Genomic DNA, 70,970 nt, shown 5'->3' with positions numbered 1-70,970 from the left:
AAATGATTATAAAGAAAGAAAGATTCTTTTTTTTTTTTCTCAATAAAAAAGGGGTAACCCAAATACTAATAAATGTTGTATGAAGATGAGATTAAGTATAATTTAATTAGGGCTGCTCCCATGTCCTTGGCAAGATATCATAATAATTCACTTATAATCATTTAGGATATTAAAAAAATATTCCTTGCTAAGTTTTATTATCAACATTATCAATTTATTAAATCCACACAATAATAGCAAAAGTTATTGAGAACCCAAAATAGTTGACCTAAGCAAATAGCGGTGGTGGTGGAAGAGTCGAGAGTTCCGTTTGAAATTTGGAGCGGAGTGGCTTGACAATAGTTATTTATGGCTTCCGGGGCATCGATACAAGGATTTGGCAGTCAAAAATTGGTTTCCTGGGTTGGTTTTTCTTGTAATTTGTGTGCATATATATATAGGGACAAAGCTAGAAAACTTTTCTTCAGACAAGGACATTACAAGGCAGAGATTCCCTGACAGTAAACTGCCCAAGAAATATCATGAACACGAAGACTTAGCAGATGCTCATGCCAGAATGTCTGTCTCTATTCGTATTTGATTAATTTTGGCAAGCAAAAGCTGGCTACTGCGGTGCAGTCTCTCTCAATTTTGAAGGGCAGTGTCAGTGTGTCTCAATCAATTTTCTTTCTTCTGTTTACGATATTTTTTAAAAAATAATTAATTAATTTCTGGATGATTAATCTTTCATTTTTGGTGATAGCCAAAATTGTGGTTATATGGCAGTGAAGGAGTATGTAACCCTATGAAAACTTGAGGGTCGGGTCAGGTGATCTCTTGGTTCACTTCAGGGACTATATACATACTTATATATATATGTAAAAGTCAAATTAAACATCATTCAGCCAGCCTTTCACTCTTCTACGCAATAATAATCTTTTCGTATTAATTACCATGCATCCTTTCTAAGTACGTGTGAAAACCCTACTTTTTCCTCAAATTCAAGCCTATTTATTCTCATAATAATAAACGTCCACTAAGGATTTGCTTCTCAAATTTGACTTGGCCGGCTGGCTACTACTGCTTCTATATATACATATACATATGCGTGTTTCGCAAGAAGGGGAACGCATAAGCAGCAGATCAGATGATGAACTCGAGTTGTATTGCGGGCTGTTTGGATGCTCAATCCCCAGTGGAGAAAAGATCGGTGAGGCTGTACCAGTGGGCACAGGGCGATAAGGAATTCTTGAGGCTGCTGTTGAGCATGAACAAGGAGACCGAACAGAATGCCAGTAGTACTGCTAGCTCAGCTATTACTACTCCATCATCTTCTCCAACTCCTAGCCCCGCAAGATTAGTTCCTACAGGTGGTTGTGATCAGAACTACGCTTGCAGGCAGAGGTATCTGAGAAGCTACACCTTCACCAAGAAACAAACTGCAGGTCAGAGGACGAAGAAGTGGCTCAAGCAGAAGCACGGCTTGAAGGCCAAGAACAGCTCTGCGACTAGGACTTGCTCGTTTCTTGATGCTGTTTTCAAGCTCCTGTTCGTCTGTGTTGCTAAAGTTGATGTTCACGAAATCTAGAGCCCTACGTTAATCTCTAATCATGAAGATGGCCCTTTACTTTAGGTTTTCTGCCGCATGCACAATGGAAGGGATGATCGAATGATCATTGATCTCTATATGTTTCTCTTGTCTAATAATACTTTTTTAATTAGTTTTGTGTGTGTGTGTGTGTGTGTTTCTCATCGATGCAAAAAAGCTTTTCAATCTTTGGGCCAAGGCAAAAATCAGTAACTAAGAAAAGATGAAGTAATTGTAGAAACTAACGAATTTGAAAAAGAGAATGCAAAAGCCAATTGTTGAAGGGCAAATTGGCATGTTGAAATTGAGTTAATAATGACGGTGCTAAAAAGTTGGGTTCTTTTATTTTGGGAATCCTTTTTATCAGAATAAAGTGAAGTGGCAATTGGTGAAGGAGAAGGGTTTTGAGGTTGAGGTCGCCTGATAGAAGAATATACTTTTCCTGCCATTTACAAACTCTTCTTGCTTTGAAGACCTCGAAGTGGAGGCACACCTTTATTCTCTGTTCATGCAAAATCGATGCCGCTGCTTCACCATACTCGCACTCGCAGAATACCATTGAGCTATAGTTGCAGCAGCCCGGCCGGCTGGCCCACCCGAAAGCCCAATATGGTCCAATGGGTTTAGAACCAGTAATAAGGCCCAAAAGTAGCCCAATTTGTCGGCTGGAGCTAGCTCCCCTCCCCCTATATATATATATGAATGTTTGCAAGATCTATGATCTATGGCCTACTTCTTGTTATTTCCGTATAGAAAGCCCCTTATATTTGTAGCGTTGGAAACTTCCATCAAAATTCACCAAGTAGAAGGCCGCAATCCAATTCTTCTCATTTCTTTTTTCTTACTAGCAAATTAACATCCTAGTTATTATTATCATTAGGAAAATGAAAAGAAAAAGGAAATGAAGACACTCCCCCCCCCGCCCCCCCCACGCTTCTTTGCCCAACAGCCTGTCACCTTTCCTTTTTGAGACACGTGGCCCTTTTGGACCACAATTCCCACGTGGCCAGGGCCACACTTTGCCGGCCGTGCCACCTGGAACCCTTAATGCATGTAGGGCGAGGACCACCTTACACACAAATGTGACACACACACACTACTTTTATTAGAGATTTAAGTGGTTGTCGTCTAATATATATATATATATATATATTTATCTTTCAATTTAATTAAAGTTGAATAGTTTTCTTTTTGATTTGTAAGTATGTGAAATTTCAGATTAAAAAAATAATAGAAATTTCAAAACAGAGAAAAACGAAGTTGATATTTTTTCGCTTCGCTTTATATATATATAATAATATTACTATTAGCATGCAAATAAATTAAAGAACCTTCCCTCCATTTTGTATTCAGACACCCCCCCCAGTGCTGCTGGGCCTTTCCAATAATTTCATGTCCTTGTCTCTATGGGCCCATCTCTTAAAGTTGTCCAACCTCGACACTCTCCAGTCTCCACCCAATTTTCCTTCTCTTTTAGTGCTTTCCCCCCTTTACCCTCTTTGTCATTTTGTGCCATTTTGTTTTGCCTATTCCTTCTATTATTATTATTATTATATATTACTTTTAAAACAATTAAATATGCAAACATATTAATTAAATAAAAAAAAAAGAAGAAGAAAAAGAAAAGGCAAGAGGAGAAATTTTTCTAAGAAAGCGTGAAGACATCGCATGAAAATACTAATCTTTTATTACATATATGATGTATTATCTAAAAAGATGGTAATACTTTAAAAGAAATCTCGCCGTTACCCCCAAGATCAAATAACCCAAAATTATAATTAAGCACACAAATTTTTGGGCCCGGTCACGGTGCCACTTTTAATTATATATGGAATTGAAAGGAAGTTCTACATAATCTCTCAAATCAAAATTTGTTTTACTGGCTCTAAGGGGGATGGAGATGATCTAAGAAAGATGATTGATGTCTAATCTAGCTTGGTGGGCCCACCAGGGGGCATTTCTTATGTTGTTGACTTGTCCTTTTTAAATACCAACTTTGTTTTCTTTCTTTAAAATATACAAAATCTCGAGTCACCCTTGCATGACATGAATGGCACCTTTTAATTAGTACCGAGTCCGACATTTTTAATAGTTATCTCATAGTATATTGAGGTTTCAACTTTTTGGACCAATGAACGGGGATGCTGAATCAATAATGACTATATATATATATATATAATAAAGAAAATTGTTAATAATGTTTGGTGGGGCAAAGTCACGAGACTTGAATACCAAGTAAAATAAATTGTTTGTGGGTTGCTTAAAACTTCATATATAGTAAGTAAGCAAGTATCTTGAGATCCCACTTCAATAGTTGGAAACTGCAGGTTGGTTAGAGCTTAACATCGTTAGGTAGACGGTAGCCTTTTGAATTGTTTTCTACTTAATTGCATGAACAAACAAGCAATTAGGGTATCATTAAATTGTTGATGTTGATTGAACATTTTTGCGACTATTTTATTATCGCTTAAACTTGTAAATATCATCCTTTTAATTAGTCTTATTGTACTTGCATCCTAATGTGATCTAAAACCAACAACCGAGCTAGCGAGAGGATTATATATATATATATATAGACCTAATTAGCAACAGCCAATTAATTAATGGCACTAACAACCATTCAAGTTGGGAAAATTAAATCATATATATGTTCATTTTATCTATATTTCATGTATTTAATCTCTAATTAACTCGTCATTAATTTAGTATTTGAATTAAATAGTGATAAGATCAAATAATAATCAATGATAGAATAAAATAATGATGTAATTAATTAAATAATATTATCTTACGTATCATATCGTAAGAATGATATTATAGTCTAGAGTTATAAAGATCTCATATTTAGCACGTCAATTTGTGAGCAAAATATTATTATACATTAATTGTTAGAAGACCATTTTTACCCCTTTATCCAAATAGATTACAATTAAAAAATATATTTTTTTAATGTGAATAAAAATATTTTTAAATACCATAAAATATAATTTAATTACATATATATATTTAAATAATAAATTAAAATTTAAAATATAAGAGATAAATAAATTTAAAAAAAAATTGTTAGATTTATTTATATTATTAAAAACAAAAATATTCATACAGTTCAAATCTTTAATCCCACGATTTTTATATATATAATCCGAGGATTGGTTAAAAAAGTTTGATACGTAGCATGTGGAAACTACAGGATATAAAAAAACTACCCCAATTAATCCTATGGGTCCATATATAGGATTAATTGTGGATCCAGCACAACCATAGAAACATTAATATTAGAATTGCTTAGTCTTAGAGTTTTTATTTAATTTAAAATTTTGTATATCTACATAAGTATGTATCTAGCTAAAATGAATTTAGCTAGCTCTATCCTTTCAGTAAAAAAGATTGGGCCGATCGAGTTTAATTGTAATTCAATTAAGAGAATTAATGAGGCGGGATTATTTTAAATTTAGCTGATCATTTCATTTCAGTTAAATGAGATATTAAATATTGGGAATTTAATTTTTGTTTTTAAAATTCTTGTCAAACGGGGTAAAGCTAAACCAATATTAAAGGCCATAATTAGTGTAATAAATAACAAGATACATTTATATTATATTTTATTTTAGTTAAAAAGAGTAATTGATAATAAATATATACGTCATTTTTTTACAATAATATTTTATCAACTAATTAATTAATAGGAATGCTTTGGAATTAAAAACAAAATCAAATCTAGTTAATCCATCGTATGGAGATTTCAGGGTGGAGGTAACAATCAGTACTGAGACGAATTCAAATCTAGTTAATGAGTTGGGTTTAATTAACAAGGTGGATAAAGATGGGCAAATTAGCGTTCGGACAAATGGCTGGGTCAGTTTTCTTTCATTTTCTCCACGCGGTTATCCTACATTTTTATCATTAATTAATGGTCCCAGCACGGTAAGATATGTTATGTAAGCCCTAACTTTAATTACATGCTTTTTTTGTCAATCTTTGTTATCTCTCTTATTATTCAACGAAACGTGTTCTTTTCTTCTTTCTTTTTTTTTCTTTTGGTGGACCGCAAGCAATAGAAAATGAAATTATTAATAAATTGCCCCCTCCCTCAACTGACCATATATATATGCTAAATTAAGAGAAAACAAATGAATTATTCAGACAGTTCATCGTACTTGAAACCAAATATATTAAACATCGATCTCTTGCATGAGAAAAGTCTCTTCTTTTCGTTTTCAATTTTCTCTTTCGTGTGTTGTGAAAAGTTAACTGGCACTTATAATATCCCCCACATGGTCATGGAAGACCCCCCCCTATAGTGGAGCTAGGCAGGGCAATTGCAAAACAAGCTATTGCAATAGGTCAAGAGTGTTTGACAAAGTGAGAAAGGAAAAGTGAAAGCAACGAAGAAAAAGAAAAGGAATAATTGGATGGGTACCAAAAAGGACAAGCCAAAGAAAAGAATCAATCAATTTATTACCACACCCAAAAACCCAGTGAACTGTTTGGTTTCATTTCTTTCTTATTAGAAGATGACTACCTCAAACACCCCCCCCCCCCCCCCCCCCCAAAAAAAAAAAAAAAAAAAAAATCAATACAAGCCACAAAAAGACCCAAACACACAAAGGAAACTAACAAATTAAATTAGCAAGTGGGTTGAGAATTAAGAGCGACTCTTCTCTTTTTAGCTTTTGCTTTGCATCACTCACTTCCTTTTCCACATCTCCATTTCTAGCGCTTGCATGCCCATTATCCTTTTCCTCAATATATATATATATATATATATATATGATTATCACTTATATGTTGACCTATCTTATATATTAACCAAAAATTTTATATAAAAATTCTCTGTCTTTGACCTCAATAGAATAGTCTGGCAAAAGTTTTAGACACACTATAACATGAAAAATAAAAAAAAATAATACTAAGGGCAATGGTTAAATAACAATAAACATATTTGTGTTTTTAAATAAGGTATATTTATTGTGTGTTGTTTTAAATCTTCAAACAATTTTATTAGTTAGTAGTGTGAGAAATGAATCATGTTTCGACAGAATTGTTTATAAAATAAAAACATGATACAACACATACAACTTGTTTGTATTTATTGTTATTTAATCATTGTTTCTGGTTAGCATTATACAAAAATTATTATTAAAACTAATGTTCAAATAAGATATATATTTATAATTACACTTTGTTTTCAGTTTCATACACTACTGCTACTAATTATTATTATTAAGTATATTGTGTTTTGAAATATTTTATTAATCAATAAAAACGTTTAAAAATTAAAAATAAAATATAACAAATACATTTCTTATTTGAAAATAAATTATATTTAAGCGCTTGACGTAATCACTAATCGCGAGGCTGTTTAAATTGCAATAAATAACGGTTGCATGTAAAAATGGGGAGGAATTAATTGATTGGCGTGGAATCATGCAGGAAAGGAAGACTCTTAATTATAATCATAGACCAATTACGGCTTCCTTCCAATTTGTTTGGAAAGTTGGCAGGATAATTAAAATAATTGCTCTATTGCATTGGGCAGGAATAATGGGTTGACCAGTTACGGCTGGCCGGACTTGGAATTCAATTTCTACGAACATATATGTAAATGTGTTGAATTGTCAAAAGTCTCATTTATGATGCATTGCCTTTAGCTTAGCTAGTAAACAAGTTCATGGCAGGCGCGCGTCTAGCTAGATACCGGCCACCCTTCACTAATTTTGAATAATTCTGTTTAGCTCATGTCGGTCATTAATGCAGCAGGAAATTAGCTTTTTACGTACGGTTGATTAAAAAATGTCAAAATTGGCTTTCGGTACGTACTATATAGTTTGTAACTTTGCTCTTTTTAAGTACTGTAATAAGAAACGGCACTTTTAATAATTTTTTCTTTGAAATAATCATAGAAATAATGTAATAATCGTCTAACAATTAATGTATATAATTTTGTGAAATTAATTCCTCGGTAAATAAAACTTTTGTCATCACCCACGAAGTGCCAAATCGTACGACTACCAAATCCCAGGAAGTATGATCAATGTAGACGTTGATTTGAGCCAACATTTAATATTATTTGCAATTTCATCTTCCATTCACTGTCTATCATTTATATCACTGACAGGCAGACCACAAACATTCTTTGCTTGCGCAGCTGTAACTCTAGATGAACAATTTTCATCAATTGGCTTGCAATAGTATAGTAAACTGATAAGTCAATATTGGCCCTCAAGCAGGAATAACAAAAGCAACAAAATACACGACATGCATGTAATCAATTCATTAATTAATTAATTAATTATCCTTGTAACTGTATTTTTAAATTTTAAGATATTATAAGCACAAAGAAGTAATTAATTACTTGATAAGGGGTGTACATATATATATGTATGTGTGTGTGTAGAGAGAGAGAGAGATGAAGAGAATTAATGTAATGAGAATGGTGATGGAACATATATATATATATATATAGATGATGACAGTGTAAATCCATGATGCATGCAAACATGGATGAGACGAAGTTGGAGGATAACCACCAAGCGATTCCTTAGCATGGATCCATATGTTTACATATTATTATTTGTTTGGCCGTTTGTGAAGAAGGAAGCTGGTACGTAGCCAGCTTTCATTTCAGCCGTGGTCCGACACAAGTTCGGGACATGTTTTTATATTCCTGGAAAACACATTTTTGTGTTGTGTGCTGGATTTAATGCGCATTTCTCATTCAAAAATTGATTTAATGGGGCACTCCGCATATTGAATCACCGTCGCTATTGGTTTGCCCTTTCAACAATGAAGACAGGCAGCATGACTTTTTATCCCCTTCCCACTGTATATACATGCATGTATATTATAATTAATTAATTCTGTATATATATTTTCCACGCACACTTTAGAGACTTTTTTTTTTTTTTTTTTTTTTAACGTTTATGTTTATGGTTTTGGTTGACGCACTCATATAGAGACTTTTTGATGGTGTGCATCATATAACGTGTTAAATTAAAATAGAAAAAGAAAAATGAGACGCGTGTGGAGGGCAACGTTGGCGCGTGAGGGACAGATGAGATATTGTGTGGGAGGGGGGGTGTTCAATGGAGGAGTGGTCCTGTCCTGCCAAGCGTGTGAGGGGGAGGGAGGGTGAGATTCACGTGACATCACCCGGCCGAAAGGCGACAGGACAAGGGGAGGAGGAGGAGAAGAAGAAGAGGTAGAGGGTTGCCTTGTCAACCATCAATCCCGTTTGAGCACCCTTATATAAAGTTGTTAAATTAGTGATCCAAATGGTGGGTTCAACTGCCGAATTTATTAAGGATTTTGTTATTTGCTTCCACAATTCAGATTGAATATGTGTGTATGTATGTATGTATGTATGTATATGTGAGAAAATTTTCATGCATTCCCGCTCTATTTTAATGGTTTGTGTTAAAATAATTAAAGTACGAATTCAAATTATTGTCAAATTGAGTATCACTATTTAATTATTAAAAGAACACCTTTGATAATATATATTTAATAACCAAAAACACCTTTGTGTTGATATTAATTTATTTTAGGTTATTTTATTTATTTTGCAAGTTTGGTCTCTCAATATTTGAGAACCAGTTGTATTATTTTTATTACAATATCTTACTAATTAAGTGACGTGATATATTTGACTTAACTAACAAAGATAAGATATTGTGGTAATTTCAGTAATTTGATTCTACTGCTTTTTTCTGGCTTTTAATAATTTTTGTAGTAAATAATTAATATTAGTATTCATCATCCTGTTAGGTCTTTCTCTTTGAGTCGGGGAGAATTAGTCATCCATTTTTTTTAAATAATACTATTCATCTAGACTGGAAATCCATCTCCAGTCTAGATGATCCTTTTGCTTTCTAAGTTTTACTCTACTACTCTTTAATGGTTTTTTGTTTCTTTCCTGTTCTTGTGCGCCCCAAACTGAAAGTTGGTGAAATCGAAATCAATGAATAAGAAACTTCACTAAACCACAGAGAGAGAGAGAGAGAGAGAGAGAGAGAGAGCAGCGGTACTATCTAATTAATTAATTGGCTGGTAATTTATTTTTAATTAATTAGCTAGGTTTGGTTGCTTAGCTTCACAACTTAGGTTTGCTTCAACAAATGACTACACAGACAAGTCCAATCGTGATTTCCAACCTTGAAACCTGCAGTAGTACTGTTTCTCATCTTTCTTTTTTTTTTTTATTTATTTGTCGCGTGGGTGCAAAGTTTCACTGTCATTGATAACTATGTCTATGTTAAGTCCAACAAAAGAGAACAAAATAATTTCTTTAACCAGGAAAAATAAATATGAATAAATTAACCACTAAAAACGAGATTTTTGCTTCACCTGGTTTTTCAAATTTGTCCTGTATATCCATGCACATTCACTTTTTTTATTTTTTCTTTCTTCTGTTTGTATTTCCCTTCATCATTTTCATAAATGAATTGAAAAGGTGAAAGAAACAAGACATTAGCTAGCTACAGTACTACTGTCATATACTTACATATATATATATATAAGTCTCAATACCCAACTTAATTAGCTAGAGCAATGAAGTTTAACATAACAAGGATTATAATAATATCAATAATAGAAAAAACAATAAAGGAAGAAAAAACCATATATATATATATATATATATTTGGCCCTTGAGCATGCGCAGTTAGGTTCAATCAGCCCAAGGGACATGATTCCTTCATCTTTTGATGTGAAGCTCATATGCATGCCCCCTTCCTCGATTGGCATTGATGATGACATTACTATCTCAACTGAGATGTTCTCACGCAGCCTGTAGCTATATATAGCTAGTTGAGTTCGAAAATAAATTCCATTGTGGTTTTGACTAGTCCTTCCAAAAAATAATTAACATTAACAACAATCGAAAATCTTATTAAAATATTTAGGAGTAACACTTGAGATGACACTCTTGTATTAATTAGTACATTGTATTATATATCATATATAATATAAATATACAATACACTAATATAGAAGCACTCTTAAGTATCCAAATAATAATTTTAAATAACAATATGTATTAATATAACTAATTATTACAAAACTGAAACGATTAATTAATTAGTACATACCACAATATATGTGTGTGAGTGAGAGAGAGAAACTAAAAAAATATGTGGGAGGTCCTAGCTAGCTAGCTAGGTAGAAGTTGAGTTATGTGTATCTATATATGTACAATTAATCACAAAGAAGATGAGTACGTACTTTCTTTGGCGAGGTGATATTGTCCATGAAAGAAATTACTCCCATAACAATGTTCATCACATGCACACCAATACATGTACATATTGGTTGCCTAGATAACCTATTTAATTAATTAATATTCCTAGCTATATATTTTAAGCATCACTTTAATTTCACCGGGTCCCAAAGTGCATGAAAACGTTCTATATAGCAATTGTAAAACATTATAATTAATTCCCATCTATGTAAAGTTCTATATATATATAGCAATTGTAAAACAATATATACAGAGAGTGGGAAGGGGTCGTAGCCAAAGCAAATTAAATTGATTATTATTTAAGTTTAATATTTGTGATAATATTTTTATATTAATTTTTATCATATTAATATAAATATATATATAAGACATTAGTATATATAATATCAGTTAAATTTAAATATTTAAATAATATTAACCGTTTATATTATTATTATTATTGTAATTGTAATAGTATAAACACCGACCGTGTTAAGACCAGTTCAACGTCAACAGATGCCTTACATCACTACATGAGTCGATGATATCTTGTTGTTAATTACACGGTGCGGTGCTTCTGATTCATTTTATATATAATTAAATTTCACATATCATTTATATTGGTGCATTAAATTTGTGTAGTCCTTGTTTGAGACGAAAGGAACACGCTGAAAGGAAACACCTGCAGAAATCAAGGCCATGACAAATGGGCAACACAACTGTGAACTTTCCCATCTAGACGTTGCTGATCCCTCAATCAGTTATACGTGGCTTTCACACCTTTATAAATACCCGCACCCGCACCCGCACCCAACTTCCTTTCATCTTAACCCGTTTTCCTCTCCCTCTCTCTCTCTCTGTTGGTAGTATATATGTTGTGTCTACCATGCTCCATTGATGGATGGAGAGTGTCAAATTGACAAAAGTGACCTGGTCAACCAGTGTCGTCCTTCTGGTCAGATATATATCTGAGGGTAAATTTGAAGGTGAGGATGATATATTAGTTAGTTTATTAGGCACTGTCATAGTATCCCTTAATTTGAGCAGCGATGTTTAAAAAAGGGTGTGGTATAATAATAAAAAATATTAATATAACTCATAAGAGTATATTATAAAGTAAAAATAATTGATCATTTAAAATTAAGATCGAGCACCGATGCCTTTGAGGTAAGCTAGAATTGGGCAGCAGATTAGATTGGATGATTTGAGACATGACTCTGCACTCACCTTATCTTTTAATATACCAGAGTTGGCGTTGGCCGTATGGAAAATAACAACTAGCTGACATTTAAGCACCATTTTTACCCTTTCACTCCATATATTTTGAGTTTTGTCATAAATAATTAATTATTTGCTTCAAAATCTAAATTATTAATTTTTTTTCCTTCACTGTAATTTAGTACTTTATGTGCACGTGTTTCTATTTTTAAAAATAAATATGCTTTCTTTTCTCAATTAACACTTAAAATAAAAATATCGATTTTGTAACAACATTTCAATTAAAAATAATAATACGTCAAATATGATCAAGATGTATATTTCTCTATATAAGTGTATTATCTTTATGAAACATTTATTCATTCAATAATATATTTAGTATTCGATACTTAATTAATTTAAGAATAATATCAATTATTATCTTTAGTGTAATGGTTAATCATCAATAAATGCATTTTATTTTTAAATAAAATATACTTATTACATTTTATTTTTAATATTCAAATAATTTTATTGTCTAATGATAAATGGATGGTGTTTTCAAATTATAACATTATTTGGTTCTTGAATAAAATACAATAAATACACTTTATTTAAAAAAAAGTACATTTATTGCTACTTAATTAATTAATAAACCATTTCTCTCTTAGCATTACTCTTAACTTAAATAAAAAAATATGATTATTTATTTTTGAGTAATACTAATCATATATTAATTGCTTTTAGAACAACAATTAATTAAGGTAAAATAAATACTTTTTATATTCAAATAATGTGCACATTATTTTTATCCAAAAATATTATGTTGGTTGATAAAATGATACCAAATACAATACATTTATCATCAACAAGTAAATAATTTTGTAGCTGAAAATAAGATGTAATAAATATATTATCTAAAAAGTACATATATTTATTGCACCTTAACTATTACTCCAACCTTTATTTTTTATGTTAAATTCTCAATCAAATTTAAGATTATATTAAAGTTAGTATAATACTACAAAATTACTAAACCCTAATAAGGTTTGGAGAAGGTAAGTGGGTTCCCAAACTTTTTTTTTTTTATTCTTGGGTAATGCTAATCAACAAGTAGTGTATCTTATTTTTAAATAAAGTATAAATATTTGTTACACATTATTTTTATTTTTAAATAATTTTATTAATTAATTAAATATCTCATAATACAATATATTTATCATCAATCAAATAAGATTTTTTGAAAATTAAAAATAAGGTACAATAAATATAGCTTAATAAAAAATAATTTACATGTATTACAACTTATTATATATATATATTTTTCGCACAATTTCTTATGGGTTAGACTCAGTCTAATAGGCCGGCCCAATCACCTAAAGCCTAGCCGAGCTCGTCAAGCAAGCTCATATATCACTGAAATTCGAGCTCAGATCATGGAACCAAATGACCTCCTAGCAAGACTTCCAACAAGCTCTCAACGACACATCTAACAAGCTGCCAACAACGCTTCAAGCTCGCTGGCCTTACCGGTCAGCTTGCTGGTCAAACTATTCAGTTCGCATAATAGCATTGCTGTTGAATAACTCGAGACGTGGATTCACCTACTTTATTTGATGTAAATCGGATCCCTGATAATACGAAATCCCGCTCCCAATTTTATGGAGATGATAAGGATATCTTATTCCCCCATGATATCATCTCCATACTTTTATATTTTATGCAATCGCAAAGACCCCTCGCTATAAATAAGGGTCAATAACACCATTGTGAGAGAGATAACATTGATAATATTATATTGTTACTCTGTTGGAATATTTAGAAAACAGTCGTAGAGTAAGCATCGTTATAATCGAACCACGTAAAATTTCCTTGTCCTTACTTCTACTTAATTCTTCCTCTTTACATTTTGACTCATTTTTTCATTACAAGCTTACGAATCACAATCAATTGAATTTGAACGTAAACACAACTTAACTATATATTGTCTTTTAACTATATATTGTCTTTTAAGCAATAAGTAACATTACCCATTATTGTTTAATTAATATTATAAACTTTTTATTTATCTAAATTGTATTCGGGCTAGGAGCTACCTAATTAAAGAGGATATAGATGGGCGGGTTGGCAAATGGAGTGGGATTAATTAAGCAAGCTGTTGTGTGGGCTTGATCTTGTACTTAGAAATGCACCAAGATTAATTAATTAATTATTTAAAGATAGATATATCTTAAATAATACATACATGTAATTTATAAAATGAGGAGATTAATTTATATGGGTTTCTGGACCCCTAGCCTCCTTGTAATTAATTGATCGAATTTGTTTAATTAATTAATAGTGGTGGGAGTACTGAGGTTAAATGAGAGAAAATTGTGGCCCATTAATTAATTAATTTTGTCAACTCAACCGGCTTTCATATATTTAAGAATTGAAGGGGAAGGAATTTGATGAATATGAACGGAAGTTGATAAATTAAAATCTACGGCACTAGAAATTCATGCATATGAGCTTGAATATTAATTATTATTATTAATAATGTTGGATATATATATATATATATGTAGGACCTACTCAGCTTTCGTCTCATATATCATATATATATATATATATAAATACTATTCAAAGTTTAGAATTTGGAAGGGGGGGGGTAATTTCGTCATTTGACAAGTCTATTTAACAACCCCAACCCGGGTCGTCTATCTTCGTCGCCACATTAAAAAAATCTGCATAAATTTCCTTGTCAAATTAGATAAGAAATTAAATAAGCATAAAATAATGTTTGAGTAGAAGAGGAGGTGTACAGGAAGAATAGCGACCTCTTCTCTTTCCCTCCTCTTTCTTTGGTGCTGCGTTCTTTGGGAGTGAGTGAGAGGCGAAGAAGATATATACATCCATATAATATATATATATATATAAATAAATCTATTTTTATATATTTTGTTGTTTATCTTTGTCTGCAGAAGGCGATTGCAGAGAAGCTAGCTAGCATACCGGTGCAAGCAGCTGCTGCGCTACAAAGAGAAAGAAAAGGAGAGAAAGGGAGAGAAGGAAAAGCATCATCAGCAGACAGCTAAATAGAAAGACAAGAATTCAAGAGGCTTTCAATCACTCAGAAGAGAAAACGATGTCTGAGAGAGCTTTGCACCCCTTTTTAACCCTGCTGCTGCAACTCTCACAGAGGTATATATATACATATATAAATATTTGCCTTCAAATTATGGATAAGCAGTACTTAATCCGAAAGCCACAAATTACAGAAGCCTCCTCTGATATGCCTTCTCTTTTTCCTTTTTCTTTCTTTCCATTCCAACTTTCTCGTTTCTATATCTGCCTTAGTATTTTTAATGATGTCTAGTACTGTTTGTTCTTCATGAATTACCCGGAATTCAACCATGGGTTTTGCTTGTGTTCTTGGCGGATCCACAGCTAGACGGACCGGTTTAGGCTGAAAAGAGAAAGATGGTGATGATGATGATAAAGAAGACGCTGATATGGGAATAGCAAGACCGCCACTTCCATCCGTCATATCTCATTCAAAGGGTCACCATCCAATTCAAACCACGGACAAACCCATTTCTGTGAATTCTATGTCCCAAGACTACCACCAAGGAATCTTCAGCTTCTCCAATGGGTTCGACAGAGCCCAACACGAACAACAACACCACATCGCGCAGCAGATCCGGAGGGACAAACTCCGTGTCCAAGGCTTCGAGCCTCCTCCGCCCCTCGTCCCCGTAGAAGAAGAGGAATCCGGCGGCCTTCCCGTCTACGAAACCGCCGGGATGCTCTCCGAAATGTTCAATTTCCATCCCGGCGCTTCCACCGCCTCCGAGTTGCTGGAGCACCAGATATCGCAGAATTATCGGAACCCTCCTCGGCCACAGCCGGCGGCAGGAGCCGGAGTGAGCAGTGAATGGTACGGCAACAGGAACTCCATCTCTCAGCACCATCAGATTCCATCCATTAATGCGGACTCAGCCGCAGCTATGCAGCTTTTTCTGATGAACCCGCAGCCAAGGTCTCCTTCTCAATCGCCGTCTCATCCTCCGGCGACATCCTCCACACTCAACATGCTTCTTCCAAACCAATCGTCCACTTCTAGTCTACAAGGGTTTCACAATCCAATTGGTCCTAATTCCCAATTCACTTGGGTTCCTAATGCTGGCGCCCACGAAGGAGGCAGCGCCGCCCCCCAACTCAACAACCCTAGTGAAATTGGCGGCGTCGTGGAAGGCCAAGGCCTGTCCTTGTCTTTATCCTCTTCACTGCAGCATCTGGAAGCCGCAAAGGCCGAGGAATTGAGGATCGGAGACGGCGGGATGTTGTTCTTTAATCAAGCAGGAGGGTCTAATAATTCGGGTCAGTATCCATACAAAAATTTGCATTTGCAAGGCGGAGTTGGTAACAGTCAGCCTATTCATGTTGGTTTCGGTACTTCACTGGGCGTGGTCAATGTCCTGAGGAATTCCAAATACGCCAAGGCTGCCCAAGAGTTGTTGGAAGAATTCTGTAGTGTTGGGAGGGGTCAGTTCAAAAAGAACAAGTTCGGAAGAAATAACATCAACCCTAATCCTAATCCAAGCAGCAGCGCCGGTGGCGGGGCCGGAAGTGGCGGCGGCGGAGGTGGTTCTTCGTCCACCTCCAAGGACCCCCCTCCTTTATCGGCCGCTGATAGGATTGAGCACCAGAGAAGAAAGGTCAAACTGTTATCCATGCTTGATGAGGCATGTAATCTCTCTCTCTCTCCCTCTCTCTCTCTCTCTCTCAAGGTCCAATCATTTTGGTTTAATTACTTGCTCCATGATTATTGAATTCAACCAGGAGAATAGAAAATTCCGGCCAGTTTCCACGAGAGATATTTTATATTCCAATACGAAGAAAAAGCCGGCTGTTGAAAATAGGGCTCTATATATAGATTGTGTTGGTTGAGCTTGATTACATCCAATTTTATATTCCTATATTTTGCATCGCTGATTCGCTGGTTGTGGGCGTTGGTCTATATATTTACATCATAGTATGAGATCTTCTTTGTGGAAAACAAATAGAGAGAGGCGACTACTATTAGGTGATGTGTCCAAGTATGAAGCAACCTTGCTTGTGATTGAAGAGATGGCTTGCTACAGCGGCACAACAATGCCTACATATACGTATATATATATATGTACAGGTAGCTATATGTATAATTAGAAATGCTAGCTGGTGGTTCCAATCATGGTAATTATAAGATTGCAGAGAAAATCCAACATTTTGGTTATGCCTCAACAATTGACCTTTCGGTGAATCGGTATTTATCATCTTGTTCATATATATTATATACTAATTTAACTGTACTGGGAAAAAAAGCCATGGGGACATTCTTTCTTCTCTATTCCCGTTAACAATCTTGTCAGTGTACCAGCGTTCGATCACCCCATATATTTCTGTATTCTAGGGTTTCCTTTCCTGGCCCCCCACACAAGCATTCATTTCCGCAAATTTTAGGATCCTAATTTAGTGCAGTTTTTCTGGGATCTTGCAGGTGGATAGGAGGTATAACCATTACTGTGAACAGATGCAAATGGTGGTGAACTCATTTGACTTGGTGATGGGATTCGGATCAGCAGTGCCATACACAGCGCTCGCCCAGAAGGCCATGTCGAGGCATTTCCGGTGCCTGAAAGACGCCATAGCAGCACAGTTGAAGCACAGCTGCGAGCTACTGGGAGAAAAGGATGCAGGCACGTCCGGAGTGACGAAAGGGGAAACACCAAGGCTCAAACTGCTAGAGCAAAGCTTCAGGCAACAAAGAGCCTTCCACCAAATGGGCATGATGGAGCAAGAAGCTTGGAGGCCCCAAAGAGGCTTGCCTGAGCGCTCTGTCAACATTTTGAGAGCTTGGCTTTTCGAGCATTTCCTCCACCCGTACGTTTTGCCTTTCTCTCTACCCACCATTTTGCTCTCTCTCTCTCTCTCTCTGGAATCTGAATCTTCATGACAAAACGGAAAGAAGTAGAAGTTAATTTATCTCAAAATCACATTACAATAATGACACTCTTTATTCGTTAAACCCCAAAATAGTATTCCCTTTGCTTTTGTTTCTTTTTTTCTGATTAATGCAGTGTCCTCACGTTGTCTCGTCAGCTTTTCCTTATTTGTTCACTACTTTTTCTCCTTCTTTAGTCCCTTCTCTGACGATTTTTTATTACCACATCAAAAGAAGCCCATGTCAAACCATGTTTTCACACTACAACATTAGTATTTATAGACAACATATCTAGATTGTGAATATAGTAGAATCCAAGTGATGTTACGAGAGAGGTCAGAGGACGCAGTTGTCGTCTTTATTTCAGCTGCAGCAGCAGCAGCAGAAACCTGCAGCTGCTCTCTCTTATAGATTATCACGCTCATGCAGACAAAGAAAGAGAGCTTCACTCCCATCTACCATGGCGTCTCTTTATAGCATTTATGCATGGAGGAATAATGTCATTTTCTGGTCTTTTTCTCAGGTATCCAAGCGATGCCGATAAACATCTCTTGGCACGACAGACTGGTCTATCCAGAAATCAGGTTTGTCCTCTCCTCTCCCTCTCTCTTAACACATGCGTGCATGCATCCATCATCATCATCCACATCATATATACCTGAAATAATAGTTATTACAGTTAAAGAGAGAGAGAAAGAAATCCATCATCCATCTTTTCTGGATATATAGCACTGATTATTTAGAAAACAAACAGTGTTAAAGGCTAAGAAAGTGACAAGATGAATCTAAAAAGTGACAGTTCGAAAAGGTTCAGTTGGGACTGCGTGTTTTAGGGTTATATTTCCTCTGCAGTTTCGCCTAATCAGCCTTCTTAATTTGTTCCCTTTGTTTAGTTATGTTATAAATGAAAATAGAAAAACTAATACAGAATGTTTAACTTGGATAACGCAAACCAACCTTGTATTAATTTGAAGTCACTAAAATGGTTTATATTTCTAGCTAGTCATATTTCTTTTTGCTAAAAAAAAGAAAAGTTCAGCACAAACTATCCAAACAATTCCGTTTTGCAACCCAGACATAAATGGATAAATGATTAACTAAAAATTTTTCAATCAAAATTTAATAATATGGGATCCTAATAAGAATACATCACATTATAATAATACATGATCTATTACAAAGAAAATTTTATTTTAAGATCGAATATAGCTAATATACGTGGTTTAATAGATTTGGTGATTTTATTTGTTTTTACGAAATATATCCTTGAATTTCATATTCTATTATTGGAAATGAAGCATGGAAGTTTTCTTCACGTCTCTGTGTGCCTGCATGTTGTATCCCACCACGCAATTCCACTTAATATGGGTAAGTACTCGCAATGCAACTTCTTTCAACAAGAGGAGAAACATTTCTATATATGCAAACGCATCAGTTAACTATGTCATCTCGTTCTTCCTTAGATCAGATCACATATGCAGTGTCGTATCTTCTTTTCCACCTCTATTTCCTTTTCATTATGAATATTAACGGAAGAATAAATCTTAGAACTAGTATCATGCAATCATAGTCATATAATTAATAATGTTCACCACAGGTCAATTACATACTAGGTAAAGTGGGTTATCATCATGTCTATAAAAAATTTATAATTTGGGTTTTCTTTTCAAATATTAGGTCGGCCCAAAAATAGAAATGGTTTATTAATTCAGGACAAATTTAAAAAAATAATATATATTGTGGAAATGTAAATTGTTTGGATGAAACAGAAGGATAAAAATTTAGGAGTTGAATATTTAATAAAAAAACCATTGATATTCACACATCAAAAACACTAAATTTAAATAAAAAAGACTAAATATTTTTAAAGGTGTCGAGTTATTTGACCCCATTATTTGTCATTTAAAATTTATTATTTAGGTGCAGTTTTATTTAAAAGAATATGACTTTGAGTCAATATCAAGGTGAATATGGATAATAAAATAGGAGGTGTCAGCTCAAATGACATAACAAATTTTAAATATCATTTGAAATTATTCTGTAAAAAATTGTATTGTGAATAACTTTTAAAATAATCTTTAAGAATATTTGTGTATTGATATTTAGATTTGATAATGCAAGGAGTAATTTTGTTTAGCATGCACCGGAGGAAAAAAAAAAAAAAACTCAGGTCCCATTTGTTGAAAGGAGTACACATCGTTTCAATCAATCGGTCAGGCAATTTATATCGTTTCTTTAATCTGTCGGAAGTTGAAAGTTTGGTATTGCAGAGCTAGTACTCGTTAAGAACAATCATCTCATCTAGCCGGGTCGTCCATCAATTAATGCTGTTGTGAAGTTTGGGCTAATTAATTAATTTGACAATTGCGTGTTTCAGGTGTCAAACTGGTTCATAAATGCCAGGGTCCGGTTGTGGAAGCCCATGGTGGAGGAGATGTACCAGCAAGAGACCAAAGAAGAGACAGAAGAGAGAGAAAGGGGCCAAAGCAGCAGCAGTGGCCTCATTGCACAAACACCAACGCCTTCCTCCACCACCATGCCATCAGCAGCAGCAGCAACCACAACAATTACAACAGCTACGGCAGCACCCAGAAGATCCGAAATCAATGTGCTTGAAAACGACCCTTCACTCCACGCAATCAATAGACACCGCTTCTCGGAAAACCAAGCAAAACTGCAGGCCACCACCTCCTCCTCCTCCTCCATGACCATTCCGGCCGCCGCTTCCTTGCCGCCGTCCATAATCCAATCTTATCCTGTCATTCTTCAGGATTCTGACACGTGCCGCCGCGGCACCGTTCTCTGCGCTGACTATAGTGGTGCCGCCGCCGCCACCAGCGGCACCACCGAGAATGCCGAAATGGGGTCGCCGCTGATCAGGTTTGGAACCAGCGGGGGTGATGTCTCCCTCACTCTAGGGCTTCGCCATGCCGGGAACTTGCCGGAGAAGAGTCCTTTCTCAGTTAGAGATTTTGGGGCCTGTTAAGTTATACAAATTATATAAATAGCTTGAGAGCAAAAAACATAGCCTGTCTCGTTAATTAAATTAATTACCTAGTATCGTCTGTTAATTAAATGTTCCCATATTCCATTAAGAAAAATAATATACCCACGAGAAAAGTAGCATCTTATTACAGTTAGCAGCTGGAAGTATGAGGTCTGACATAACTGTATAGCACACTCTTTTATCTTTGCATATATTCCTATTTTCCTATATATTTTCTTATAATATTATTAATTGTTCTTGAAAGCTTTGTACTAAAATCAGTCCTAGCTAGCTAGCTATATGAACTGGGTTGGATAGGTGGAAGGAAGCTGTAGCCTACAGGGGATACTTCGCTATCTTGTTCTCGTAGCTCCATCAGATTGAGCGGGGAAGAGTTGAGAGAGAGAGCGATTGCGGTATTCATTTAGTCAAGGGGAAGTTGTTGGTTTCATAGTTCCCATACCCCAAAACGGCTGATTTGAATAGCATTTTGTGCTAGCTATAGAATAGCTAGTTGTCATTCCTCTTCTACTGTCACGGACTTTTAACTAATTGATTAGTGTATCAAAACTACTGATAAGCAACAGAGGCGATCCATCGCTGGCGCTACTGTAGTCTGCTGATCATTATAACTAAGATCTATTGCATGCACGTTGATATATATATATATATATAAAAACTAAAATAAATTTATTATCTCAATAATCAATAGTCAGCAAAAAGTGGTCGGAGGTCTGAATTCCCATATTCGAATTTACTCTTTACAAAATCACCGTGGATTATACTTAAATTTATCTTTCTTATCAAAAATTATGAGACCGAGTGACGAGGCCTCCGCAAGGAACGCATCCCAAGAAAAAAGAATGTATGAGTCTGAATATTTAATAATGTGATTCTAAATTTGAGTGAAAGATTCATATTCATATACAGTTGTATATTTTATCATAGAACTTGTCGTACAATGATGCTTTCTAGACAGTATTTGAAAAGGAAATGTTTAGTTCCTGGTACATACGATATGCACCGTGCAACTTAAAGAACGAAACTTTTTCAAAGATGAATTGCTTTTCGTCCTTTCACTTGATAGGTAGCTTTTCGGTAAACAAATTAATGGCTTCATATCAAGCTCAAATTAACATGAGGCAAAAATGCTTTTTCTTTTGCAAAGACTATGAGTTCAGTTCCCAGAAAGATATATATATATATATATATATAATCGGGGTTTCTCTATTTTATTACTTGTCATCTTGGATGTCCCCATCTCAACTAATTATTAATTAGCACAGAAGTAGTTTTCAACATATTAGGGTTGTCTGCAATATTGAAGATACCTCATCCTCAACTTGTTACTTTTGTCGCCGGGAGACTCCAAAATCATATCAAAACTAGGAAAAGGATATTTCAACTGTAAAATGGCAGTATCAAATGTGAAGAAGTAGTAACCACCTTCCTTCCATGACTGGTATCTCCTAATTAAGGAAAAATAATTTACATCGATATATACATATATATATAGTCTTAATTAAAAGAATTGTAGTTGGGACAAACCTTCAACTGTGCTTAAAATGATGCCTCTATATTGTTTATATCCTGGAATTCTTCAGAATTAACTCGAGATGTGCAAATCCTTCGACTTGTTTTAAATCGGTCATTAAACGAAGATTATGTGTATGAATTAGAATTACCCCCTTCTCCTCTTGCAGCCTTCCAAAAAATGACACATTTCTTCTGGTAGGTTTGATCATATATATAACTGAAACATGGCATTTCCTTAAAACCTAGCTAAAACATTTGTGTGCAAAGCAACAATTACCTATTACCAACAACGTTGCTTTCTAATTTAGAAATTAACGCATACCAACAATAACAGAATGCCAAGCTAGCTAGCTAGTCTGTTACTCAAGGTATCCCATACATGTTGCAACCACTGCCAAATTGTTTTTGACCTTTAATAGAAGAATCCACGTGGAGTCAGCCATCTCTTTGTCGAGTTTTCCTTTTCACCATTGTCATTTCTTCGCACTTGCATCTGCCATACACACACACACACACACACACACACACATATATATATATGAATTAGTCTTCAAAGCCAAGGCATGCAAAAATGCTGCTGCTGCAAGAACAATAGAACATGCTTTTCCAAGATGATCAAGACGGGACTAAAACAACATGGAGCCAGCAAGCCAGGTCAGAATAATAATAATAATAATAAATAATAAGGGTCCGGTGATGATGATAAAAGTGGTAGTACAAGAAGGGCTAGGAGGGTTGGCAATTACTATGGGGCAATATTGCCAACCATTCAACGGGGGATATAAATGTTAACAGCTTCCTGGTTGGTGGCCCTTGTCTGATCAGCTGGGGTTGCAAAAGATCGTCTAGCGGATAGCATAGCAGCACATAGGCGCCCTTCCAGCCCCAGCCCCATCCCTATTCATTCATTCATTCATAAATGGGGCCGGGGTTCATCTTATAATAATGACAGTCGCCGGTTGGCCTTTTTCCCCACCCCAGAATGGTTTTTTTGTCTTGCTATAGCTTGCCAATGCCAGCCAGCATGATAAAAGACGACATAATTAATATCAGCAGCAGGGTGGCAACCAGAATTCAAAAACTTTCTATTTATTGTGTATTGTGCGATCCTCCTAAAATATGTTCATATTTATTTTTATTTTATTAATTTCAAATGTTAAAATGTCACTCCAATTGAACAGTGGTCTCGGGTGAGGACCACGTTTGTGGACGAGACCCGACCTGACCTGATTTGGGCAGGCCGAGGACTTGTACCTTAGCGGGCCCCTACTGAAGAGCGAGAGAGAGAGAGGGGGAGAGGTTAACCTAATTCGGGCCTTGGCCCATCTTAAGGATTAGTTGGAGCTTTTAATTTTGGATCGAATTGCCATGGCTGGCGGATAAAGAAATCGTTACGTTACGTTCGATGGGCTGACCAGTAGCAGAACATGAGGAAAGTGTAGTCACACTAAATGTAACGTTGATCCATTTGTGCCCAGAGAATTCGGTGGTAGATAACGAAATAGGAGTATCCAATGGCATGGCATGGCAGGCTCAATTTCGTTACTATTTTTTTTTTTTTAATCTTCTGATCAGGTATCCAACAGTTTGTTGAATTAGTTTGAATGCTAGTGTGATAACTCTCGGAAACAATGGGATTTTGGCTAGTCCAAACAGGTACTGCAACACTATTTTTTCTAGAAACTGTTAAAATATAATTTTCAAAATTAATGAAAAGTTAAAAATCCCATTGCCTTTCCAAGTGCAAGAACACCTTTTGATTGTTATAGTGCCATACCATGAAGCCAATCCTGGCATATATATTAAGTTTCTTTCTAACTTCTAGAATGTACTTCGACTTCAATCAATTTTTTTCTTGTAATTTCTTTTTTCCTACTATTTTCTAATTTTACAAGATTCACCCTATAATTATGTGCTCAAGGATTTTCATCCTTAAAATGTTCTCTACTTGTAGTTGTTGAAATCCAAATGCGCTCACTGTCTTCATATAGTAAGAAATTTGACACCTAGTGCTGTATGGTTGTCAAGCTACCCATAATCAAATCATAGAATCACCTTGCGTGTCAAATACTTAAATTTGTTAGAGCTTCCTTGAGGGTGTATAAAAATAGACATATATAGGAGTGTTTAAAACTTTTAAAGTTTGAAGATTCACACTTTTCTAGTGACCATACTTTGATCTCTTTTATAACTTTTGAGTGCTATTATTTTGATAAGTGATTAGGCAATCTGATGGTTGAGTAGTGATTCATGATTAGAGGTTGTGAATGCTCATGACTTATTCATGGTAGTTATCAACATCTATCTAGCTACTTTTTTATTTTTCCTCAATTAATTAACTAATTGTGGGGCTTACACACCCACACCAGAAGATGACATAATATTATAGTTAGTAGTCCACTTGATATTTCACCCATCAGGAATATTAGTTAGATTTAAATTGGCAAGTGTCATCTAAGATACTACAATTTCGTCCACATCACTTCTGGGAAAGAATAATCCCACATTAAGTGCGAGTTAAACTGTAACTTGCAAGAATTCTTTGTAATATAAAACTGCATAGACCATGCACATAGACAAAAACTTTGATCAAAGTGGATAATAGCTCAGAAATTATCAACTCAAACTTTCACACCAGGGCTAGCATTTCAAATTTTCAATTACTATAACAATATTTAATTTTCCTTGCAACTCTCTGTCAAGTGACATAGCATCAGACAGAGGTCCTCCTTGTCTTGATGCAATAGCAGCAGCTGAGTGATGGATACATACAAATCTTATTTATACCCATGGTGATGACAGGGTTAATGGTTCCGCGGGAAGCGTTTGAGAAACAGAAGCAACTGTAAAAAGGAAAATCCAAACTTGGCCATAGGATATAAGTCTCAAATGGCAAGAAGCAACCTGAAGGTCCAGTGACTAAAGCAGCCACGCACTTGCACCATTGTCTTGACCTTGACGGTGAAAAAGACTGAATGAACAATGGCTATTAACAGCCAACTGCAATGAGCAACCACTTCCATAACAAAGCATAACTCAGGCTCAGGCTCAGGCTCAGGCAGGCAATTAGGGAACTTGCAGTTAGGAACACATCCAATCGATGCACCAATACTAGCCTTAAGATATATGGATATTAAAATTCCTTTCACAAAATTATACTACATCATCATCCACTCAACGCAGATACAGCAATCCAGAAGTCTTCCATGTACATTCATTCCCAGTAAGAAATTTCTTGTGCAAGGAACTTGCCGGCTATATCGTCTCACTCTTCTATCTTATTCCTTGTCATTTACTCCCTCGATGTCATGGAGCCATCTGCCTGGAGCGGGTTCGTCTGCTCAACATAAGGTCGGATGAAAGTCCTTCGCCACCAGACTTCAAAAGCTTTCTGGAGGTTAGGGCAATTATCGCCGGCCTTGAGAAAACTCCCCAACCAAGCGAGCAAGATACTCTGCTGGTCCTCTAGAGGCAGCGTGAGGATTGTCCTGCCTATTCCTTCCTCCACCACCTTTCGATCGAATGATCTGCGCCCGTGCTGCAACCAGCTGTAGTCATTGATCAATGGCTGGAACCAGGTCTGTAACAATGAATGACGGGTGTCCTTCGATGGCAGCAGCTCTCCTTTTCCTATCCCAACGTACAGCCTTGCTGTGATGCAGCTAACATGGTGGCGACACATGATGGAAAGCTTCGCGTGAAGCGATGCCAACTCTTGCTGGCTAGCCCACATTACTGCAAACTCGTCTGCTGCTCGTCTGTCGGCTAGAATCTCAAGCAACCATAAGAGGTTATCGGCCTCCAGAGCTATTTGCTTCACCACAGGTTCTTTGCTATCCAGGGATTTATCTGCAAATCCCGGTTCAGCAGCTTGTCGGAATAGGAATAATAGTGAACTCAAGCAGCCTCTGCATGAACTGTAAATTGTTCCACTGCAAATGTCAGCCAAGCCTGATGAACTTGGAAGACAGTTACCCTCCCTAAGGAGCTTCAGAACAATAGATTTCATCTCACGCCGCCCTCTCTCCTCATTGCTCTTAAGCACGAGATCCAATATGTCAGAAATTGTGTCCTTAGGAGGGTTCAAAGCATTGGAGCACACGCGTTTCAATACTGGGGTAACCCCAATACCCTGCCCTTGAAGACTCAGTACCGAAGACACCACTTTCTCCTCTTCCTCATCTCCAACCCAAGGGACTGCCTCCAGGTATTCCAAACATAACCGTATACAAATGTCGAAGCCAAGCTGTTCCGCAACCTGCACAACAGTTCCATTGGCATCATGAGTAATAATATATCAACTTAGTTATGAAAATAAATATCCATATATATATATATACATATTTCTATTTATGCAACAATTAATTACTTGTTCAAGTGATAAAGAAAGTAAGCTTTCCAAGCATTTAAATACAACTGGAGATGATATAAGTGTACAATTAAATGCATCCCAAACTCTTAATAAAATGGAAAGGTTTACAATTCTTGAGTGGCTCTTTGTTGGTTTCTTACAAAGATGAGAAACTACCATACTTGGGAAGTATCAAGTATGTACTTGAACTTCTATCAACACCCCCCGTTATCAGCAGTTGAAATTGTCAGAATTCCAGACACGAGATATGCCTGGACACAAGAAAGCACTCAATTCACCGCTCTTTAGAGGCATATAAACATCCAGAGTAGTTAGCTTTAAGTTGGTAGTAGAGCACAACTGTTTCAAGCTTTAATCTTATTGCTAACTAACAACTATACTGATCGCTAGCAGGCTTGTGTACGAAACAAATACTTCAGTTATAATATCCCTACTATCTTCAGCTTTTAGAAAGAGAAGAACCTCAAGCAGCAATGACATTCTCAATGGAATTAATCCCATTCAAATAAAGAAGAAAGGTTCTCAAATATAAAATATCATGCAACAAAAACCAGAATTAATTCCAGAAAAAAGAAATTAAGAATTAGATACTGGAGAAGGAGCCACCAAAATGTCTCAAGTACTGAGCATAAACCATGAGTCACTCCAAGGACAGTTCCAGAGCAGTTTGGTTATCAAATAACTAGAAGCAAAACAAAGAGTCTAACATAATGGATTCTCTTCGCACAATATGGTATCCAAATTGCTGAAAAAATGTTTTAAATACGACAGAAACAGCACACAAAAGGCACCACTAAAAAGAAGACATGGTCTGTTAATGCAAAAATTTCGAAGAACTGTCGTTCTATATTCAGGCTTGAACAGAATCATTCCTTTGCAAACACCTTTATCATAAAGTGGATGGTTCAAGAAACATCTGAGATTTTATCAACAAATAGACCACTGCAAAAGCTCGGGATATCAGATGGATTACTACCCTCTTGAGCCATATGGAGAACAGATAACTAGGTAAGAATTAACTAAATAATATAAAACGTCTGCATTTGCTTAACTCAAAACAAGTCAAGAATTAACTAATAATATAAAACATCTGCATTTACTTAGCTCAAAACAAGACAGATCTTGGAAAGAGATCCTTAATGTCCCAGCTCTACCTTGGCCATTTGTCTCCCTAAGTAATAGACCCGACAAAAACTAGATAAACATAAAACTGAGGGCCTAAAACTTGTGCTTCAATGGTCAGCCTGCAGAGAGTAATTCTTTTTTTCTTTATCTTACTGATAATCATGATGATAAGTAGAAATTCTACTTTCTATCTATCATAAAGGTTGCTCTAAAATTCTCACAACAAAAAAAACAAAATCATGAAATTCTTTCATGTGCATACCCAGAGAAACAACACATGCAGCAACAATAATTTACACCTGTCCGCATGTATCCCCAGCCCCACAGACTATCGGTTTTAGAAGGTTAACAGCACTTATGCGCTTTCAAACTGCAGAATAGATACACCTTTGCACCTAGACCTCTATTTGCATTGGCATTTCCATGCGCAAGCAAGAGAGAAAGTGCACACACACAATACCATAAAACAAAACACAAAACGAAAAAGGAACTAGTAACAAATGTCGTACCTCCGCAATTCTATACAGCTAAAAAAACAGGGCCCATTTTAGCAGACTCTAAAGATGCCATAACAAACTGAATTGGATTTATTGATGGTTGGTGGCAGAAAGGGAGTAGTTACTGAGAAGGACATATTTTTAGGATTGGTGTTCGCAGCTATTTATAATGAATTGAAGAGTTCCTTTGTACGACCAATATATGACAATAAACCCTCAAATTGACTACGTTTTCCTCAAAACATGACAACTTTCCTTTTTCTTGGAGCTAGGAACATGAAAAGTTAATTGGCTGTGAACAAAAAACATAGGTTTAGGTCATTTTGAGACATATAATCAATCATTTTTACTGTAAATCCTCTGTCTTCAGAAACTAAATAATAAAATAGGAGTTCTTCCGTACAATAATTTTGTTAGTAGTAGCCTAGTAGGAATTAGCCAAACTGGCCCGTTACAAAGGCAGCTTCAGTTTTAGTTCTTTGTAGCATAATCTTCAAAAGCAATTAAAATTCAACTTCATGCTTAATAAGTTTCCATACAAAATAAGGTCTGCAATTATAACTGCGATGTTCCAGTGAAAATTTTACACTGAGTGCATGTCTATCACCCACCCATAATTGGAAAATAATAGTAATTGGTACCTTGAATTCCCATTATAACATTTCCTATTTGAGTCGACCTTGGATGAGAATCTTCCGTTCATAACTGCAACTGACAGTTTTGGGGTTTCCCAAAACATACTTCTTGAAATAACGTAATCATCAGGACTGCCCAATACCCACACAATAAACATATGCACGGAGACAATTCCAGATTAATGAAACAAACAACACCCAAAGATCTACAAACTGTAGCGATTGTCGACAGGGGAAGTTTTATAAACAAAATCTTCATATCCTAATTGCAGTCCAAATTATACTTGCTAAAGAGCAAACATGATTACCTTGAGAATACGCAGCACGCGTGAAAGGTTTTGCTTAATCAACCGCTGCTTCAAATCTTTGCAATACATCAGTCCCACAGTTTCAACATATATCTCAATATCCTCACAATCATCAATCTCCAGACAGGACAAACCAGGTTGCTGTTCCAACAATTTGTGCGCAAAGAAACTACTATATTCAGCAAGAACGTTCTTGTGAACGCTTAGCCTTACTGCAAAACCCTGCTTCCCAAGCAAAACTACTTTCAGGTCACTGTTTCCAGGCTCACCAAATTCAATGGACACCTTCCTACGCAAATTTTCAATCTTTGATCGAGACACTCTCTCAGAAACCACTGGTGTGCCAGAGCTGGTATTTCTTTGCTCATCGGAAGTATTTGCTGATCGTGATGGGATGGATGTTGGCTTTTTGTCGGTCCCGGGGGAATGTTTCTTCGGAAGAGGGGTCTTGGGTGGTGGAGAGGATGGTTTGGGCTTGTTCAGAGGATGTTGTGTCTTCATGGTCTTCTGAAACACAACAGGAGAAGGGCAGCACCAGAATCCTTCTGGGGTCACAGCAATTGGAACATTCTTGATCTTGGTCTGACCCTGCTCTAACTTGGTGAGTCTGATTTCAGCCATATTAACAAGAGTTTAAAGCTAGACTTCCTCAAGATAAGGCTTTCACTAAGAAAACGAGGATGTGGACTCCTATAGGAATACAAGAAGCACCTAAACTTTCATTATAGCAGCAAAGCTAATTCTCCTCAAATGGCAGAAGAAGGTAAAAGTTTCAAGAAGATGAAGGCCTCACTCTAAAAAGGTTTTAACTCTTCTTCCTTTCGGGTGAATAATAATTAATTCAGAAAAGCACAAAAAAGAAAGGGTTTTTCAATTTCAAAATCACCCAACTGATAAGAAGTAGAACCGCTCCAGAATTATTTCCCCAGACTTCGAGAGTACTGAAATTAAAATTCCATCGAGTTAGAAAGGAAAATTGCTGCTTCGTAGGAGAAGTACAAGAAAACAAGGGTTTGGAAGACAAAGTTGCGAATTTTTTTCACTTAAACTTATCCCAGAAACTGGAATGTTTCCTACAATAAAAGCACCGAATCTTTCAACCGAGAAATTCCTATATATCAAACTGGAACCTAATCTAGTCATATGCAAAACCCACAAAATACATCATTTCCGAGACGAGGAAGAAAAACGAAACGGTTATCCTCGAATACTCAATTCAGAGAATTTCTTTAAACCCCCAAAACAACAACGACTCACCAACAACTGGGTAATCTGAGAGCTCTGTGGAACTGGGAATCTCCTCTCTTTATCACTTTGTCCTACGACTCTGCGAGTGTAGAAAATGATTGAATGCAGCTCCGCTGTCAGGCATCAAGGGAACCAATGACGAATTTTACAGATGAAATGATGAGTGTCGATGTTTATACATACGGTCTGTAAAGCAAGAAAGAATGAACCTCATGACCACCCAAAGTAAAAGAACAAGTAGCAAAACCTGCAACTGCAGCAGACCCACGCATTAAAATTCAAAAGCACCCTCTAAGTATGGGAAAAAAACAACCGACCCACAAACCATCTCTCCCTCTCTCTCTCTCTCTCCCTCAATCTTGTTTTTGCTTTTTAGCTCTTTTATCTATGCATATACGTTGCTTTTTTGGACCGTTGTTGGATTCTGATGTGATCGGAAGACACCAAGGATCGTTTTCCTTTGTTGTAATGACAAGAATGGCCTTAGATGTTGCCAAAATTTGGCCTGGATATGGGGTTGTAGTAGCCTTACACATTGGGCATTATCAGGAAACAAATTGACTTGCTTGAAGCCTAAACGTTGAGATGAAGTCATCCACATTGAAAGTGACAGAGAGACGATGCTTATGTCCAAGAAATCTGTTAAACGGATAATCCTAGTCATATATTCCATGCAGCATTGCATTGGCATTCGGTTTAAGCCATGTACAGTGGTGCTTGTAGCCCAGAAGATTAATGGGTTGACTGACTGGTCGCTGGGGTCTGGAGCTGGACCAATATGATCAATTCATTGAGTGAACCTTAAGTTACCTGGCCTCGATTAATTCATGGAGTAGCTCAAACTCAAAAAGCGGAGTCTTTTATTAAGAAAAAGAAAGGAAAATCCTACACAACTGGACCCATTACTAAGCTGTCTCAACTTTCAATAACCTAAGCCCAAGTTGAAATCCTAGTGCAAATATTATTCTCCAATTCTCCACTGCCACACTAACTCGCCAATCATTTATTTCATCTATGAACTGGACATAGCTACTATGATCATATTTAGGTTCAATTATATATCACCCTTTTTTGTCAAAAATATCAAGTTTCTTTATCTCAAATAATATTGTAACTAACTAACTTTGTTACTATAGTTATCTTCCAAACAAAGTTATCATTTCCCTTGTCAAAGTTAAGTTTATTTGACATATCTCTCTGTGATTTTGTACAAAATGATCGGGTAATTTGTGTGGACAAAAACCTCAAAAGAAGAGTGACTAAAAATTACGCTTTAGGTAGGCCAATTTCTGTTTCCTAAATGTGGTTTAAAAGTTACCAAGTGATGTGAGATGTTGCTAACATAATCCCAATTGAGGGGCCTAGAAGTGAGATTTAAACAACCCAAATGCTTAATCTGCCCAAAGAATATGATTCAAAGAACCAAAGGGGCTCCATTTTAAAAGTATTCCGAAAATCTAAGCAGTGCTGAAACTGCTTTTTGACTTGGCTCTCTGCTTTTCTCTGCTACCTGCATTATTTAAAGGGGACCATGGCTTGCTGTAGAAGCTCAATAATACAACTCAAGAAATGATGCTCCATGGAATGAAAGATGGCACGTTTTCATCATCAATGTTTATGGCACCAAAAAAATGAAAAGAAAGCCAGGATCAAGATGATGGCTTGGCTGTAATGTTGGCCCACCTTGGCCATGGCATCTCTCCTCATGTGAAGGAACATGATGCATGGCACCCTGTACATTTTTTCCTACATGAAATAATTAGCAAGAGCTGGTTAATCATTACCAGATCTTAATCGTGTTGGTTTAAACAAAGTAAACTCTTGTTCTTAGAATGTGTTTAGGATTCTAAGAATTCAAAATGAGTTTTCAATTTCCTACATTCTAAGTTCAAAGTCCTTTCAAGATAAATTTGATTAAGATGAAATTATGTGTGATATACAAAAATACTTGAAAAAATTAATTCTGCTGTAGAATCAATGTCGCCATAAGACCTTCATATCTATTTTACTTCTAATCTTTTCTATTTATCCCAGATTTTTGTTGGCTGGATCGCCTGTTTACTAGAAACATTAGAGAAAGACTTGCCCATAACCAAGACCAAGAAGAAGCTGCCATTTTTTGTTTCTTCTTCTTCTTCTTCTTCTTCTTCTTTACTTTTTCACTTTTTTTGGTTTCAAAGAGAGGTCACGCTCCGTCAGTGCCACGGACGTTGCTATTTTAATAGAAAAATAGTCATAATTTATGTACGGAATGTCGCTGTAGAATGAAAATCTTTCACTTTATTTAAACTTTGTCACAAAAATCTAATCACCATCTGTCCATGGTCCCGAATTGCTCCTTTTCTTCCCATATGACGGGCCTTGGCGCAAGGAATTACTGGATTCTGCAAGCCGAATTGTGCCACAAATACCAAGCTCGTATTTCGTATATCTCAGAGAAGGCTTCTTAATTTACAAAACTGAAGTGCAAGTATATCCGTCAGATTTAGCAATTAAGAATATAACCACATAGCAGCCAAACATAGATTATTCAGTAATCACTGATTTTCGACAAGTCATCTTTTCCATTTAAACTGCCCACTGATTTTCCTAGAAACCTTTCATTTCCCCTCAAAAGTCAAAGCTCAAGAGAAAATACTCTGGCAACAGCGAGCCTCAAGAAAAATGGCAAAAGCAAAACCCAGAAAGCAGATGCTGAGATTTTGCTCGCTAATGATGGCCTTTATTTTTGCCATCTCGGCGTCTGTTCAATTGAATGACCCAGGTAGAAGGGACCACAATCTCAGCTTTCCTAACTCACTCGGCTGCATATTCCATATTCCATTTAACTCCATTCATCCCCTTGTTGTTTTTCTATAGATTGGTACTTGTGGTTTCCTCTATATGCTGCTGCTTGTGCCGTAAATCTGGTCAACGGCGCATCCATGTACATTAACCAAATGAGACAAATCGCCAGATTGACGCTATGGCTTGGGGGGTTCTTGCTTATCAAGCCACTGATTGAAGATTTTGTGAAAGGCATAGCTGGGTTTTGGTCCTTGGACATGAGGGAGAGAGTGGTCAGAGAGAGATTTGGCAGTGGATTGGCGGTCGCTTCCATGTCTCTACAGCTAAAAGCATCTTCCATGTCTATGTTTGAAGTGAAAGTTCGACCACATGTGGAATATGGTGAGTAATTATTTTGTCTCTCTCTCTCTCTCTTTGCAAACCATTGTGAGTAGAATAGTAATTCTTTTTGGAATTTGGCTGTTAATGGTGAACAGGAATGGCAGTGTTGGTGGGGATCACCTATGGCCTTTCCTTGGCCTTCTTGATGGTTCCACAAACCAGAAATGAGTTTCTGATTAAACATAGAGAAAGGAAGGCATACAATCAATTCACCCAACATTAGGGTGGAAAAGAAAAATAGAAAATCTATCCCACTGACTACTGTGACTAGCCAAATAGGTGACCTATATCTCTGTTAGGGGATAAAAGAGAGTGACCCCAAAGACTTCTATTTTTCGTAATGTTGCTTGAGGAATTGTAAGGAAAATTTAAGTAATCTTTTATTTATATTATTACTTGATAAAAATATATGAATCTTTAATTTTTTTAATTTAGAGATGTCAACTCTCGTCCTCCCGACATTTTCAAATTTTAAGCTCAGTTGAAGGTGCCGAGGTACCAGGCAAAAAGGCTTGGCTAGGCTCCAACAGTCCAGCACAATCATTTCCCCCTTCTCCCCTTCTTTTTCATTTGTTTTCTTCTTTTATTTTTATGTGAGAAGTAAAACTGACTGTGACTGTAATGTTGTGAACAAGAAATTTCAAAAACTCTCCTCTTCAATGTTGTATACCTCTCACAAATTTTTTATTTAGATATTTTTATCTTTTTGAAAAAATTCTGATGATATGTCAATTTAGATGCCTTCACCCAGAATTTTTATTCTAAACAAAGGCTTCGCAAATAGCAATCCTAAGTAGAAACAAACAAGCATGACAGCGGTAGCAGATAATGGCAGAAAGGACCATGGAGTTCTACCATGTTAATTACCATGAACATTGAGCTTTAAAAACCACCTTCTATTACCATCGCTACATAAGAAATTATTTGGACCAAAAACAAATCTGCAATTCACTAAATTCAAGCACCTTCAACTCCAGCAAGAGAAGATTAACCAAACAAAAAACAGGTTCAGGACTTCTCTTAATTGTGTAAACAAAAGCAGAATGGGTACGAGATAAATAACTAGAGAAGCCATACATTTGCAGCACAGGCAGAGTGTCCGGTGCACAAAATGGTATGATAACTTCAATAAACTCTGCCAGGGCATTGTTGGGCTTGGTGCAAATTCTCCCACTTTATCAAGAGCATGAGATGTAACAACATGGTTCCTCTCAGTTCAGACCTATACAAAAAAAGGAACCCGTCTCCAAAAATCTCCCATTCCCTGTTTTAAGTCGTAGAGACCACCACCAGGGGATAAAACTCATTGAATGATTCAATAAAGGCGGCCCCTGCAATTGGAAGCTCCACAATGGCATGGATGTCCTTCTCCAGGCAGTAGCTTATACCGGAAATTATAAGTCAGTTCTTCACCAGCAGCTATCTGATTTTTTTTCCCAAGGAAGCATTCAACATTAGAAGCAAACACCAATAGAGGAAAACAAGATTTAGCAGGAATAAAATGGCAGAAATTCTTTATTAGTCCAGGTGGTGTTTTTGTGATTGGTTGCCCATGGACAGATGAACCGAAGAGCAACTTATAACAGGAGCCTTTCCACACCCACCACAGCTGGTCATCTGGGAGAAGTGTAATGAACTACATAATGGCGCCTCTATCATCCTAGGTCCACAGCATAAGAACAGAACAACTTGGGACAAGAAGATAGTACTTACATCCCTACTTGCATAGAGACCAATGTGTGCAAGCTGACAATCAATGGTTTCCACAAGAACTTGGCGACTTACAAGATTAGGTGAGCAGCTGCATTAGAATGGAAAAAGAAAAAGATAAAAAAGGGTCAAACAAAACAGTAACTCAAATTGACCTCTCTCAAGCCAAACATGAAACCTTTTCTGTGGCAATTTTTCTCCTTTTGAAGGAACAACAAATTGAAATATCTAGGCACCACACAAGCGGGACATAGGGAGCTGACATTTTATCTAATAGGTCCATTCAACTATCTAAAAGTTGAACAGTTTCAACAAGGAATCAATCAATGGTATTATCTGTTCCAAATTAGGAATCAACTAAAAGACTCATTTTAACTCACTAACGGAGATGAGAAATTTTAAAACTGTATTCTGTCAACTTGAAAAGGGCAAGCCTCGGCAGCTATGCTAAGGTTGCTCTTTATGGTGAAAACAGCCCAAGTGTACAAAAACAGCCCACAAGAAAAGGATAAAATTTTCTGAAGTAAATAAATGGATGAAGTTCACAAGGGGACAATGATTTGAACGAGTCTTCAAACCTCAAGTAAAGGAAAAGAATAAATAAAGAGAAATAAACTCCATTAGTGGGTTAAGTAATCCCCTTAATACTTCCAGTGTTAAAGGTATCATTGCTTATCACAATCAGTTCCGAGCCCAAATAGAGAGGAGGGGGTAAAAATCATCGAATCTTTTTATATCACATTCCAGACAAAATATGCAATGTGAGTGTAATGGAAAGAAAATTTTACCATGGATGTGCGGGGCCATAAGTGAAATGATAAGATAAATAATGAGGTTATACATCATAAGGCCAGATTGACTCCTATTAAAGATATGATACTTAAGACACAATTAAGGTGGTTTAATCATATGAGAAAAAGATTAAAAATGCTCTTTTAAGGAGAGTCTGATAGAATAGGAGAAGCTTTTAGAAAAAGAGGTACAACCAAACTAAGAAAATTTTTATGGGAAACTCATAAGCATGATATTGTTTACAATGACCTTACAAAAGATATGGCCATAGTGGGATTAAGGCTTGATATATTGTTGTATATCATGTATACATTATTCAGTGTAATACATGTGCCAATTCATCACATATTTGTGAAATCTAATCTTGTACATCTCTCACTTGCTTCATGAGAAATACCAAACCAATTATCAAAGATTGAAAGACCTCATCTTGAAGTACAAGAATCCCTTTCCAGAAAGTTGGTGCATTTGTATCACAAGACACACTGATAAACAAACATTTGCATGATTTTGTAATTCATTCAAATTAGGTATCAAAAGGCCATCAATTATTTAAGTAACAAATAAAAGTGGTTGCCTAATGCCTATTATCAAAAGAAGAAGAAAGTTCCAGACTGAAGCCAAGTCACAACCTGGTAGACTAGAAAAGCTAGGAATCTTAAAACACATATAGTTTTAAGATACTGCATCTCAACTACACTTCAAGTTGAAGACACCAGCATAATTTAGATAAATCTATGAAGATAAATGGTCGTCACTCTCCTGATACCAGATGCTCCTTTATACCTTTCTGTTTTTTTTTCTAAGAAAACAAAAAGGGAAAATACAAGCACAAAGTTCCATAAGATAGACCTTGATTTGCAAGAAGACTCTTTGAAAATTCAGGGCCCAAGTTGTACATCCTATTGTTCAAAGAAAGACCCAAAGATGATTGTATCTCATGCAATTGTCAATATCTACAGGAGAACTTACTGTATTAAGGTTTTCTTCTTTTATAGCTTGTAGAACTTGACAGGTTTGTGACCGGAGGATACATATCTATTTGTCAGTACTAGGTCACAGGTTATTCCATATGATACATGATTCAGGAAAGCGCACAGAAGGGTGGCCAAGGTACTATAAGAAGTCTGCAAACAGAACTAAGTTAAATGGTAACATTAACTACTGCTCACCTATGATTGAGATACCGTGACACATTCCCATAATTCATTGCATCAATTACATAAGGGACTTGCCCTTCAATCAATCTGCTCAGGTCACTAAGGTGGGAATCAATGTCATAAAAATACCCCCAGCCTTTTCCTCCATACCTAAAATTGCCAAAATAGTCAATTATAACACCTATGAAGTAAATTCATAACTTATAACTCTAAAATAACCAGATGGAGACTTCATTCAGATCTACAGACAAACCTATCACGTCTTCTGTTTGCTTCCTGCTCATCTATAATCTCACCAATGTATTCACATACAAATGTACCGCATAGGATTGCTTCCCGTGCCCTGACTGCCCAACCCTGCAGATAAACATGCACACATCAATGCCAATATCATACGAACCATAAATAAACTAAGGATATTACCTTTTTCTCTGTTTTGAAAACTTCTAGTTTGACTTGTACACCATTCTGCAAAACCTTGTTCTGGCACGATCTGCTGCAGCTGCATATGTGATTGCACTCATAGACCAAGAAACCCTCCTGAACAAAAAGTAGCATAATTCAAGTGTCTTATGCAGGTTTCTCCTATGAAAGAACAACTGGAAAGCTCTATGCATGGAAACCAATGTGAATAGGCATATTTGCCTGTCATGTTAAAAGGAGCTGGCATCATAACCAAATGATCTCGTGAACAAGATTTTACCATCTATCGGATGCTTTGAACAGAAATAAATTCTTGATCTATGATTAGAAGAGTTAAAAAGCAACAGAGTGAATCCATGTTAATATGAGGTTCTGTTCAATGGAACCTGTAATAGTTAGTTTCAGAAACCAGCAGGCTACATTTAGCAAGGTAGAAAAGTTTGTTTAACTGGTATAAGATCAAAACAAATAGTGACAAAGATCTGCCCTTCAGTGAAAGTTCATAATTTGATGGAACGAGATGTGAACTTCTCAGACAACAAGATATCTTTTTTGGTAGTACTGTGTTAAGAAAAAGAATATACAATATATGTAAAGACAACCACATATCAAAAGCATGGGTAATTGTGATAAAAGAATTATCAAACAAAGAAGGATGTTAATGGTAGCAAAAAATAGGAATCACTTACCTCCAAAATGATCCGGCCTTTCTCATCATATGGGAATCTCCCCCGCATAGGCTTGCCATATATATCCTTTGCATTTTCATAGTCATCATCAAAAAGGTAAACATGATCACAGTTTTCAGGCGAGCATGTTGAATGTGGGCAAGCACACCCCAACTGCAGGCTCTGGAGATGAGAGGGCAACAAGAGAAACAAAATATCAATATCATCTTACTCTTTTATCTGTTCTCAGAGATAGAAGGACAATGGCTATTTCTACTCAGATTAAGCAATCATTTAATTTCATATGTTCTCAAAGGCTGAGCCTCGGTGGCAATGATAAGGTTGCTCCTTTATGACCAAAAAGTTATGAGTTTGAGCACTGGAAACAACCTCTTCATAAAAACAGTAACAGGAATGTTTTGTACAAAAATGACCCTCCCCTCCCCCAAAAAGCAGGAAGCCCTAGGCACTGGGGATGCCCTTTATGTATCATTCAAAGTGGGACGAGAGAGATAATTTGCAAGAAACTAAAATAATCTACATCAAGATGATTTAGACAAGGATAAGAAAAGAAAATGAAAAGACAAGAAGCTGTTGATATAAACCAGGACCAAAGGAAGTTTTTGACAGTACCTCAGCTTCAAGGGATCGATCAAGCAATGGTTTCCTGACATATGTAAAGCTCTCCCAGGGCATAGAATATGCAGTTAGTTGGCCACCAGAACTATCTCGAACAATGCGAATGGAATCCAAAAGATCTTCATCCACCACACATATTACGGGAATTGACTCCAGTCCAAAGCTTATATCATCACACAAGATGAAAGTTTTCTGTATGGGATTATGTTTAAAATGGCGGGAATCAACAACATAGTGGCACTCATCCATCTCCCATTCATTCTCTGCAGGATCTCCCTCTGCAGATTGTGGTCCCAGTAAATCCTCTGAGAGTGGCATCAATGAGGATACTATATTTGGGCCTGAAATTGGTTTACACCCTTTAGGACAAACAAACCCCTCCTTATGCCAAGTCACAAGAATATTATACTCACTACAAAGTTTGGCTGCCTTCAAGTACAAACATTCTGGCAATAGCCCATATTTCTCCTCCAAAGAGGTTTGGAGGCTGACCTTGCAACATGAAGATCGAGCAATAGTTATAATATCAAGATTACTAGGATGTGGTTTTGTTATCTGGATCTCAGAAAATAATATCTTTGCAACAGCTGAGCATTGAGACTCTACCAATCTACCTAGATTTCCTGCTTCAGTTACATGAGAGTGCACCTTCATGTCCCCACTGCCAACAGCATTTAAAGCCTGGAAGCGTTTTTTCATACTTGCAGCACCCCTATTCCGAATGCGATATGATACTGATCCTAGACCTTTCCTAAATTTAGGACGACTTAGTCTCCCTGATTTTAACCTATAAGCATAAAAACGAACACCTCTCTTAGGGGGACGAGGGGTTACAGAATTTGGCCCCATATGAGCAGCTTGATGATGACGACCTAGGTCAGGCAGCAAATCAAACTTCAACCTGCAAAACCTGCAAATGAACTTTCTAAGACCACCTTGACTATTAGAGGTCTTATTATCAACAGAAACTGAATTTCCCAGCTCAAGTCTCTGAGGAGAATCTTCACCACAAATCAGGTTATGCTGTTCAGCATGTTCTGACATCCTGAGCTTATCAGGATGAACTGAGAACACATGCAACCATAACTGCTCAGGGTTCCCAAAATGACCACCACAAGGAATACACTGTAAAAGCATGCATTGTTCCACAAATTGCACATGGTGTCTCTCCTGCACATGTGCTTCCAGGACCTTCTTGTTAGTAAAGGAGTCCAGGCAGATAGCACAAACATAACCTCTAAATAGCCATTGTGCTTCCTTTTTATGATTGTCCATCCAGTGTGCGCCAAGTGCTTTGTCATCAAAAAAATTATCAGAGCATATTTTGCATTTGACGGTATTTTGTATGTCATGCTCACCATCAGTAGCCACTGGAACAGGAACTGGTTCTTCGAAAGGAACCAATTCTTTGCCATGTGAAGAAGACTGTTTGTCTTGGCCAGCATCAAAGCCCCAAAGCCTCCTGAGTCTCTCTATTTCACTGCAAACCAACTTGATCAGTAACTCCCCTATTCTAACATCTTTAGAAGCTTCAGAAATGGCCCACTGTAGTTGGATTTCCTTAGGAATAGGATTTCTTAGGGATAGGATACTTTTGAAGAGCCTGTAGAACACCTCACATGCTTGATGTAAATGCAGTTTTTGCTCCCGTGAGCAACAATCCTTCAAAAGATCTATAAAAACTTCCTTTGAAATTACCCTGCTTTTCCCATTCCTTGCACGCTTCAGCCACCCTGGTAGGTGTTTTTCACAGTATAAGGAATGACTTTTTGGAATTTCTAGACAAGGATTACTGTAATCCTGAGGACTTGAGCCTATGCAGTGTAACACCTCATTGCCATCATATTCCAACCTGGACTGTCCAGATATCTCCATTAAGTTCCTTTCACTGAAAGCTTCTTTACTCATGACTGAGATGGGATTCACTTGGAGAGGTGTTTCAACTTCTCCCACTAATACAATCGCTTTGCAATTTGTGGTATCAGATATGTTCATAACCTCCTCATGCTTTCTCTTAATCCTATCATTAGGTGAATTCGAGGTCACATTCTTATTGTCATGGGGTCTGTGTTTCTTGCAGAAAGAGGATCCATATAGAGACCGATGCTTGCACCTGGTACCAAGAGTAGTGGTACCTTCACACAATGGCACATCTACAGGTGGACTAGCCTCTGCTTTTGCAGTATTGCCAACAAAACGGGAGGCCAAATGCACACAGCAGTAAACATCACCATCATTTGCCCACCTTACACACTGTCTTCCCTTTGCTTCAATAAAAGCTAAGCACTGGCGATTCTTATTACAAGGATCCAAGGATTTCCTAGCCGCCCCTCCACCAATCGGTGTCACATTCACATCTTTACTCTGAATGACCTCAGAACCTTCAGCTTCAACAACAATCTCACCCCATTTATCAGTCAAACTACTGGGAGGTCCTTTATATGCGGTGCCCTCCAAATGAAGTTCCTCTCTAGCAGGATTGGTTTCAAGTTGACCAGTATGCCCAATACCTTGACCATCAAAAAATCCCGCATCAATCTCCACAGTTACGGCCTGAGCTGAACCCTGGGCATCAACCTGGAAGAGGTGTGACTCAGCACGACGAACTTCAAGCTTGGGTCTCTTCCTGCTAACCTGAAGTCCTGTTGGCAAAGGGCTGTGACTAGTCTGTTTCCCTATGTCTCCAACACTAGGTAAAGGATGTGATATTGAAAACCATTTCATAACTTCATGTTTCCAGTTCTTATATTCATAAACCAGCTCTGGCCGTACTACTTCATCTGGAAGTAAGCTGACCTCATCCCACAGAATAGAATCAACCAATTCCTGAATCAAGAAGTAAAATGCATTAGCAAATACTGTGGGGAACAAGTAAAATTCTAAAGTGATTAAGGGTTAAGTACTGTTACTGGTACACGGACTTAGTTGTAGAATTTCATCCAATTTCTAACACAGAAAAAAAATGCCCCACTAATAAAGTCAATGTTACTGTAAGTCCAGTAAATCAGACAGTGTTCTTAGACAAACTTCCATAAGTTTAAATCACACAAGCACCAGAAGAGTAAAGTCGAAAGAAGACAGAAATAGGTGCTTCCAAGGTATAATAACATCAAAGAAGTGGAATGATGATGCTTCCACATAACCAATCATTCCATTCCAACCTCAATGTTGGATAAGTTTTCAAAACGCCCATCTTGTGTGGTATCATAATTCACATAGAGTGAACTGTAAAACCCTACTCAGAGGTTATCATTGGATCATGAATCTCAATTCCAACAATGTCAAATAGGAAGAAATAAGCAAATCCAATACTGTGCAGGTATGACTTCTATGTCACTAGAACAGATTTCACAACATAATACTCTTGCTCAACAGGGTAACATAATTACAGACCAAAATTATGACCAACAAGTTAAACAAGTAACACCTTCAAAAGGTTAGGCACTTTTTTTTTTTTCACAAAGTAGACTGAGTTTTGGTGTAATTCCATCAGAATTTATCTGGAAATATGACTCCATGAAAATTTGCTTGGGCACATATCTTCATGCTTGCTTAAAACTTTTCCGAAGCAAGATTAGGTTAAGGCAGTTTAGGTTTCTCATCTTTTGTCAAGTCAATTAATGTCACGAATGTGGGTGACAATAGGATTACACTCTCAATCCAGATGGTATTGAAGAGATGTAAACAGCGTTAACAGAGAAATGGGAGAGATTGAGAGAGAAAGTTAGGAAGAAGAGAAGGAAGATCAAGAAGAAGAGAAGATAGATAGAAATCAGAATTGAGAATTCATATTCCATGCCTCTCCAAGAGAGTCCTGGGGGCTGGTATAGCTGGGTGGCCACGTCCACAGGCGATCCTCACCCCCCCAACAGTTGTAACCAAAAGTTTTGTCCTATTCTAGCTCCACGTGGGGAATCTTAGCTAACAAACTGATTCTAGGAATTACAATAATAACTAGAAATGAAAGCAGTAAAGCAAAATAGAAAATTACAATGCAAAAGAAATTAAAATTCTAGCTATTAAGGGACGATCGTGATAATTACCCCCTCCTTAACCAATTTCTTGTCCTCAAGAAATGCTAAAAAGACTGGCCGTTCTGGGAAATTGTTTTAGGAGATCCAGGAGATACTCCCAAGTGCTGCAATCCGAAGAGCTGCCACGCCACTTGACTGACACTTGAATCAATGGAGCCCCCTACTTGTACACCACCCTCCTCTCGAGTATAGTCTCTGGTTCCACCACATCGGTGGCTTCTTTAGGGAATGTAGGTAGGGCTTTGCTTACTAGTTGAGTTCCCACGGATTCCTTGAGGAGGGACACATGAAATACTAGATGAATCTGGGTCTCCTCCAGTAGCTTTAGACAATATGCCACCTATCCTACTTTAGCTTCTATGGCAAAAGGACCAAAGTACTTAGGGCTGAGTTTAGTCACCTTTCCCTTAGTGATTGACTTGAGATGTGGATACCGCAGCCTCAAATACACATTATCTCCCATTGCAAACTCTCTCTCACTTCTCTTTCGATCAGCTATTTGCTTCATCCTATTCCTGGCCGATGCCAACTCTTGCTTAAGCTGTTGAGTTACTTGTTTTCGTTGCTGTAGGTATTCTTCCACTATTGCTACATTGGATTCTCTTTCAACAGCTAGCAAGGTTGGTGGTTGGTATCCAAATAGGGCCTCGAATGGTGACACTTTGATAGAGGAATGGTGGTTGGTATTATACCACCATTGGGCTAGGGACAACCATCGGTGCCACTCCTTGGGCCGTAAGAGGCAAACACACCTCAGATAGGTTTCCAAACTTTGGTTTACTCTCTCCATTTTCCCGTCTGATTGAGGATGGTAGGCAATAGACATGCTTAGCTTGGTTCCCAAGGCCTTCATGAGTTCCTGCCACATCAAACTTGTAAAAATCCTATCCCGGTCTAAGATAATGTACTTAGGGGTCCCATGCAACTTAACCACTCGGTCCAGGAAGACCCTGGCTACCTCTTGAGCGGTAAAAGGGTGAGTTAGCCCTTGAAATGAACAAATTTGGTCAGCCGATCTACTACTACCAGTATATTGTCCCTTCCCTCCGATTTTGGAAACCCTTCCACAAAATCCATTGACACGCTGGTCCAAGCTTGGTTGGGGATGGGTAATGGCTATAACAGTTCGGGATAGGCTACGTTTTCAGACTTGCACCTCTTGCAAGTGTCATAGGGCAACACATATCTTCCAATTTTGGCTTTCATCCCTGGCCATTGAAACAACCTTTTAACCCACAAGTGTTTTGCACCCCGGAGTGCCCCTCCTAACGAAGATTCATGCAAGGATTGCATGATCTTCTTCTTAAGCCCGGTATCATCCCCAATCACCAATCTCTCGTGACGTCTCAACAATCCCCCACTCAAGGTATATCCTCCTTCCTCCTAGGTCCCCACTGTCAATTTTTCTAACAACCCCTTCAGTTTTTTATCCTCCTCATAGCTATCAATCACCTCATTGTACCATTTCGACACCACCTAGGATATGGCTGCCACACTTCCTTCCTCATGGCACCTTGATAATGCGTCAGCAGCTGTATTTTCCTTCCCCTTTCTATATTATGTGGTATAATCCAACCCCATCAATTTGGACAAACCTTTTTTTTGCAGTTGGGTTTGAAGTTTTTGTTGTAATAGGAACTTTAGACTTTCATGATCGATTTTGATTATGAATTTTCCCCCTTCCAAGTAATGCTTCCACTTGTCCACCGCCATCAAAACAGCTATAAACTCTTTTTCATAGATACTGAGCCCCAAATGCTTAGGGCTCAAGGCCCGACTTAAGAAAGCCAAGGGCCTTCCCTCTTGGGCTAACACTGCCCCAATACTCGTTCCACTTGCATTTGTCTCTAAAATGAAGGGTTTGCTAAAATCTAGTAGCCCTAAGACCGGCACATTACTCATAGCTTCTTTCAACTTAGCAAAAGCTTCCTCCGTAGTTTGTCCCCACTCAAACCCCCCCTTCCTAATAAGTCTATCAAAGGCTTGTTGATGGCCCTGTAACCCTTCACAAACCGCCTGTAGTACCTAGTTAATCCCAAAAATCCCCTCAAAGCCCTTACTGAATTTGGCATTGGCCAAGCTACCATAGCCTCTACCTTCCTCGGGTCAGTGCTGACCCCTTCTTTAGATATGATATGGCCCAAATACTCCATTTGCCCTTGACCAAAAGTACACTTAGACTTCTTAATAAAGAGCTTATTAGATTTGAGGATATCAAATGTGGTTTTTAGGTGAGTTAGGTGTTAGTCAAAGGTGGAGCTATAGATAAGTATATCATCAAAGAATACAAGTATGAACTTGCGAAGGTAAGGCTCGAAGATACGGTTCATGAGATATTGGAAGGTGGTCAGGGCATTGGTGAGTCCAAAGAGCATCACTAAGAATTCAAAATGCCCATGGTGGGTTCTAAAGGCTGTTTTAGGGATGTCCTCAGGTTTCATTCGAATTAGGTGATACCACAAACGTAGGTTCAGCTTAAAAAAGAATTGGACATTGCATAATTCATCCAAATGTCCTCAACAAAGGGTATAGGAAACTTATCTTTGATGGTTAAGACATTTAGTTGGCGGTAATCCACACAAAAATGCCATGTTCCATCTTTTTTTTTACTAATAAAACTGGGGAAGCAAAAGGACTTTGGCTAGGATGGATTATGGATTGTTGAAGCATATCCCTAACCATTCTTTCAATTTCATTCTTTTGGACAAGGGGGTATCGGTAAGACCGGATGTTAACTGGTTCTACGTTAGGTTTTAGGTTGATGGCGTGGTCATGAACTTTGGTAGGGGGAAGGGATGTAGGTTCCAAGAATAGATCCTCATACTCTACCAGCAATGTACTAAGAAGGTCTAAGTAAAATACCTGGTCAGCCATATCTTGAGATGTGCTAATTGTCAGGAACATCTCTCCTTACGCCTTCTATCCTTCTTTGGCCTCCTCGACGACCACAATCGAGAACAAGTGTGCCAACTGGTTCTACTTCCCTTTTAACATCCTCTCCATCCTTCTTCTATTGATCATTTTGCAACTACCTGTTTCCTTCCCTCCCCTCCGATCAAAGTCATCCTTTTCCCTTCCTTTTCGAAGGAAACCTCTATTCTGTTAAAATCAAAGTTTATGGGGCTCACCCACTTCATCCAATCTACGCCTAGGATAACATCACAGCCTCCGAGTTATAGGAGTCTTAGGTCTACCTCAAGCATCTCTCCTTGCATTTCCCAGCCAAAACCATTACAAGCCGATTTGCTCAACACCCTATCCCCATTTACCACTATCACACTCAAGGGTGGGGTTCCCGTGAGTTGACATTCAAGTCTCTTGGCTGTGTTTTTATCAAGAAAGCTGTGGGTACTCCCACTGTCAACTAGAATCATCAGGTTACACCCATTAGCTCGGCCCTCCACCTTCATAATCTTATTATTAGCTACCCCCTTCAGAGCGTGAATTGAAATGTCCCCATTGTCCTCCCTATCATCCTCCTCAAGATTCAATTCCCCTGTCTCTCCTTGATCCTCCTCATCACCCTCTAATAGGAGGATTTGCCTTTTACATTGGTGTCCCTGATAGTATTTATCGCCAAAACGAAAACAGAGGTTCGCCAATCTCCTTTGTTCTCTCAGTTGTTCCCCGTATGGTACTGAACTTGATCCCCCTACCTATTTTCCCTTCATCACTTCCCGGTTGTAGTTCTTTCCCCCCACATTAGAGGTGCCCAGAACTATTCCTCGTTGCTTTTGCCTCAGTTTCTTCATCATCGCCTCTACCAATGTTTCCTGTAATCGGGCACTCTTCGAGGCCTATTCCATTATTCTTAGCCTTATCATTTTCACCATTGGCCGCAATTCTTCACTAAGGCCACTCATGAAGTTTGACACGAAATAAGCTTCCGAGAGATGGGGGTTGTGGCGAATCATGAATGACCTTAACTCTTCAAACTTTTGCAAATAGGATTGTACACTTCCTACTTGCTTGAGTTTGTTGAATTCCTCTATGACATCCATCATGCTCCTTTCTCCAAATCTCTCACATAACTTTTCAGAGAACTCCTCCCATGTATACTCCCTCCTCACATTAAGCCACCTTTGGAACCACGCATCCACTGTTTCATTGAAATAAGCAGTAGCTAGGGATATCCTCTGTACCCTCGGTATTTTGTACCACTTGAACAACCTCTCAAATTTCCTTAACCACCAACAGGGATTAACTCCCTCAAATGTCGGAATCTCCATCCGAGGCATAGGGTACCCCAGATGATGATGATTGGGTGGTTCTACCCTATCCCTACCCAACATCTTCTCCAACTCCTCCTCCGAGTTAACCTCAATTTCAGAGGTCCCAATTCCCCGGTTCATTCTATTTCCTTGCAGAATTGACTCATTTCTCTCCCTAGGAGAAAATCAGGGGATAACCTTATTGAGTTCTGATGAGTAAACATTACCATGAACTGCTGCATTTGAGCTCCCAATTCATCTCGCACCCTCGCGATCGAAACATCCAACCTTCGTTCTAGTCCCTCCATGGAACTCTCCAACTTACAATCCATTGCTATGATAGCCTCATGATTCTGGGTAGCTCCTAACTCCAATTGATCGGCTCAGTTCTGGAAATCCGCCATAGTCAAGCTGACTTGCTAGAGCTGCGTCTCCAGGCTCTTCATGCAAGTACCATTTGCCATCGTTCTCAATACAATAGAGTTTTGGCCGAGAACCGGTGGCTCTGATACCAATTAATGTTACGAATGTGGGTGACAATAGGATTACACTCTCAATCCAGATGGTATTGAAGAGATGTAATCAGTGTTAACAGAGAAATAGGAGAGATTGAGAGAGAAAGTTAGGAAGAAGAGAAGGAAGATCAAGAAGAAGAGAAGATAGATAGAAATTAGAATTGAGAACTCATATTCCATGCCTCTCCAAGAGAGTCCTGGGGGCTGATATAGCTGGGTGGCCGCGTCCATAGGCAATCCTCACCCTCCCAACAGTTGTAACCAAAAGTTTTGTCCTATTCTAGCCCCCCTCCACGTGGGGAATCTTAGCTAACAAACTGATTCTAGGAATTACAATAATAACCAGAAATGAAAGCAGTAAAGCAAAACAGAAAATTACAATGTAAAAGAAATTAAAATTCCTGCTATTAAGGGACAATATCGTGACAAATAATAACTCACAAGTTCTTGCTTTCCTGTTCCTTTTTTATATATGTTTCACTTGGAATAAAGCAACTTCATCCATACAGAGAACAGTTAGATACCCAGGCTAAAAATAAGGTATTAGTTGGCTCGATACAATAGTTGAGTTAAGAAAGATACAAGAATGAAAAGATCTAGTAACATATAGAAGGAAGTTAATTACTTACATGGGAAAATTCTAAATTTGATTTGAACCACATGATTAATAATCTTCTCCCTCAAATAAATCACTGTGTACAATGTTCTATTATATGTGATATATGCAAGCGGAATTTTTGTATGGCCAAGGCTTTAAAGCAACCCATAAAATTAGTAGTAACTTCTACAGGAATGGCAATAGTTGCTCTAAAGTGGCACCAGAGATGGAGATTTCTTAATAAAGAGGTGGTAATATTGAGGCTCAGCAACAAAAATTGCTTAATAAAGAGGTGGGTGTGCGGAGGCTAAGGCTCTGCTTGGGAAAAACCTAGTAATGGAATGGGATGGAATGAAAAAGAGTAAAATGAAATTTAAAATATTTTCCATTTGTTTGGGAGGGCAAGAGAAGGAAAGTAAACTTAAAGAAATGTAAAATACTTTCTCCTCTCATTTGGGAAAGTAATGGAAATAGATGGAACAGAAAAATATTAAACAAACGGCAATTAATACCCTCTTAATGGAAAGATTGAGTTTTGTTAAGTGGAGGGAAAATTTCAACTTCTATAAAATTATTAAGGTTACTGTTGTCAAACACAAAATTGAATTTTTCCTTCCATTCTCCCCCAATCAAGGGATACAAAAAGTAGGGCTTTGGAGGAGAATGGATAGAAAGTGTTTCATCAATTTCAATTCCATTCCATTATTATTGTCTCTCCCAAATAAGAACCCTATTCCACCCATTTTATTCCATCCATTTTCATTCCATCCACCTCTTGCAAACATGCTACAAGGTAAAGGCGATAATAACACATGAAGGAACCATGTGAAGGATAAGGCTTGCATTAAGAAAAGAAGAAAAGAAAAACTTGCATTCAATAAAATGAAACTTCTTTATTTCTCTTTTCTGAAATGTGCATTCAAAGTGCAGTCTCATGTATACTTGAAGTTACCCAACAAAAGAGAGCTGCACCTGCTCTTGGAAGAAGCATTCATCAAAAAGATGGAGCATAAATGCCAAAAGTTAAATCTGCATATAACTATCAAATCAAAGGAGATTTTAGAGAACAAATAAATAGACCATATGCTCTACCCTCCAATTTAATAGAATTTAAAATAATAAAAAAAAAAAAGCCAGATAGCTGAGAATGTACCTCCTTCAGCATTTCAACAGATTCAGCACTGTTTGCATTCTGACATCTCTGTGCCCAAGAGTGAAAAGAGTGCTGTAGCCAATCAGAATTTAAACAAGACTCCATTATCATCTGCAAAATAAAACGTAGTGTTAGCTCCAGATTAACCAAATGATACAAAACATCTAATGTAATGCAGAGCTGAAGTTCGTGGTCAATATAATCCAGAAATGGAATGTCAGGGTTGACAGAATCCAAGACATTCAGTGTATAAATTGCAATACCACAACATATTGGACCTGTTTGGTATTGCTGTGCTTTTAAAGTGCAGCTTCTTTTTCTTAAAAATTTTGGAAAAGCAATATTTGGTTAAGCATAACTTTGCTTTTAAAGCACCAGCTACTTCTTCTAAACCGCTTAAAAGCAAAAGCAAGGGATCACAGCTTTAAAGTAAAATAAATGAAACTTATAGCAAGACCCACAATCTCTAAAGGGCCATTTATTTTTAGGGTTAATTACCAAACTTTAACTAGTGTATCAATTCAACCACGATCTTTAGAATGTATCAATTTTACATTTAAACTTTCAATTTTGTATCAATTCTACAACACCATTAAAACTCAATTTATGCATTAATTATTAAGTTTTCTTCCCATTTTTCAAATTTAATCATGCACATAATGACAAACTCTAATTCTGTGCATGGACAAGTTTGGGAAGTATGAAAAAAATCAATAATTAACACAAGAAAAGAGTATTAATTACTTAAAAAATTGAAAGTTCAAATGTAAAATTGATAAACTTTAAAGTTTGTTGTAGAATTGATATACTAGTCAAAGTTTGGTAATTTTTAGTAATTAACCTTTATTTTTATTACCATTCCCTTTCCTCACAATCATGATAACTTCCAAAACAGCTCGATATTTTTAATTTCAATTAATTCTAAATTTATTTATATATGTATGCATATAAAAAATAATTTATTTGTAAAACTTTTTATTTAAAATAATGTTCAATTTTTATTTATAAGTATAGCTTCATTTATATATTTATCATATACATGGAGAAGAATGTTATAAATAATTTAGTCTTTATATTTCTTTTTTCAATATAAAATGTTTTATATTGAAAAATAAATTTTACATAAAATGTTTTACACAAAAAATTAGTTTTATCTTATTTTTCAATGTTTAGCTTGCATTCTATATTTAAAAATAAAATAAAATCAACCTTGAAATGCATACCAATACTACTTTTGCATTTGCATTATTGCATATAAAATCTATATATATATATATATATATGTGGAAACAATATATTCTACGTAGTTAACAGTTTTGAAATAACGTTTTTGGTTAAAAATATTTTAAGTATACAATTATTTCAAACAAACAATATTTTCATTTTATTTATATAAGATATATTATGAAAAAATGGTTTATATAGAAATATTTGTTTAAAATGTTCATTTAATAATTATTGTACTAGTGTCTTTTTTAGTCATTTTACATATCTACAGCACAGCAGTGAAAATGTTAACTAGACACTCACTACTTGCTTTTAACACTAATACGCATAACACCACACTCAATTATCAAAAACTATTTTCATCATGTCATGTACTAATGAAGTAGTGGGGAAGATACTGTAATTAGAATGTAATAGAGGGGAAAAATAGTATATTAGCAAAGTATGCTGTAAGGGGGTTGTACTAAGTTTGTTGCTGCATTGGCAGCTTGTACATTCCCAGCACATATAAGCGGTTACCCGCACATGGGGGGAGGTTAGGATCAGCTATAAATACAGCTGATCCCATCCCACGGAGGATACAAAAATACACTGAAATTCTGATTTCTCTCTCCCTCCCTCGTTTCTATCTTCTTCTCTCCCTAAATTCTCTCTCGTTTCTCCCTATTTATCTCTCAATCCTTCTACTGATCAAGAATTTCCAGTCATATCCTCAGGGAGTTGACACATCAACGTTCCTTTCAAAGCATACCAGAGCAATACCAAATAGGCCCATGGTATCCAAACACGCGCATGGTAGGACTCAACATTTTATCATAAATCAGTCTTTCTAGTCCCAGATAGTGGATAGACTTGATATGCTGTTGGTCATCTTTCTAGTGCCACCATTTAACTAACTTAATCATTGGAAACTCCTAGTCACGGCCCTTATAAGCTATCGCATTGTTCAAACAAGTTAAATAATCAATTTTTGAGACTACAAGTTCAAGAACCAAAAACATTCAGCTATAATTGCCATTGTGTGCCAGAATGAATTTCAAGTACCAATATCTAGTCGAAAAACCCAACAACCATAGTCCAGGTTAACAGAACAGCAAGCTACAAACTTTTTCTGGGAGAAAGAAAAGCAAGACCAACACAAATTTATTGGGTTTCTTCTTTTATTCCCACTCATGATAAACCTATTCTTGTCAAATTAAATACTCTAATAAATAGGACAGATGAAAATATTTTTTGGAAGAGAATCGTAGTCCCTTCAAGAGACCTAGGCACCACACTAAGGTTCTCCACGTCTAGGGGCCCAAAATTCAGAAACAGCCTCTCAGCACACAACAATAAAGCTGGTACATATAGACACTCTAAGAACCAAAATGCAAGGATAAAGTGCTCAAACCCTACACCAGCCTTCCTTTTATTAGAAAGGATCCATGATTAGGTTTCAAAAACACAGATGCCAAAAGATGTGATGTTAGTGTAATGAGTAATGACTCAATAATGCATTTATGTAGTTGAACACATTTGCATGCACATGATGAAATGATGTTTTCATTGTTATACCACTCATTTAATAATGCTTTTACCAGAAATTCCAGGAAGCATAATGGAAAGATAGACTTATGATTATCAAGATCACTAAATTCATAATGACAGAACAAAACCAAAAATCCTTAATTTGTCACCATGGCTCTCTTCATCATATCCAACCCACAGAAAGTAATACATCAATGTAAGTTCTTAAAGCACACATAATATATACACAAGACCTAAGCAAATTGAAACAAGCAGTCCACCATGAGAAATAAAAGCTGTCAACACATTTGCCAGTTCAAGTTTTAAAAGGAATTTTTACTGAAATTGATCGGAGCAGAGAGAGGAACAGGTTATGCATTCCTTTATGGTAAATTTGATCAAAGTTGAGAATGGAACAGGCTAGGTTCAAATATGAAACATGCCACCAATCAAGTCTATTCTAGCAGAGGAGATAAACCATCCCAAAGAGTTGAATGCAAAATTTTAACAACAGAGTGGGGGAGAAAGGAAGAATTGTTGTCTCTTATCATAAAGAATAAAACTAAGAAAAGTGGAGGAAGCCAGAAGAAGAATTAAGGAAGCTACCTTTATGGTTGTCAACAGCGAGCTATTGCAAATAAATACAGCAAGAAAAGGAAAGGAAGAATACAATAAGCTCTGAAATCCTATAAATTGAGAAACAATGGAACTTGAAAATCTAGTATAGTACTGCTCTTGGGAAAATGGAATCACCAACCAGCTTCATCCCAAAGATAAAAAAAAATCCAACCGCATTTCCTCTGATGCACTTCTTACTAATACATACATGCGTATATACATGTATTATTTGTGTCAAAGAAGACATGAAAAAAAATGTTTTTCAATCTTATATCGCTTTGACGGGTAGATCAAATTATATACAAAACTTCCTTACTAAACTAGGAAGTTTCTAAGAAACTAAATAAGAGAGTTTCCAAATCTGGTTTTGGAAACTTATACAACTTTAGGATACAACAACTAATGGAAAGACACAGTTATTAAAAAGAAACAAATAAAAAACTATACCAATCAGCCAATCAATGTTGATCTGATCTTGTCCGAGAATAAGGACAAGATTAGTCTTTTCAATCGTTGACACTCTCCCTCAAGATTGAGAATGGATGTCATCCATTCCAAGCTTGTTGATCATCCTTTGACACGCGGCTGCAAGTAGCCCTTTAGTTAAAATATCTACCAGCTGATCATTAGAAAAAATGTATGGAGTACAAATCAGGCCACTATCCAACTTCTCCTTGATAAAATGCCTATCCGCTTCAACATTCTTAGTTCGATCATGTTGGACTGGATTGTGAGCAATATTTACTACTGATTTGTTGTCACAATAGTCTCATAGGGGCTGTCCACTTGATTTTCAGATCATCAAGCAATATTTTCAACCAAAGTAACTCACACACTCCTAGAGCCATAGATCTGAATTCGGCTTTTGCACTTGACCAAGCTACTACACTTTGTTTTTTGCTCCTCCACATCACAAGGTTACCCCCTAAAAAAGTGCAATAGCCTGATGTAGATCTCTTGTCCACTATGGACCCTGCATAATCTGCATCTGTGTAAGTCTCAAGTGACATGCATTCTCCTTTCTTAAATATGATTCCCTTCCCAGATGTCCCTTTCAAGTAATGCAATATCCTATATATTGTCTATAGGTGAGTTTCTTTAGGATTATGCATGAATTGGCTAACCAATCCTACTGCACATGCAATGTCTAGCCAAGTATGGGCTAGGTAAATCAATTCTTCCACTAGTCTTTGATAAGATCCCTTATCAACCACATTATCTTCAAGAACCTCTCCCAACTTGTGATTAGGTTCAATTGGAGTATCTATTGCCTTACAACCTAGCAATCCAGTTTCTGTTAGGAGATCCACAATATAATTCTGCTGAGAAATAAAGATGCCCTCCTTGTAGTGTGCTACTTCTATGCCCAAGAAGTATTTCAATCTCCCCAATTCATTTATTTCAAACTCATTAATCAAGCACTCTCTGAATTTATTCCTGCCTTATCATTTTTGGTTATCACAATATCATCTACATATACTATTAACACTATCATTTCCCCTGTGGTCGAGTGGTGAATGAAGAGGGTATGGGCCCCTTGACTTTGTCTATACCCTAGGGTAAGCATCACCTTTGTAAACCGGCCAAACCAAGCCCTTGGGGATTGTTTTAGGCTATATAAAGCCTTTTTCAGTTTGCACACTACATCCTTCTGAGTGGTTAGGACATATCCTAATGATAATTCCATGTAAACTTCCTTTTCTAAATCCCCATGCAAAAATGCATTTTTTACATCATATTGTTGCAATGGCCATTCTAGATTAGCAACCAAAGACAAAAGAACACTGACTATATTTAACTTTGCAACTAGTGCAAAGGAATTTAGGTTATAACAGTCTAGGCAACCATCTTCAAAAGGTTGTTGCCTAGCTAGCATATATAAGCCTAGCATCCCCCTCCTGGCCAGCTGATGTGGGATATGTCAAGGTCACTCACCAGCTGCTAAGCAGTAGGTCCCCCCCCCCCCCCCCCCCCTCTCAGACACATGCGCCCTCGCATGCTGGCCCCACCATCTGATACCAAGAAGTTGGCTCTAATACCAATTATAACAGCTTAGGCAAACCACCTTCAAAAGGTTGTTTCCTAGCCAACATATATAAGCCCAGCATCCCCCCTCCTAGCCAGCCGATGTGGGATTCGCCAAGGTCACTCACCGACTGCTAAGCACCGGGTCCTATTGAGAAGTATAAGGGCAAGAGGACTCATTGGTTATCCCTTTTGTTGAAAGAAACTTGATAGGGATTGATTAACAAAAGTCTTTGGCATTATCAAACCTAAGTTTCTTAATTTCCACCCCAAATTGATTCTTGACCATGTTATAAAACGTAGGAAAAATTGTACTCACCTCAGATTTATTTTTTAGCAGATATAGCCACACCACCCTAGTGCAGTCATCGACAAACACAATAAACCAACATGCCCCATAAATATTGGGAACACTTGAAGGGCCCCAAACATCACTATGAATTAGAGAAAAGGGAAGAGTAGTTCTTTTATTAGATAAAGGATAGGTCACTCTTTTATGCTTTGCAAGTTCACACACAAAACAATGAAAATGTTTAACATCAAGACCCTTAAATAAATCTGGAAACATGACCCTAAGAGTAAAAAAGGAAGGATGATTGAGATAATAGTGATGTAACCAAAGCTAATCTTTATTGGATTGGGCCAGGCATGACACAAGGGGAACCTCCTCCTTTTTCTCCTGTTCACCCAGTTCCTCAAGATTGCATAGACTAGCCCTAGCTTTAGCAAGCCCAATCATCCTCTTCATGTCCTGTTACTGAATCTTATAGAGAGTAGAATAGAAATTAACACTGCAATTGGTATCTAAGAAAAGCTTTTGGCTAGAGATGAGGTTAGTGAATAATTTTGGAACATGAAGAACATTTTTTAGGATGAGATGTTCATTAAGGAACCATCTGCCATAGCAATTTTTTTGGAGCTTGAACAAGGACTATAGGTGATAAAAAGATTTGAGGAAGGGGTCATGTGATTTGTTGCCCTAGAATCTAAGATCCATGAGTTAGGTTGAGCTATTCCCGAAGCATGTAGGGTAAGAGAACGAGAGGAAATACCTGTCAGTGCAAGAGAACAAGTACCTTTCTCAACTTTCTTATCAAGGGATTCCAAAAAGCTCCTTAGTCTCTCAATTTCAGCCATGTTAAGCTCCGGGCCATCTCCCTGCTCTAAACCCTTTTGTTCAGCCTGCTAGTGGATGCTAGCCATATAGACTTGACCTTGCCCTTGACCGAGTTGTCCTCCTTTGGATGGCTTTTCGTGTAGCTTCCAACACTTTTCTATAGTGTGCCTAGGTTTTTTACAATAGGTACACCATAGGGAGTCTCCATCTCCAGCCTCTTTCTCCTCTCTAAGTCCTTTGTTAGGAGCTTTTAGGAACACTGGGGCAGAACTCTCCATTGGAGAGTTGTCTAGCATTACTCCCCTTCTTTCCTCTTCAAAACGGACTATGGAAATTACTTCATTTAGAGAGGGTAAATCCTCCTTACCGAGGATTTGAACTCTTACTACATCAAATTCCATGTTTAGTCTAGCTAGAAAGTTGTATGTCCTCTCTTTCTCCACAAATCTCTTATGTAATACAGCATCTTCACTGCACTTCATCTTTATGCATTGGTAATGATCCAATTCCTACCATAAGGTCTACAGTACATTCACATATTTTGTGATGGATCTTGCTCCTTGCTTGGTGGCTATAACTTTGGTCCTTATCTCATAAATTTGTGCATCATCGTGAACCTTGGAATAGGCAAGCCTTACTGCCTCCCAAATGTCCTTTGTTGTCATGAGGAATATCACAGTGTCATTGATCTCTGAAACCATGGAGTTCCAAAGCCAAGACATCACTAGAGAGTCCCCCTCATCCCATGCTGCAAACGTGGGATCTCCTTCCTTAGGACCAATCCCCAAAAGGTGACTGAACTTCCCTTTTCCCTTTAGAAAAGTGCGGATTAGTTGAGACCACTACAAGTAGTTCTTACCATTCAATCGGTAAGCCACTTGAATATTCTGCTACTCCCCACCCAAGCCTACACTATTGGTTCCAGCAAACGGAATTTCCATTGCATTGTTGGAATCGGCCGAATCCAACATAGGATTAGAGTTAGAGGTAGTAGACATAATATAGAATGAAGAAGATTGATGAAGGCCTTAACAGTCCCAAAGAATGGTGACTATTCTATGGCTTTGATACCATGTCAAAGAAGATGTGAAAAAAATGTTTTTCAATCTTATTCCCCTTTAACAGGTAGATCGAATTATATACAAAACTTCCTTACTAAATTAGGAAGTTTTTAAGAAACGAAATAAGAGAGTTTCCAAATCTGGTTTTGGAAACTTATACTACTTTAGAATGCAACAACTAATGGAAAGATACAGCTATTAAAAAGATACAGCAATCCAAATCTAGAAGATACATTCTCTGTTTTAGGAAACAAATAAAAAACTGTGCCAATCAGGGAATCAATGCTGATCTGATCTTGTCCAAGAATAAGGACAAGATCAGTCTTCCCAATTGTTGACAATTTGTTTCTTTCAGATCATTTGAATTTGTAGTGACTCTAATATCTTAGACAGTGTCCATAATTCTTCCGCATTCCTATCCAAATATTGAGTCACAGCAAAGATAATGCTATCATTCATGTACAACTTTTTTTACACCACTTTCAAACGTCAAACAAGTCTTCCATTTGTTATATTTCTTTCACATAGTAATATTTAATATGGATTTCCTCCAACTGCTAGCCCGAAATTGGACCATGCAATAGATGAATATGCCATTGTCACTTCAAATTCCAATTTTTATTTTTACAATGGAAATATAAACAGAAACATGATTTGTCTGATTTCTCAAGGCTCATTTAGTTGGGTTTCATTTTCACTTCCCAGTTTTTATTTCCAAAAATTTTCAAAAGAAAAAACAAAAAATGGTGTTTCATTCTCTGTTTTTGCTTTCAAAAAAGGTCAAAAATTTTCATAACTTTTGGAAAAAAATGAAAACGGCTAAAAGGTATTTCAACATTTTCCATCAAGGGCATTTTTGTTCCCTCTGAGAACTTTTCTTCTTCCCTTCATTAAGATTTTCTACATCAAGGGCATTTGTGTCAATATTAATTAAATTGTTACATATATTTAATCATCAAATATATTAAATTATCGCAAAAAAAAGACGTCTCCAGTGCACAAAACTCCCAACTTTACAAGGACTAGGGGAGGATCAAATTTATATGCAGCCTTCCCTTATTTTTTTCCCCCGAAACAATCTGTTTCCACAACTTAAATTCGTGACCTTCTAGTCACAAAAGAGCAACCTTGTTGTTGCTACTTAGGCTCGGCCTCATATTACATATATTTAACAACCCTCACAAAATGAGGAGTCTCATGCACCAAGAACTCCCTTTTTTATATTTAATTACAAAATAAAATAAAATAAATTTGTATCAAGTGATATTTTCAGTTTTATTTTTAAAATTTAAAAAAACACACACACACACACACACAGAAAGCTATCAAACAACATGCTCAATTTTCATTTTCTTAACAAAAAATGGAAAGTGAAAACAAAAAGGGACATCCCCAATGCATGAGACTACCCACTTGTGAAAGATGGGGGAGGGTCATTTTTTATACACATCCTTACCCTTGCTTTACAAAAAGATGTTTCCATGAATCAAACCCATAACCTTCAGTAACAAAAGAGCAACCTAAACATCGTTTGCACTTACATTCACCAATAAAGTGCAAAGTGCAGCTCTAGTGCTTTTTCTTGTCAAAGCAGAGCACAAATGAGGAAGCCCAGCTTAAGCACTAAGAGTGCACTTTTTTTATTGTTTTGAAGTTTAACCAAAAAAAGGGGGGGCTGTTATTATGTACCTTAATACACATATCTATTGTATAAATATCTTTGAGTGTTGTAGAAGAGAAGATTCAGTATTCGGTCATGATTTTTTGACATGGGGTGTTGGTAGTATAGCTAGAGTTGAAGAGTCTAGATTTACAATGAGAAGCAAACAAGGCAATACAACAAGAAGAACACCAACTTCAACTTCTAGTTCATGGCCTGTTTTGGTTGAAGAAGTCAATTAGATGGCACTGATGAGGGAAGATGGTGAGTATTATTATTCCACTGATGAAGATAACTTTCTGAATTTAGACTAAAGTCATTGAAAATGAATTAAAATACACCCTTCTGCTTTTTTAGGATGAATTTTTATCTTGACAGTATTATCTAGTGATTCGGTTGCAGTTATTATAGCATCTCTTTATTATTTTTTATAACATTTGTGCTTTATTTTGATTGAGTGCACACTTGCATTCCGTACTTAAGCTCTGGGAGGTCTTTATGCTTGAGTGCAGTTAAAGCCTTTAAAAACACAGAATTGACATTAGTATCACTGTCAATAGCTTCTCATTTAATTTCATTCATTTTATCACTAAAACCCTGTAACTAAAGTGTAAAAAGAAAAATACTAACGTTTTATTTCCAATTGTCTAGTAGTACGTTAGAAGCACAAGTACAAATACAAACACGATGATTTGGGAAAATACCGACAAGCAAGAAAATGGGAACAAGTATATCTATATGCTGCAATTATAAAAAAGTGTCCTGAACCACAAAATAAACATGGATTATGCCTTCCTCTTCATAAATATAAACATTACTTTTAATGCATCATACAAACACTATCCACAAATTATATACCACCACACAAAAATTATAAAATGTATATTTAATGGCCAACCATGTCCAATAGGCATCACTCTAACCTTATCACATGTGATCTCATTTTTCTATTTTGTCTTGTCTTGTATAAATCAAAAAAGAAAAAAATAAGTAGTATGTAAAAAGATGAGTGTATACTCATATAATAAAGATGTACATGGAGAAGGTCGAACCCAACAAGCAGATCAGCAAGACATAGTTACTCATGTCAAAAAGAAAAATAAAAGAAAAGGTTTCCTCTACTCAACTTGCCACAAAATAAAGATCCAAATCAATGGTCAATGATGAGACAAAAATTCCAAACAAGCATCACATTCAGTAAGTGTGCCTATAGGCATAAGATATGAATATTCATATACATGATTCTCTTCGAACCTCAACACAATCTAACCATTCCTGTAGAGATTGTAAAGAGAGAACTGGTGATATTTGATTTACAACAATGCCCTATTAATGTCCCTACTAGCCACTACCTTTAGAGCTCAGGTGTATTGATTGTTATCTGCTTCACTCAGTCAGATTCCTAAACCTGACCTAGGGTTTATGAAGTAATTGGGAAGAAATCGAGAGAGAAGGTAATCAAGAAAGAGGGAGAGATCAGAACGAACAGAGAGAGAGAGAGAGAGAGAGAGAGAATGAATTCTTGTTATTTCACTTCATTATCTCTCATCCTTCAGGTAGTGGCCTATTTATAGGCCTTCTAGCTTTCAGTTACAATTGAAACTGAAAGTTACAGGTTGCTTTCAGTTGTAACTGTAAACTGAAAAAATTACAAGTTGTATCAGAATACAATGCAGTAATTGCAACAAGCTGCAATTACTGTTATAGCCCTAGGGTCTTGACAGTCCCCCCTCCTTAAAAGATTTCTTGTCCCCAAGAAATCACAGTAAAGTTCTGGAGTGATTATGGCAATTGATTCTGCAAGCCTCTTTCTCTTCCTTTGATTAACATGGTTTTCCATGTCATGCCATTTTCTCTTCTCAAGTTGTACAATATTGATAATCTTTTCCCGCTGCCTGAGAAGTTTAGCTGCTTCATTCTCTGCATGTCTTATTTCAGTCTGAAGAAACTTCAAGCTTTCTCTAAGACTTCAATAGTTTCAACAAGTCTTTTTTTTTTTTCTGGACCTAAGCCTTTCAATATCCCCAACATCCTGATTGTGTAGGAAGATAGAAGAATGTTCCGCAAGTTCCACAATGGCTGAAACATGACCTCCATATCTAGATTTAGACCATCTGTAATGATTTTCTGGAGTCCAATGGTCCAACATTCCCAGTCTTAGGACCTTATCAGCCCTACAATCAGTTTCCTTGGAACCAATATAAGAGTGTTCCATCCCAAATTGCCCATTCAGAACTTCTTTGGCTGCATGTGGAGCATCAAAAACTTGATCCAGCCTAGAATAGATGCCTAGGGCACACATCTCATCAGATGAAAGAAAAATCTCTTCATCGCGACTTTCGTCTCTGACATGATTTATAGCTGGAATATCTACTGAACCAATGTTTTTTACCTAGAAATCACGGTCACCGGAATCTTGAGTTACAAATGACTGGTCAAATTCAGATTGTTCCTCAGCTTCCTATAAGTCAGAAGTGAGGAAGGATTCCAGCTCGGTTGTGATATTCTTTTAAGCAGCTCAATGGCTTGAAACCTAAAAGACGAAGATGTCCTGAAGAGATTTCCTTTATCTCTGAAAGCTCCTCAAATGAAAACACAATATTTTCATTCTTATGAGACTGAACACATTTTGTAGCCTCATGCACTAAAGCACCAATATCCGCACAGATGAAGGATCTTTCAATCAGAACTGCCTGCTCCAATACAGGTAGTTCATCAGCTTCTTGCAAACCGGAGGTATTAGGTAGGATTCCAGCTTCTGCTAGAATCACTTCTGCAGTGGATCTTGGAGGAAAATCCACTGGTATACTGGCCTGAAGGATCTTTGAAAGCTTATTCAAAAATTCATCCAGCTTTTGGCCAAAATTAGCAAAATCTTCCTTGATTCCTTTGTCCATCTCTACTGCTCACCTCTGAAACTGTCTCCAAGAATCGCCTGAATCTGAATTTAGCAACCGAGGATCAGCTACTCTGATACCAAAAGTCAGATTCCTAAACCTGACCTAGGGTTTCTGAAGTAATTGAGAAGAAATGGAGAGAAAAACTAATCGAGAAAGAGGGAGAGATCAGAAAGAACAGAGAGAGAAAGAGAGATAACAGAAAGAACAGGAAGAACAGATATATATATATAGAGAGAGAGAGAGAGAGAATGAATTCTTGTTATTTCACTTCATAATCTCTCATCCTCCAAGGAGTGGCCTATTTATAGGCCTTCTAGCTTTCAGTTACAATTGTGACTGAAAGTTACAAGTTGCTTTCAGTTGTAACTGTAAACTGAAAAAGTTATAAGTTGTAACAGAAAAATACAACGCAGAAACTGTTATAGCCCTAAGGTCTTCACGCACTCCTTCACCATTCATTCATAGGGACATTTTGATAGAGAAATAAAGAGAGAAAAAGAACATTTCTAAATCCAGATATCAAACTTTCCACCCTCCTTATGTTCATCAGTAACACGTACGCTGCCCTTTAACTTTAGGATTAAATTATTATTTATGTTCAAGAAAAATCATTAACACAAATCAGCCCAATATGCATTATATATGTGCTTTAAGATTTCAAAACAATCTACTATATGCCAATCTTTCTGAAAGTACCTCTAAGGCATATCAAACCTCAATAAAAACAAATGAAGTATAAATTCTACCTAACAAAACGAGATGTACATGACAAAATAAAGGAAGGTGTTTAACACCTTCTAATATTCCTGACATGAAAATGAATTGAATAAAGATGATGTGTGCAGTGTGCTAAACTGAGCTATCAAGCTTGTCAATGGGGAAAACATACGGCAAGTGCAGAAGAAAGAAAATAACAAATGCTCATGTTTATATGTCTATCATTTAGCAATAGAGAGAGAATTACAGTCTGCAGTTTAAGAAGAACACTCCCGAGATCAGAATAACTCTTGCAGCGGGAAGCCTCCATTGCAAATTCCTTCCAGACCATCACATTACGAGCATTTTCTACCAGAGCCTAAATAATTTGGAGGATCACAATTAGAATTGATAAGAAAGGAAGATTAAAATTAGAGGAACATGAAAAAAGAATGGATAAACAATAAGCACCAACCACACACCTTGGTATGTTGGTCAATGATATTTAACATGCCCACAGCCAGCTTTTGCATGATAAACCGGCAAGCAAGAGTCAGATCTTTGACCATTTTCACTCCAACTTTGTGTGTTTTATATGCAATGGGCTCTGGAAATTGATTAATTGGACGGACAAGTAGCACATCTGCCCAAGAGTAGTTTCTTGTGCGAGGAAAAAATATCACAAGATACTTTTTCCTGTCATGAGTTGGCTTTGCTTTCAGGGTTGCCAATGGCCAGTCTGCCCTTGCACATCGGATTCCTGCTTGCCACTTCCCTCTCCACTATACTTGGAGAAACAGAGGAACACGGAAAAAATAAATTAAAACCAACACTTGCATCAGTGAGTTATTGTGCACAAAAACTGGACACAAAAGTTGCAAGGGACATTACTCACAAGCAGTACCACCAGAAAAATAAACATTAAGAAGATGCAAAAGGACCCAGAGATGCAAACATAAAAATTCTCATTTTATCAATTGGGCAACCTCCCAGACCTTCAAAATACAGCATGTATCTACTCTATATTCAGTTTAGAACAACTTCACCAGCAACCAGATGAAACCTATAGAATTAAAATTCAAACAAACAAACAAACAAGGCAAGCACATAGAGAAACAACACCCTTTGACCTACCAAGCTTTCAAATTCTCACTATTAGAATAGTTCAATATACAGTAAATCACGTAATCTAGAAGTCAACACAACATTGTACACATACCTTGACCCAAACAGCCAAGGCTTCATCACGTTCCAGCCAGTTGGATTCTGAAAGAGAGGATTCTCCTTCCCTTGGATTGGCCAGCAGTCCATTATCATTTGCATCCAAAATTAGATCGGACGTCTCAGAGGCCAGGCAAGTTTCTGTGGAAAGTTCCTGCCCATTAAATGTATCATCCTCAGAATCATGAGAATCACAGGAAATGTTTTGCCCCTCCATCTCAATTTCAAAATATGAAGCTCCACTGCATTGGCCTTCAGAATTACCCAATTCACCATTTGTCCATTGAGCTTCTCCTTGCCTCTCTTCCTGAGCTCTTTCAACATCTGGGGACAAATCATTTTCTTTAACATCAGCCACTTGAACTTGTCCTCCATGTTCAACGCAATTTGATTCTCTGTCATACATGAAAGCATTTTCTGAATCCTGTTGACGGCCATCACATTCTTCAACATAATGTACACCAGAACAAGGCAGCACTTCCATAACTGCACCTAAAATCAATAACGCAATGTCTGTCTGTATTATCACCAATTACATCCCACTCACCTCCCTGTTCAAACAAGCTCAACCACATGGAAAAGTCAGACATATTAATTTGAGTTCACCATAATTTAGGATCAAGTTTTAGAGAAAACCAGCAATCAAACTAAATATTTATTAATTTAGGATGCTCCATCATTAATCAATTCCAAGTCCACCAAATTTTATGCCTTTACTAATAAAACAAGTAACCACCTTCAAGCACAAATTGATAATGTGGATCTTCATGATCTTCCAGATTGAGAAGATCTATGGGTGAACAAGATGTCTGAATACCAGGACCAGACAATCCGTTTCCTTTTTGAAATTGATTTTCCAGAGAACAGGCAATTAAAATTTGCTTTAGACATGGCACAGAGTAAAAGAATCTGATTTTGCAATTTATAGTATTGTACAGACCTCAGAAAAGTAAGTGTTTAAAAAACTTATGAAACCAAAATCAAAAAACTTGTGAAAAAACTGGCCAACAAATAAAGAAATCAGCAAAGAATCAAAAGCATCAAAAATAAGGTAAGACTATTTAGATTTTCCAAATGACATTCCCATTCATTCTGGACAAATCATTTCAACAACCTATGCTTCTATCTTATCTAAAGTAATTGCATCTGTCCAATTATTTCCAACTAGACACAATATTACCAGTTTATTATCAGCAGAACAAAAGGTCAAGATCAAGTAAGTCCCACAACCAATGCATGTCCAGGCTATTAAATTTCAAAAGTTACAATGGCTATAGGCATGCCATTATATATGCACAAAACCTAATATGATGATTTAGCTAACAAAAAGTGGATAAAACAAATTGGTTCAATGAAGTTCAGTTCAACCAGAGATCAAAAATTTCTAAAAGCAACACAGACAATAGACAGGAGATGGACTGAGTGAAACACCGATATCTACAGATAATGGATACCAAAAAGTGCAAGAAATTTTACATGGTAAATAAGACAATGAAGTATATTTTGCATTGATATGCAGCCATACAAGAAAATATAGGCTTATAAATAAGATTATTCATGATAAAGTTAAAGTAACTCTCTCATTGAAGATAAGCTATGCAAAACGTAATTAAAATGGTTTGGAGATGTGAAGAGAGTACCTTAGACACACCTGTGAGGAGTGTAAATGGAGTGGAAGAAGATTACAGCAAAATAAATAGGGAAGACCACGTGATATAGAAATCTTAGACACAACACGAGATATAATAGCCTTAAAAAAATTATGGTCATGGATAGAAATAACTAGAGAGCTAAAATCCATGTAGCTAACCCCACCTAGTGAGTTTTACAGGTTTTGATGATGATGAGGATGATGCTTAATTTGAAAATGTATCATTTCTCTGTTATCTTCATACCCTTTGATCTGTCTCACCAATCACTCCTTCCACTAAAATAAAAGAATTGATGATATCTTCATCTCATTGTGACATTAGGAACATAGTTTAATAATCAAAATAATTACAGTTTACAAGGTCTTTCTCTTAAACGAATCTAGATGCTGATCTATTAGCATGCCATTCATTAACTACTGAAAAAGAAAAATTAATCGAGGAAATAAAACAACTTACCTATTGGATAATGTTCAGAGATTATGAAAAACAATTTATTTAGAATTGAGTATATACTGTTGAACACAATAAAGAAAAAGAAAAATAAAAAAACACCAGTCCAACCCCATTGCCCAAAAAAAAAAAAAAATGCCACCTCCTTAGTAAATATCCCAGAAAACAAAAGAAAAAAGTAATTGCTTATACAACAAGGAAAAACAAAATAACAAACATGCTTAGCAAATCCACATTGAAAAAGTCATTAAAAACATTAACCCACAAAACAGTAACAAGAAAACTGATTTATGTGGATATAATTTCCTAAAGTTGTCAAATGGGCTACAATAAAAGTTTGAACGTTCGCTAGTTAATTTGTGATATACAAAATATAGCTAACAAGCTGATTTAAAATGATGACCCAGCTGTACCATAGCAACAACAGCAAGAAACCTCTATCACAAGTAGCAGCAGGAGGTATTTCGAAAGTCGCTGTTCAAAAGGTCCGATCACCCATTACATTTGCAAGTCACCGCTTCTTTGGGATTTAGTGCAGTTCGGGGTTTGAGAAAAATAAATGCACCAATTATCAGCCAATCTCATAATTTAACGAAAGTCTGAGTTACCCAATTCGAAACCTCAACTTAAATTGCAACGATTGTAAATCAGAAACAGAAACCCCTTAATCCACCGAAGAAACTCAAAAGAAGGCGCATAAAACAACCCTACATTATCTTAATCCGAAGAAATACTAAGAATACCCCATGGAGACCGGTAAGCAGATCATCAACGTGTGAGATAGGGCTCGACCTAAATTCAACCTGTAACAACCCAAGAACGGACAAATGGGACGGGATCAAGGAGCCCCCAATCATTGCCCTAAAAGCATTAAAATCAGAATCAAAAATTCCAAGGAAAGTTGGAATTAATTAAAATCCATTAAACTCTGGACTAATCTCGTGCTTCTCCTTTTTGGGTACAATGACTTGCGCTAGGTCACACGCACGACAGATAGACATGGCTATACAAACAGCGTTACATATATAGCTATATACACAATGTATGGCGATCGGAAGCTTAATCCAAAAAAGAAAAATTTTGCAGAGGGTAATGTACCTTTTGCAACTGGATGATCAACCCTTTTCCCCAGCATTTGGTACGGTGGTGAAATTGTGAGGGTTTTAATTTTTTTTTTTTTTTCCGGTTACGGAGGGGGTATGGTGAGTGTGTGACTAACCAGATTATTTTTCTGTGTGATGAAGACGGGGGGCGGGCACGTCCACGGTCCAATGTCCACAAGAGGGGGGGGAGAGAGAGGGATGGAAGACGAATGGAATGGGCTATTGGGGGGGCTGCCTAGGTTGGCTTAGGGTATAAATAAAAAGGGGAAAAAAAAACCTAAGCTGGGGCTGGCTAGGTTGGTTTAGGATATAAATAACAAAGAAAAAAAACAACTAAGCTACGGCTAACAGAAGATTCATTGAATTGACTGGTTATATAATGAAATGAAATGCCAATATAATGGGAAAAGGGCATGACACAATTTAAATAATATATTTATAATTATTAATTTTAGAACGTGGTGAATGCGAATTATTCTCGTCTCGCTTATGAATAAATTGAAGATTTATTTATTACTAAAAATATAGAAATACCAATAAATTTTCTATTTTATGAGTATTTGTGAAACGAGTTTGCCTTACATTAAAATGTTTATTTATTTATTGTTGTTGATAATTTTTTTATAAATAAATTACATATCTTGTAACAACCACTAAATCATTAACCTATTATTATATTTATAATTTAATAATTCAGTTCAATTTTTTAAACATTAATAAGTATACAGTGTTATTCACACAATTAAAATAAATCTTCAAAAAGATTAAACATTTTTATTCTTTTTTTGTGGCATACCGTCATAAGAAGGTGACAATATGAAACGTAATGCCATTAATTTATTATTGTTAATTTTTATTATTCATACTTTTTTAAAAATATATATATATATAAGTGGTATTTCATGTTTCACAAATTATATCAATCGTCGTGCCATTTAAAAGTCATTTTAGATTATCTCATATCATTAAATTAAATTAAATTTTTAGATTATCTTGATATTTTATATATTTATACAAATTTCTTAACGAGGTTAATGTAATTTTTAAAAATGAGGGTACATACTGTAATTTAATAAAATATCAGAGGCATTGACTGTAAATTTATTATTTTTCTTATATCCGTATAGACTAGAAGATTAAACTAATGTCAATAAATCCTCTTCCAATACAAAAAAAACTTCACTCAAGCTTGTCCTATCTAGATTGTGTGAAACCATTCTGGCGTTATATTGTTCATTTTATAAGTATGAATTATTAAGATTATGATAAATAATAATTTAATAATCAAATTATTTGTCTCTTAAATCTTACATAAATATACAAGGCGAATGGAATTAAATACAAGATATCATATTATTTTTTTTAATAACTTTATTTAATGGTAAGTTTCATGAATATATAACAATTAAAACGATGTAACTCTTTAAAAAGTTTTTTTTTTTTTTTTCATGATTGCAGTTTATTTTTCTTTGAAAAATATAATCCTTTATTCTGTTTCAATGAACAATTGATCCGTTTAAAAAGAGTCAAGAATTTAAGATATTATATAATATGTAGAATTGATAAAACTCTTTCAATGTTTATAATTCGAGATACGTAACTTTTGTAATTTTATTTTTAACCAAATGTCCCTTTTAACATTATTTTCTGGTAAAAAAAACTTAATTTAATACTAAGAAGAAAATAATCACAATATCTCAATTAATCTTAAACAATTACCCACAATTATGTTATTACAAATCATTTAAAATAAAAATATTAAAATTACTCTTAAGTGGGAGAAAATGGTGCCAATTGATAATTTGAGAGAGAGAAATGGAAAAAAAGTAAAATATATATAATTGTATAAAAATATGTTTTTTTTATTATTTATTTTTAAAAAAATCATAGGGCTCTTTTGGTCAACTTTTTGTTTTAAATTTTATTATTTTAAAAGCAAAAATAGAAAATAACATTATTTCATAGTTGTTTTCACTTTCAAAAATATTGAAAAGATTTGAAAAAATCATGAAAATAATAGATAAGTACTCAAAGAAAATAGAAAATTAACTTTTAAATATAATAATTGCTTAAAACACAATTTATCACTGTGGGTTTATATTAATTTTTAGCCATAGTTTGATTCTCGTGAAGAAGTAAAAAAATGTTCAACTATTGAAATTACAATAAAAAAATTATATTTATTGTGGGAAAAATAAGAAATTTCAAAGAATTATGTGTTTGAAAATTCAATTCTTTAAAGATTACTTTGCTTTCACCATTTAAAGATAAATTAAAAGACTAATTTGTTTCTGCTATTTTAATTGATTTATAATAATAGAACTATATGTAATTGCTTAAGATTAATTGAACCATTATGGTTATTTTCTTCTTTCGATATGTAAATATAATTTTTTTCTAAAAAATAATATCAAAGAAATTCTCATATAAACTTTGAAAGAGGAAAATGAATTTTAGCCTAAATAATAAGTTTTGAAGCTCAGCGTCCTCTTCACAGCATCCTATGCTTTATTACACTAATAATAATATAATTATATCTGGTTATTACCTTATTATTATTTAATTACTGGAATACCCAAAAAAAAATACATTTAAGAGAAACTATGGTCCCAGTGCACAATGCAAAGTAAATAGGAATTGAATGACATTATTTTTCTTGGGAACATGCTCACAGACCATAGTCACGAAAGTAGTAGGAAAATTTGAAATGGTTTAATAAATAATACACAATTAGAATGATGATGTAGAGAGTTAATAAATAATACACAATAAAAATTTGATATTTGATATTGAATTAAATATTAAAATTTCGTGATTGTTTAACTTATTTTAGAGAGTTAGATGTTGTTGTGTTAATTTAAAATGTTGGATTATGTTGAATTGTCTATTGTTGATTATTGTTTCAATTTTTTTTTTAAGAATTTTTTTATTTAGATGATATATATAAATTTATATGCATTTTTTTTAATTTTTATATTCACAAACTAAAAATAAAGAAAAGAAACAAATTTCGAACTGAACCATCGAGACAAAATGAGCACTCTTAGAGATACAAACTCTTTGTAACCAATAATTATTGGGTCATTTCTATAAATTTTGAATTAATGGTTGCAGCCGTTAGAAAGTTTGGTTAGGGGATTTGAATCACATAGGTGTGGGGGTTTTGTTGGGCTTGATTAAATCAGTCATCTCTGCTTGGCCTTTTAGTTGTGTTGGAGGTACATTAATTAATGTTCTTCCATTCGAATGGTTATTGATTTGGTGTTACCTTGTGAATCTTCTGTCAGCCCCTCTTGCTGACTCTTTGCATTGGGAGCCTAAAATCAAATTAACTTAATTTTTGCACCATCTTTGAGCATCATTAATATCTTCTTTGTGAAGAAATTTGACATTTCACAGCTTTCATTTTCTTACTTCTTCTCACTTAAAAATGTCTACATTAATTAATATATTTAAACTCAAGCTACCTTAGTTATTAGCTTTTGAGGGAGGAATGTCAATTATCCCACCAAATCTCTTCTCTAAACTTAGAAGATTTAAACACTCTGAAATAATAATAATAAAACTTATGAGTCAAACGTAAATTGAACAAGTAATTAATAACCAATCAATGGTTGCAATGCGTATGGTCATCTCCTTTGCGCTCATGGTCTCATCAGCCACCAACCATATATTCAATCGAATTTCTAAGGAGGGCATCCTCAGATTGTCCAATCATGAAAAATAAAAAATAAAAAGAAAGAAAGCCATAAACCAATCAAACATGAAAACGGGTTGAAATTGAAATGGTAGTTTGCTGGTCAGCCTCAGCCTCAGAAATCTCTTTTCATTGTGCGCGCACGCGTGTTTTTCTTTGATTTTAAAAATCAGATGAATCAATGTATCCTTTAAGATAAAGTTAGATGGTGGGTGGGGGTGTGGTAGTAAATAACTAAGAGATACCAAATTTATCTTTCTTTTTTTTTTAACCTGTTTTCTAAATTTATTCTGTAATTTTTATTTGATCA

General features: G+C 36.2%; 4 protein-coding genes across 13 annotated transcripts; 2 read left to right on the top strand and 2 right to left on the bottom strand.

Moving 5' to 3' along the window:
- Positions 1 to 14,712: 14,712 nt before the first annotated feature.
- LOC127803901 (BEL1-like homeodomain protein 2) lies at positions 14,713 to 21,086 on the top strand. Of its 3 annotated transcripts, XM_052340515.1 has the most exons (6): positions 14,713 to 14,845; positions 14,945 to 15,164; positions 15,411 to 16,708; positions 17,503 to 17,885; positions 18,470 to 18,530; positions 20,324 to 21,086. In XM_052340515.1, the coding sequence occupies exons 3-6, from the start codon at positions 15,476 to 15,478 to the stop codon at positions 20,930 to 20,932; spliced, it is 2,286 nt and encodes a 761-aa protein (XP_052196475.1). In that variant the 5' UTR covers positions 14,713 to 14,845; positions 14,945 to 15,164; positions 15,411 to 15,475; the 3' UTR covers positions 20,933 to 21,086. The 3 variants fall into 3 exon arrangements, with proteins under 3 accessions (XP_052196475.1, XP_052196476.1, XP_052196474.1); XM_052340516.1 differs by lacking the exon at positions 14,713 to 14,845 and having other exon boundaries at positions 14,877 to 15,164; positions 15,340 to 16,708; XM_052340514.1 differs by lacking the exon at positions 14,713 to 14,845 and having other exon boundaries at positions 14,878 to 15,164.
- Positions 21,087 to 25,016: 3,930 nt separating this feature from the next.
- Positions 25,017 to 31,262, bottom strand: LOC127804744 (BTB/POZ domain-containing protein At3g50780). 2 transcript variants are annotated; one of them, XM_052341719.1, is made up of 3 exons: positions 30,901 to 31,262; positions 29,406 to 30,766; positions 25,017 to 26,726 (listed from the first exon to the last, which is right to left on the bottom strand). In XM_052341719.1, the coding sequence occupies exons 2-3, from the start codon at positions 30,024 to 30,026 to the stop codon at positions 25,761 to 25,763; spliced, it is 1,587 nt and encodes a 528-aa protein (XP_052197679.1). In that variant the 5' UTR covers positions 30,027 to 30,766; positions 30,901 to 31,262; the 3' UTR covers positions 25,017 to 25,760. The 2 variants fall into 2 exon arrangements, with proteins under 2 accessions (XP_052197679.1, XP_052197678.1); XM_052341718.1 differs by having other exon boundaries at positions 29,406 to 31,262.
- A 1,750-nt stretch (positions 31,263 to 33,012) lies between these two features.
- On the top strand, positions 33,013 to 34,222 carry LOC127803444 (uncharacterized). The gene is made up of 3 exons (XM_052339667.1): positions 33,013 to 33,417; positions 33,513 to 33,821; positions 33,917 to 34,222. The coding sequence occupies exons 1-3, from the start codon at positions 33,318 to 33,320 to the stop codon at positions 34,042 to 34,044; spliced, it is 537 nt and encodes a 178-aa protein (XP_052195627.1). The 5' UTR covers positions 33,013 to 33,317; the 3' UTR covers positions 34,045 to 34,222.
- Positions 34,223 to 34,702: 480 nt separating this feature from the next.
- LOC127803442 (histone-lysine N-methyltransferase SUVR5) lies at positions 34,703 to 67,048 on the bottom strand. 7 transcript variants are annotated; one of them, XM_052339663.1, is made up of 13 exons: positions 66,274 to 66,943; positions 64,251 to 64,309; positions 63,757 to 64,153; positions 63,020 to 63,319; positions 62,806 to 62,916; positions 49,725 to 49,835; positions 39,208 to 42,039; positions 38,596 to 38,757; positions 37,907 to 38,023; positions 37,737 to 37,840; positions 37,496 to 37,633; positions 35,535 to 35,622; positions 34,703 to 35,244 (listed from the first exon to the last, which is right to left on the bottom strand). In XM_052339663.1, the coding sequence occupies exons 1-13, from the start codon at positions 66,274 to 66,276 to the stop codon at positions 35,137 to 35,139; spliced, it is 4,530 nt and encodes a 1,509-aa protein (XP_052195623.1). In that variant the 5' UTR covers positions 66,277 to 66,943; the 3' UTR covers positions 34,703 to 35,136. The 7 variants fall into 7 exon arrangements, with proteins under 7 accessions (XP_052195623.1, XP_052195620.1, XP_052195622.1 ...); XM_052339660.1 differs by having other exon boundaries at positions 66,604 to 66,943; XM_052339662.1 differs by lacking the exon at positions 66,274 to 66,943 and adding an exon at positions 66,959 to 67,048 and having other exon boundaries at positions 63,757 to 64,309.
- Positions 67,049 to 70,970: the final 3,922 nt, after the last annotated feature.

This window comes from Diospyros lotus, chromosome 6, assembly GCF_014633365.1.
Source record: "Diospyros lotus cultivar Yz01 chromosome 6, ASM1463336v1, whole genome shotgun sequence".
NCBI lineage: Eukaryota > Viridiplantae > Streptophyta > Magnoliopsida > Ericales > Ebenaceae > Diospyros > Diospyros lotus.
The sequence above is the reverse complement of the archived record's forward strand: the minus strand, read 5'-3'. Positions and strand labels throughout refer to the sequence as shown.

Excerpts from the sequence above, each read along its gene's own strand:
- LOC127803442 (XM_052339660.1), bottom strand. The coding sequence starts at position 66,717 with ATGATTGGGGGCTCCTTGATCCCGTCCCATTTGTCCGTTCTTGGGTTG. Across the intron at positions 63,320-63,756 it reads CCTTGGCTGTTTGGGTCAAG|TGGAGAGGGAAGTGGCAAGC; the intron begins GTATGTGTACAA and ends CTCCAAGTATAG. Across the intron at positions 42,040-49,724 it reads CTGTTGAAATGCTGAAGGAG|GAATTGGTTGATTCTATTCT; the intron begins GTACATTCTCAG and ends TTCTTGATTCAG.
- LOC127803444 (XM_052339667.1), top strand. The coding sequence starts at position 33,318 with ATGGCAAAAGCAAAACCCAGAAAGCAGATGCTGAGATTTTGCTCGCTA. Across the intron at positions 33,418-33,512 it reads TGTTCAATTGAATGACCCAG|ATTGGTACTTGTGGTTTCCT; the intron begins GTAGAAGGGACC and ends GTTTTTCTATAG. Across the intron at positions 33,822-33,916 it reads TCGACCACATGTGGAATATG|GAATGGCAGTGTTGGTGGGG; the intron begins GTGAGTAATTAT and ends AATGGTGAACAG.
- LOC127804744 (XM_052341718.1), bottom strand. The coding sequence starts at position 30,026 with ATGGCTGAAATCAGACTCACCAAGTTAGAGCAGGGTCAGACCAAGATC. Across the intron at positions 26,727-29,405 it reads GCGTGCTGCGTATTCTCAAG|GTTGCGGAACAGCTTGGCTT; the intron begins GTAATCATGTTT and ends ACTGTTGTGCAG.
- LOC127803901 (XM_052340515.1), top strand. The coding sequence starts at position 15,476 with ATGGGAATAGCAAGACCGCCACTTCCATCCGTCATATCTCATTCAAAG. Across the intron at positions 16,709-17,502 it reads TGTTATCCATGCTTGATGAG|GTGGATAGGAGGTATAACCA; the intron begins GCATGTAATCTC and ends GGGATCTTGCAG. Across the intron at positions 17,886-18,469 it reads TTCGAGCATTTCCTCCACCC|GTATCCAAGCGATGCCGATA; the intron begins GTACGTTTTGCC and ends TCTTTTTCTCAG.